This window comes from Cibotium barometz, chromosome 56 (assembly GCF_041138505.1).
Source record: "Cibotium barometz isolate CiBa-2024 chromosome 56, ASM4113850v1, whole genome shotgun sequence".
Lineage (NCBI taxonomy): Eukaryota > Viridiplantae > Streptophyta > Polypodiopsida > Cyatheales > Cibotiaceae > Cibotium > Cibotium barometz.
Window position 1 is genome coordinate 29112814 of NC_141101.1, and position 72089 is coordinate 29184902.

The window sequence follows — 72089 nt, forward strand, 5'->3', positions numbered from 1 at the left end:
AATGAATTCTCTCTCTTTTCTCTTACCTTGCCATGATTATAGCCCCACATTAGGGTTTTGTTGGCGAAACATCATAAGGAGGGTGAGCTAACCGTCTTGAGTGCATATGTTGCAAAGCCTCTCCTAAGAGGGTTTTTCTAGAAAAATCCCCTGGGGAGAGGGGTTTTTGTGACCTGGATCGGGCTTGGAAGTTATTCATGACCGAGAAAGAGAGCATCGACATAGCTCAACAAGAACTATAAGTTCGGCGTAAGCAATTGAGTGCAATTCGAGGTTCATACATTGTGTATTGTAATATCACTACAAAAGAGAGAGAGAGAGAGAGAGAGAGAGAGAGAGAGGCCTACGAGAACTTGTAATTTACAGGAAAGGTTTCCCTCGGTCCAACCTTGAGCCCATTGAAAATGCAAAATGGCAAGTGTATGTATTAAGGGTACAAGGAAGAAAAAGTCTAAACTATTGATGTTTCAATAAGTCATTTAAACAATGTTGCTTCATGGAATGGTAAGCTATTGGGGAGAGGTAAATCGAAACAAAGCTCTTTTGGAACCCGCTCCCAAGGGGTCCTGCAAATGAAACCCCTTGGGAAGAGGGTTTAAGATGGATGCACAATCCATCAATCCACAAGGACTACTTTTAGTAACTTATGTGTGTATATGTATTTAAGAATGTTTATATATGCATACATCTGTCTATATGTGTATGTATATGTATTTAAGAATGTATGTATTTGCATTCATGTGTGTGTGTGTGTGTGTGTGTGTGTGTGTGTGTGTGTGTTCTAGTGAAACCCTCTCCCAAGGGGTTCTGCCAACGAAACCCATTGGGGAGAGGGTTTAAGGCCGATGCACAAACCATCAATCCCCACAAGGACTACTTAGTAGCTTTATGTGTGTATATTTATTTAACAATGTATGTATATGCATACATGTGTGTGTGTGTGTGTGTGTGTGTGTGTGTGTGTGTGTTCTAGTCGAACCGTCTCCCAAGGGGTTCTGCTAGAGCGAAACCCCTTGGGGAGTGGGTTATTAAATGCAGGGTTGACAAAATGTTTCTCATATAAGTCTCTAATGGACCCAATCTTGATAGAGCGATGCCTTAGACTGCATCCCTCTGGATAAGCAGATCCCCAAGCCATCAATCCGTAAGGACTACTTGGTAACTTTATGGGTGTACATGTATTTAAGAACGTATGTATGTGCATACATGTGCATGTGCGTGCGCGCGTGTGTGTGTGTGTGTGTGTGTGTGTGTGTGTGTGTGTGTGTGTGTGTGAATTGCAAGACAAGGCTTGCTCCATAGTTTTATTTTGCTAGTCAGTGCTCTTGAAGACATTTAAAAAAATCTCATCCCTTGTTTGAAGTCTTGGGACTAGCTAGTTGTCCTAATGTTGAAGTATGGTTTTCATAATGTTTGAAGTCTATGTTGAATTCTTGATAAAGTCTAGTTGTCATAATGTTGTAGCAATTGTGGGTTGTTACTTATTCCATAGATTACTAGAATGGTAGAGTTCTTATGAGGCTAAGAATAAGGCATAACAATATGATGAATAATTCTCCTTTTCACACGAAATGTTCCACCAATGCATGCGCATGTGCATCCCTATCATCTTACCTGGTTTATTCTACTAATATGCCATAGTTACATCTAAAATAGTATCACCATCCAAAGTACCTATACTATATGGGAGGTGTGGAGGTAGATATGCCACATTTACATCTAAACTAGTATCACTATATGCCTATGTATCCCTACCATCCCACTTGGTTTATTCTATTGTGGGAGGTAGATATGCCACATTTACATTACTAAACTAGTATCACTATATGCCTATGTATCCCTACCATCCCACTTGGTTTATTCTATTGTGGGAGGTGTGGAAGTAAATATGACAGTTACATTCAAACTAGTATCACCATCCAAAGTACCTATAATATCCTTGTGCTAGTAAGACAAAGAATCCCTAATGCCAATAATAACATTCCAAAGATCTTTGACGGACTAATACATGATGCATCGTATAGGACCACAATGGGTAGTAGGTCCTATCAAGCTTATCCTCAGCAGGTGGAAAATCATCCCAAATATGTTGCTGCCTACCATTTTAGTAATCTCTGACACAAAATGATAAAAATATCCCAACTACCTATAGATATTGTCAGTGCCTACTAAATGCAACTAAGATGGTCAGTAGATCACTAATGACAAAAGAAACTTGCAAAGGGTATGAAAAATGTCAAAGTGTAGTGTATAGAAATGTTACTAGTAGGAATGTAGAAGTTGATGACAATCATGATAATGTTGTCGAAGATGTTGAAGATGAGATACTGATGATGACCATGGCCTTGTCTCTGCACACCAAATTCTATTACACTACAAAAACCCCAAAAGAAAAAAATATTGTTCAAACTTATACTCCCCCAAGATGTTTGCGAAAACCTTACATGCGAATGAGCCCTAAAATGTGCCCAAAACATGCAAAAATATTATTAGCATAGTTAGCAACACACTATAGGGTATAGCTTCTTTATCCAGCAGGATAGCTCAATCTGAGCTAATCAAAAGAGAAGCTCGAGGAGAAGATAAGGGGGTGAGGGTCAAGAGAACTTGCTCTAATACTAATTTTTCAATGGATATAAAGGTAGCAATACACACACATATGCAACAAGAAAGAAGAGATGGAGAGAAGCAAAACACTCAAAGTAGATTGATGAGAATTAGTGAAGTACAAATGAGTGACATGATTAAGTCACACACACACTCATAAGAGTGATATGAGAAGCACAACACTCAAAGTAGATTGATGAGAATGAGTGAAGTACAAGTGAAGTGACATGATAAGGCCACTTACACACATAAGAGTGTGTACACATGCTCAAGGGGGGAAAATCTCCTAATAAGGAGGCAAAAAAGTACCCCTACCCATTATTAGCATGCATCCACACATTACTACCATATAAATGACAACACAAAGTAGTGTGGATGTGCAAAAAGAAAGGTAGCAAGAGTGCCAGAGAGAGCCCAAATCAACCCAAAACAAGAAATCCTTCTTATAAAAAACTTTGAACATGAACCAAGAGCAAGACCTTGTAAGAGAATACAACATGCAATGTATATACAACATGCAATGTATATACAAGAGAACACTCATAAGAAGGATATTTTACGACATGCAATGTATATACAAGAGAACACTCATAAGAAGGATATTTTACGACACAAAACTTTAAAAGTAAAATTGCATAAATAATAGAGATAAAGAAGACTATATTACTAAATTATATAATAGATGAAAGATCCCCACACCCGTGTGCTCCTATGAAGGGAGCTTCGCTAGTAGAAGCTAGGGAGTTAACTCACAGTGATGAACTGATGAAGTGTGTGAAGGGGCTAGCCATGTATCTATATAGGGTTGTATATGCGGGGTGGCCCTAACATGACCACATAGGTCCATGCGCGTAGGTCCATGGTCATAGTTGGTGCCACCGTCTGTGAGTGAAGTATACTCTGCCCAAAAATATGTACTAAAATTTGAGTAGCAGCTTCCCTATCTCCCACGGCCCCATCGAGACTTACCTTGGCCCCCATTTTTTGGTCTCACAATGTTAAGACAGGGTGTCTAAGAGTAAAGTCTACCTACAATGTTAAGACAGGGTGTCTAAGAGTAAAGTCTACCTACTTCATGTGTGGACCGTTATGAGATAATGGTCCAATGTAGCATGTAGCTTATTTGGCAGTGTGCCGAATCTAACCAAAGCCATCTTTAAAACATCTAGGATCATATGCCACCTTCCCATGTGAATACGATGCCCAGGATACTCAACCATGGCTACTTCTTATGGGAGCCTTACAAACATGAGCTAGCTACTAGTGTGTGGATAATATAATATGAGGCTAGAGAATTGACCCCCCCTCAACATGACCACCAATGTCGAGTCTCAATGAAGATGCTGCTCCATTCGATCCCTGTTAAGAGCCTTTGTGAAGACATATGTAGAGAAGACACAGGTTATAGAGGAGGGTGTACATAGATATTGGTAGTCAAATAAACTTGCTTGAAAAAACTATGCCCGTGCCCACCCCCCATTTGGACAAACATGAATACAATTATTATGCAAACCTAAATAGGTTAACATCTTCCATGCTTCCATGGAATTGTTCGTAGGGAGAAATTTTTGAAGCAACCTATTATACAAGCATAAAAAGCCAACTAATTAACCATGTCCAAGAGTATAGAGAGCCAATCGATAACCATGTCCAAGAGGTGATACAATCAAGAGGAATATTCCATACCTTAAAAGATAATCCATAGTAGTATCACTCCACCCATAGGTGGCTTACAAGTTTGGTAACAAAAGTCAAGCTTGCAACCTAGAGGGTGATTACACCTTACAGTGGAGTGGTTGCCTCTTGTTGTACGAATGACTCCTCTTCACCAATGGTGTGGCATGTCTTCCATGTTAAAGAATAAAACCATCATGTTATCCATGTGTTGGTACCATATCTTCATACCTCTCCTTCTAGAGAGGTACCATTGGAGTCACTCTAGTGCTTTGACCCACACCTCTCCTGAATTGGGCCCATTGAATAGAGTAATGAGGTTGAAACATAGATCTCCCCTAAGCTAATTGGGTGCGTTGAGACCAAAATGGAACACATTTAAAGAAAAAAATTTACCACCCACAATACCTCGATCAAGGTATTTGTATTCCAACAAGGGTTTGCATACCTCGATTGAGGTATTTGAAGACCTACCACATAGTCTTGAATACCTCGATCGATGTATTCTAAGCCATAATAACTAGGCATTTCATACTTGAATCAAGGTATTCCAACAAGGCTTCATGTAAATCGATCAAGGTATTGGAGACCACCATGTAGGGGAAATATCAGTTCAATGTGTGCATTGATGTGGATGGCAATACCTCAATCGAGGTATTTATGTGTCAAGTGATAGCCAACAAGGTTGCCCACATGTTTCCTAAGCCTTCAATTGAGGTACTATATGCATGCATGTGGATTAATAACTTAATCTAGGTATTGCCAAAAAACATCTCAATCAAGGTATTTTTAGGGCAATATAATTGAGGTAATTCCCTAACGACTATGTGTATACCTTGATCAAGGTCATTAAAATTTTATATTATTATTTCTCCCTCATTTTCTTTCACCCTCTTAATCGATGCTAGATTCCTATAGCATGTCATTCTGACATTTTCACTTGCTCTTCATCCACTGTAGGACCCATGCCTCCTCTCTCTCTCTCTCTCTCTCTCTCTCTCTCTCTCTCTCTCTCTCTCTCTCTCTCTCTCTCTCTCTCTCTCTCTCTCTCTCTCTCTCTCTCTCTCTCTCTCTCCTTCTTTCCTTCCCTTGGAGCTACCATAGTCCCTTGGCCCATCCGCCACCCCTTGGCCTTTAGCCATTCCCTTTAGTTTCATATTTTTCCCCACCCCTTTATTGGGGACTCCTACACCTGTCTCATTGAGTCCATTGACCGAGAGCTCTCAACAATTCGTGCTAGTAGGTGAGATACACCAGCATACTCCACATTGTGGTAGATCTTGAGGCTATGCTAACATCACTACATAGCCTAGAGATCATGCCCAATGTGGAGGATTGTTTGGCATCTTAGGCCTATTTGTAGATAGGTTGAAAGCAAGAAACTGCTTACTATCTACTTTGAGCAACAATTGTACGCAGAGCTCATATTTGTTAGTGGATTACAGTAGGTATGGGTGTGATGAAGGACCAGGCAGGAGCTAGGTGTGGTTAGCCCACCATTCCTCCTCATGTGGCCCCACACCTAGAGAAGACTCCTAGCTTCCTTTCCACGAGAATGGTCATGGCTATGGATATCCAGATTGCAAATGGCCCCACACCTAGAGAAGACTCCTAGATTCCTTTCCACGAGAATGGTCACGGCTATGGATATCCAGATTGCAAATGGCATGCGACCAAGGCATTCAACATGTTATCGCGATTGCAGTAGACATGCAATCAGCTAGTGAGAGATATTGTTTCTGAGTCTACCTTTCCAGTGCATTATGGTATCAAAGGCTGTTTTTTACTTCAGGTCCACCGATTGATACCTTGTTATCTATACCTAGTCTTGTATTACCTCACACCAATTTCATTCAGTATTGCCTCAATATCCATGTATGCCTTATTTCTATTTCGCATTGTATTTACATAGTTTATGTGAAGACGTGATAGCTTATCCAGAGTTCTCATATCCGCATTGCAACGCCCCGGTTACGGCTGCGTCTTCCTCAGGCCGCCATAGCCTAGGCGTGGAGAAGCAGAGAGGGTGGAAGTTGGTTCACCTCCCAACCATTTAATGACGAGTTAGGGTTTCTCGTTGGGTTTTATACCAAAACCCTGGCCTGTGTCCACACTCCTAGCCCGACCGCCCATCTTACTTAAGAGCCGTGCTAACTTAGATGTGTACACACATCGACCAAACCCTAACGCCCATTAACCCCCCTAAACCCCGCTAGCACTAATAATACTCTCGAGACTCCGAAAGCTATTAACTTATGCTAGGGTTCGACTTCCGTAGGACCATAGTCCTGACATTACTCCCCCCTTCGAAAAGAGTTTTCGTCCTCGAAAACAAAAGTGGGGAAACGTTTCCTCATCACACTAATGTTTTCCCAAGTGGAGCCTTCCTCTAGACGGTCCTTCCACTTGATAAGAGCTTGTTTCCGAACTTGGTGGCGAGTACGTAACATGTGGTAATCCAATACTCTTTCTGGTTCATGAGGCAGTATTGGGGGTTCCACATATTCTACCAAGAAAGAATCATCCACCGGCCTTTCATGACCCATAAGGCGTTTCCTCAAACGGCTTACGTGAAAGATGGAATGAACCTTGGAATGTGCTGGTAACTCAAGTTTATAGGCTACGGGGCCCACCTTATTGAGTATCTTAAACGGTCCACAAAATCGGGGTGACAATTTTGGTACGGGACCCGTTTTTAAACTGGTGGAGTTTTCTGGTACCTTCAAAAACACCCAATCACCTTCTTGAAAGTGAAGTGGCCTACGTTTCTGGTCCGCGAACTTCTTGTAACAATCTTGCGCTTGACGAACATTTAATCGTGCAAGGCGCAACATATCCATATGGTCTTGGATAAAATCCTTAACCTGACTGATTTTCTCATTCGCCAGTCCCACCGACACTGGTGAACGTGGCTGAAAACCATACATCAACATGAAAGGGCTAAAGCCTGTCGAGACATGCTTTGCACTATTGTAAGCAAACTCGAGAATAGGCAAATAAGATTCCCAATCAGATTGTTTTTTGCTGACATATGCCCTAGGCATATCTTCCAGCACTTGATTAACCCGTTCAGTCTGACCATCTGTCTGCGGATGATCAGCTGTACTAAGGTTCAACATAGTACCCAGCTTACTGAATACTGCTCGCCAAAAATGGCTGTTAAACTTGCGATCGCGATCACTGACAATATTGGACGATAATCCATAAAGTCGGTAAACATTCTCCATGAAAAGGTGTCCCAATTCTGGAGTTGTAAGTGTTTTCTTAGTAGGCACAAACCTACAAAGCTTGGTTAATCGATCCACGATTACCCAAATGGCATCATGTCCACGATTCGTTGTGGGCAAGCCCGTTATAAAATCCATAGAGATACTTTCCCACTTTCCGTCTCGAGAATCTCTAATGGATGCAGTAACCCGCCAGATTTAAGACGTTCTGCTTTGTTCACTTGACACTTCTGACACTGCAGAACATAGTCAGTAACATCCTTGTGAAGTCCAGGCCAATAGAAATGCTTTCTTACGAGAGCATACATTTTGCAAATGCCCGCATGACCTGCACTTGGACTATCATGACACTCAAAAAGAATTTGGCGCCTAGTGTCTAAGTCCAATGGAACACATGTTGGTAAAAGCATAATGAGTGATAATGCAAGCTTAATGTGAGCAAGGGATGATAAATGAGCTATGGTGGTTCAAGATAAGCCATGGTGGTCACATGAGCAAAAAGGTAATTAACTAGCACTTAATCAAGGATTAAGAGAACAGAATGGCAGCATAATGAGGAGCTTCACATAGCATAGAAATTCGTATTTTTCTCATTAGGAGGGCCATCATTTTATAGCCAAAGTGTACGAGGTTGAGTGACATCATTGCTTACATATCATCAAGGGCATCCAAGGCCATCTCCCCCCACATGGCTCCCTAGAATATAGCCTCCAGAGCATCTTCTGAAACTCGCCTCTTCCAAGTGGGGGTTTACCCTTCATTCTCTTCATATTACATGGTCCTTTTACATTTCATTGTGTGCCTTAACCTTAGGCCATGACATTGATCACATATTCCAACACACTCCCTTGATCATGGCATGGTATATTGCCCTCCCTTGATCCAAACATTACATGAAAGAAAATAAGCTTAACTCATAAGGAGTATAGCTCTACAGTACATAAAAGAAGTTAGCATAGCTCATAGGGAGCATGGCTTCTACATTGCGAAAAGAAAATAGCATGACATGAAAACATTCCTCTCCCATACCCCATCATCATCATAGCATCATCATCATCATATCCATGGGCATCATCATCATTTGTTGGTCATGGAGACCCAACTCCCCATCAATCCCCCCTTGAGGGCTACATGGCCTACTGAGAGATATTGTGGGCATCATAAAAATAACACATAACCTACATCATCGGTGGTTAGAGGTGTCCATACATAAACATTTGGGTAAGAGAGGGCATAAACATTGTTGGCTTTAGAAAGCCCAATCTGCATCTACCGCTTCATCAAAAGAGGTAGTAACATTGTTACATGCTTGAATTGCTTCTTCGGAATCATTCGAAGTGCTTGCCATATTTGCCTGGTTGGTGTAGCATTTGTCGGCGAGGTGACCTGGCTTTCCACATTTGGTGCACATTCGCTTTGGCTTGTCTTTGTAGTAGCAATTCTTGAGAAGATGGCCTGTCCTTCCACAATGTGTACATTGGAGTGGTTTGCCGGCTTGCTTTTGAACAAGGTATGCCTGGGTTGAGACAAGATCAATGGCCCTACCTTTCAACTTCTTCTCTTCTTCCAAGAGAACACTCTCTATCCCCTCCAAAGTGGGATCCTGCATGTACTTTAAGGTCGGCATGAGTGTATCATACTCGGATGGCATTGACTTTAGGAGGATGGCTATGGCATCACTCTCCTTGACTGGTTCATTGATGGCTTCGAGCTGGGCCATCAAGCTCTTCATGGTGTTGATGTGAGACGCAAGTGTCTCATCAACCTTGAACTCTAGACTGTAAAAGTCTACTTTGAGATTGATTTTGCTGTGGAGGCCTTGAGCACCAAAGGATTTATCCAATGAATTCCAAGCAATTTGTGAAGATGTTCCATTACCAATGTAATGTATATAACTATCTTCAACTCCAAGGGCAATGAGAGCTAATGCTTTCTCATCCTTCGTTTGCCAAGAGACTTCTCCTTCTCATGTGGCAGGTTTAGGTATAGTACCATTGACTATGCCCCAAACTCCTTCTTTCATTAGTAAGAACCTCATTTTGACTTGCCAAGTGTGGAAGTCATGACCGTTGAATTTCTTGATGAAAGAGGATGATGACTCCATGATTGGAATTAAACAATGCAAAGTATTAAAAGCTAGAATCCCCCTTCACCATATAGATGCATGTTATTACTCAAGAATTCCCCAAACCCATAAGCCTTTGCATAGTAATAATAACTGGGCCTAGACTTGATTTTCATCCTAGGTTTTCTAATTTTGCTTTTGGGTTTCAATGATTTCTTGATATAAGCTTCATTAGATGATTTCGCATCCGAAGGCATGATTGCAAAGAGGTATTCAACTCAATATGCATATTAAAATGTCATCACAATAGATAATTACTATTAAGTACATGATGATTAGTGGAGGTGATTAATTCAAAGAGGGAAAACTGCCCCAAAAAACAGAGTGAGCTTTGAGCAATTGAATGAAGCTCTTCCCAAATGAGAAACATAAAATGCTTTAAACCAAGTGAAAACCAAGGTGTTGGCTTTAAACTCAGCACTCAAACATGTCAAGATGCTGCTTCAATCTCTGGAAATCTTCTCTGCAACACAGCATGTACTGCTACTGATAAATTAGTTCAAACAGCAGCTACAGTGGACCATTGCTCATGAAAATCAACACGTGGGGGCTTCATAGCATCAACATTATGCTCACAAGAGGAATTAGCAAACCATTCACCATACAGCATGAATTAGACGAATTTTGCCAGAAAACAGCGTGCTGTTTTGCAGAGTCGATTGCGCCGCGTAGACTTCGTGGGAGCTCACATGGAGCTAGGCGTCGATGGAGCCGGCTGCAAGCTTTCTTTTGAATCAAGAAGCTTGTGATTTGATGGATTATAGAACCCGTATGAAGCAAAAAACCAGCAGGGGGTGAGTTGGAGCTTTAATGGAAAACTTGCAAAAGTGAGAAATATGATTAATGTGGTTAATTACTATGCCTAAGGATAACCTCGCTCTGATACCATGTTGGTAAAAGCATAATGAGTGATAATGCAAGCTTAATGTGAGCAAGGGATGATAAATGAGCTATGGTGGTTCAAGATAAGCCATGGTGGTCACATGAGCAAAAAGGTAATTAACTAGCACTTAATCAAGGATTAAGGGAACAGAATGGCAGCATAATGAGGAGCTTCACATAGCATAGAAATTCGTATTTTTCTCATTAGGAGGGCCATCATTTTATAGCCAAAGTGTACGACATCATTGCTTACATATCATCAAGGGCATCCAAGGCCATCTTCCCCCACATGGCTTCCTAGAATATAGCCTCCAGAGCATCTTCTGAAACTCGCCTCTTCCAAGTGGGGGTTTATCATATTACATGGTCCTTTTACATTTCATTGTGTGCCTTAACCTTAGGCCATGACATTGATCACATATTCCAACAACACAAACTCTCCCCTTGTGGAGTAAGTATCCATCATCGATGGAAAAGTTTTTCCATCGCTGTAGTTCATCTTGTGATAAAGAAGAAGCATGTGTGGAAGAACTGGGAACACTACCGTTTGAGTGAGAGGGACCCCTCATTTGAACATGATTCCACACCTTTGAGTATATTGAATCCTGCTTGCATTTGCCTCGTAAAGATTCTAACAATTCGCTTTTCAACTCTGTGAATAGCAGCGAATTAATTTCCCGCATACGACTCAAAGCATCAGCTACAATATTGTAACGTCCTTTGCGATAGCGTAGCTTGCAATCATACTCCTGAAGGATCTCATCCCATTTGGCCTTTCGACCCTACAAATCTGTTTGGTTCATAAACCACTTTATGCTTTCGTGATCAAAAACAATCTCGAATTGTGCACCATATAAGTAATGTCTCCATTTACGTAAGGCATATATGATGGCAAAAAGCTCACGCTCGTAAGCTGAGTAGTTTTGTTGAGCACGATTGAGCTTCTTGCTCTCATAGGCAACATGATGACCATCTTGAATGAGAACCGCACCCACTGCCTTAGCACTGGCATCCGTTTCAATCACAAATGGTTTTTGAGGATCCACAATTGCCAAGATGGGAGCCGTAGCCAAAGCAACTTTAAGCTTATCAAAGCTACGTTGTTGCTCCTCACGCCATTGAAAGGTAATTGCCGCACCTTTCAATTGATCAGTCATGGGAGCGGCAATCTTTGCATAACCGTTCACATATTTGCGATAAAATCCTGCCATTCCCAAGAAGATTTGAAGTTCTTCCATACTTCGAGGTGTTGGCCATCGCATAATAGCATCAACCTTACTAGCATCCATAGCAATTCCGTCTGCAGAAATTACATGACCTAGGTATTGTATGCTATCCTTGAGAAATTCGCACTTACTTTCTTTCGCATAAAGTGCATTCTCGCGTAGTAACTGAAAAACTTTTCGTAAGTGTTCCAAATGCTCTTCTAAAGTCGAACTATAGACCAAAATGTCATCAAGAAAGACAATGACAAATTTGCCTAAGTACGGCCTTAGTACGCTATCCATAAGCGTCATAAACGTTGCTGGGGCATTAGTAAGCCCAAACGGCATAACCAAAAACTCATAGTGTCCAAAGCGAGTCCGGAACGCACTTGATGATATCCTGAACGTAAATCAATTTTAGAAAAATACTTCGCACCTTTGAGTTGATCAAACAACTCATCTATCTTAGGTAGCGGGTATTTGTTCTTAATTGTTACTGCATTCAAGGAGCGATAATCCACACACATGCGCATGGATCCATCCTTTTTCTTCACCAAAAGAATGGGCGATGCCCATGGTGAAGCACTATGGCGAATGAATCCCCTACTAAGGTAGTCAACAAGCTGACGTTCCACCTCAGCTGCTTCAGTCGCACTAAGCCTGTACGACGGCTTACTAATTGGTTTGGTGCCCGGAACGACATCAATGCGATGAGGCAAAGCTCGTTTGGGTGGCAAACCCTCTGGTAAATCATTAGAAAAAATATCTTTAAATTCTTGTAACAGTTGTTGCAAAGACAAAGCATTAACTGGTTGCTTAAGATTATTTAAAGAGATTTTAGAAGAAGGTAAAGAGAAAGAAGGCATCGCTGAGGAAGATTCATTTGAAGAAGAAACATCATGCACATCAAACCCACTAGTTTGCGACACACAATAACAAAAACAGACTTCTTCTATTTGATTACTATGCTCCAAAAAAGAGAGTTCGGCATTACATATGAGTGGTGTTGGGGGTACATCATGTTCCCCAATAACTAAAACATGCTTACCATTGGCCTCAAACGTAAACGTATTATGTTCATAACTCCTTTTGAGTGATGACCCTAACCCATACAACCACTCCCGGCCTAAGATGACATCCGCACGAGACATATTCATCACCTGGAAGTCAAGAACCATAGTGTGTTCTTGCACAAACACAGGCACTTGCCATACTAGAGTATCCCACACATCGTGATCATCCCCCTGAATGGTGGACACCACATAACAATGAGAACTCTTTGTCTCCGGCAACTTTAATTTCTTAACTAATGCATAGTTCAAGAAATTGTGCGTGGCACCATCGTCAATGAGAATACGTACTCGATGACCATAAATGGAGCCATGCATACGGACCAAATCATGTGGTCCAACTGTCTCTTGCCACATAGATGCAGTGAGATTACACTCATGCATCTCGGCAATGTGCGAAACCTCTACCGCAGAATACTTAGGATCAGCATCCAAGGGAAGCGTTTGCACCATGTGTACAGCCTTCTCCTTGACCTTATCCTTATTCTTGCGAGGCAAGTGTAGATAATTTTTCTTCTCATGATCACTACCTAAGCAATGATAACATAGTTTCTCCTTCTTGGCCCGACCGTTCATAGTCTTGTGGAGACAACGGACCACTTGACCCTTTAGACTTCTTTGTGTTTTCAGTAGAATTGCTGGCAAGTTTACGCTTATTAGCATTAAATTGCGAGCCATTGAATTTGGCCGGTCTATCCATGCCCTTCTTATCCATGGTGTCATCAAAGATAAGGACACTTTGGATAGCCGCTTCCAAAGTTTTAGGATACTGGGTTTTAACCTTTTCCTGATATTCTTTATCAAGGCCTCTAACAAACCCACAAACCTTTTGAAAGTCGTCCAAACTGTCTAGCTTGAGAATGACTTCACGGTATTTGGACACACTGATTAAGTGTAAGACCTTCCATCTTGCACTTGTCCCAGGCTGTCCAACTCCGATCTTTCTCCTTTTGCGGTAAGAACTCCTTTTTAAAAGCTGCCTCAAACTCCTCCCAAGTCTTAGGGCGAGTTTCAATAGGTAGACTCATCCACCGCTTGTAGGCTTTACCTTCAAGTGTGAGACTCGTCTCAGTGGCCATAACAGCAGCGGGAGTGCGGCGTAAGCGATGCAAGTCCGTCCACTTGTGTAAAAATGTATGGACCGCATCCTTGTTACGATCGTGCTCCTCTCCCTTAAACACAGGCGGCTTCACGTTTTCAACATAGCCCCTTCTTGCGTTGCAGAGGGTGCAATAGATTCTACTGTAGGATTTGGAACAAGAGGAGGCATAACTATCGAAATAGGCCCTCCACTTGCCGCCGATCCACTTGCAAAACGTGCCATAAATTCATTAAAAAGCGTGCTCATGTTTGTGAGATTGGTATTGACATTTGTTATAGTGCGCTCAAGTGCAACTACCCTTGAAGTGAGACGCCCAAACTCTAACGTGTCTACCAAACCATAATCGTCTAGTGGACTCGCACCCCCTTCGGCATCGGTCATGTTGGCATCCCGATCAGGCGCAGCGGCCTGTCGCGAATCACCCACACCACCACCCAAAGGGTGTGCCTCACTAACAGCAGGCATATCATTCTCAAAATCGAAGTGAACATGAGACGGTTCCGTTGAGGCCATGGTATGCACGTGCTTACAAATAGAGAACGGATTACCTTAAAAAGCAAACTCCAATGGAAGCGTCGTAGAAGAATTCCTCTTGCATGCACGGAAATCGAGAAGAAATCACCACTCAATTCGTCAATCAACACATGCATGCAAAAAAGTGTGTTGCATGTAGCATGTCGTTGAAGATCCTCCACCAAAAACTTCAAAACTTTGTTGCATAGAAAACTCCTCTCACAAATTGAAAGAAGGAAAGTTGAAGGGTGAAAAGGTCACTTTCCTTGTAGTTTGTGTCCTCCCTTGAAAGAATAAGTAGAGTTCTTTTGAAGAGAAGAACAACACAAGTGAAAAGGTGAAGTGGCTAGCACACTTGCCTTGGAACTTGAGGTGGTGGGTTCAAATCCCTTCACTCCTTGGATGGAAGCCTCCCCCTTGTGCCACTCAGGTAAGGGAGAATTCTCGCGCGCTCGCCAACGGCGCGCCAACAATCACTCACCGATCGCCTTCTAAGAACTGCCTTGGGCGTCCGCTGTGGTGGTCATGGGGCGGGTAGGCGGCTGCACTCGCGTGCAGGTCTTGGTCGCCGTCTTCTTTTGCTGCACTCCGCAGCGTGGGCGCTATTCTCCGTGCAGGTCTTCTACAACAGGCGTACGGGCTGTTCACGCCCGCTGGCTCTGATACCAGTGCAACGCCCCGGTTACAGCTACGTCTTCCTCAGGCCGCCATAGCCTAGGCGTGGAGAAGCAGAGAGGGTGGAAGTCGGTTCACCTCCCAACCATTTAATGACGAGTTAGGGTTTCTCGTTGGGTTTTATACCAAAACCTTGGCCTGTGTCCACACCTCCTAGCCCGGCCGCCCATCTTACTTAAGAGCCGTGCTAACTTAGATGTGTACACACATCGCCGTCTTCTTTTGTTGCACTCCGCAGCGTGGGCGCTATTCCCCGTGCAGGTCTTCTACAATAGGCGTATGGGCTGTTCACGCCCGCTGGCTCTGATACCAATGCAATGCCCCGGTTACGGCTGCGTCGCTGTGGTGGTCGTGGGGCAGGTAGGCGGCTGCGCTCACGTGCAAGTCTTGGTCGCCGTCTTCTACACTCCGCAGCGTGGGCGCTGTTCCCCGTGCAGGTCTTCTACAGCAGCAGGCGTATGGGCTGTTCACGCTCGCTGGCTCTGATACCAGTGCAACGCCCCGGTTACGGCTGCGTCTTCCTCAGGCCGCCATAGCCTAGGCGTGGAGAAGCAGAGAGGGTGGAAGTCGGTTCACCTCCCAACCATTTAATGACGAGTTAGGGTGTCTCGTTGGGTTTTATACCAAAACCCTGGCCTGTGTCCACACCTCCTAGCCCGGCCGCCCATCTTACTTAAGAGCCGTGCTAACTTAGATGTGTACACACATCGCCGTCTTCTTTTGTTGCACTCCGCAGCGTGGGTGCTGTTCCCCGTGCAGGTCTTCTACAGCAGGCGTATGGGCTGTTCACGCCCGCTGGCTCTGATACCAGTGCAAAGCCCCGGTTACGGCTGTGTCTTCCTCAGGTCACCATAGCCTAGGCGTGGAGAAGCAGAGAGGGTGGAAGTCGTTTCACCTCCCAACCATTTAATGACGAGTTAGGGTTTCTCGTTGGGTTTTATACCAAAACCCTGGCCTATGTCCACACCTCCTAGCCTAGCCGCCCATCTTACTTAAGAGCCGTGCTAACTTAGATGTGTACACACATCGACCAAACCCTAACGCCCATTAACCCCTGAACCCCGCTAGCACTAATAATACTCTCGAGACTCCGAAAGCTATTAACTTATGCTAGGGTTCGACTTCCGTAGGACCATAGTCCTGACACGCATGTAGGATACAAAAGTGTATATTTCTTATATTACATTCTATGTCATCCAATAGTGATCTTTCATCTCTAATCATAGTCAAGATATAGGACATCTGAAAGCCACTTTATCCTGTTGTTTACTAGTCGAATCGTAGTGCTATCTTGCGTGTTTTCATTAAGCGATATTCCACATGTCATTCAAAGGCAAATACTACTTGTAGATGGCATAGGTGAGTTTGACATTGAATGATCTATCACGTGCATTTATGACTTAAAGGAAGTGCCTTTATGACTATGAGCAAGGAGTAAGGGTACTTTTCTTGTGTCCATTTTCACTGTGAGCAAGAAGTAGGGGTATTTTCTACGATCAAGTGCCTTTAAGACTGTGAGCAAGCAGTAAGGGAAATTTTATACTATCCATTTTGCAAAATGATGCTCACAATACCTCCATGAGGCCATCATTCATTAATAAGTACAAGGCTCACTCCTTCAAGATTTTATCCTTTCTTTAGTTCAGATTCATCCATTTTAATGTTGAAGACCAGCTTCTTATGAATTGGACTTAGACATAATTACTTAGACACCAATAAGTCACAACAATAAGTAGGAAGAATAAGTCTATATAAACCTACCTTGTGAACGGATGAATGGATGCCATAGAATCTCACCTCCTTGACTATTAGGAAAAACTCTTTAAGCTATAATATGAAAATTTTCTCCAAGATCATTCTGAATAACATTTGTGTAGATGTTTTTCTCTTTGAATCTATACGAGATTTCATTCAATAGGATCATTATTATAATATTATTTCGTTGATATAAAAATGTAGATTTAGGAGAAGAGAGAACATAAAGATTAGAGACAAGAGAATGTAATGTACCTCTTTTGGCATATGAATAAAATATTTAAAATGTCCTTAAGAATGCAGTGTATCTTTCACAATGGAGCACGTGGCTTTGTAGAACTTCCTACAAAATCTGAGATTTATCATATGCGTATACAAAGTCTTGTCAATGAAGAGCTATCGCTTTTACTATAATATACCTATATTTTGTACCTTTTCTTCTTGAATCTCTTAGCCCACAAAGCAAGTTTAAGTCAATCATAAATTTTTAAAGAGCTTTCTTGCATGTAGGCTCTTCCTCTTTTCAAAATGATGATGCAATGGTCTTGAATAAGAATAGAAAATAAAAGATATATGATGTAGATTAAAATATACAAATAAACATTGGATTGAAAAGAAATTAGAAAACTAGAATACTTACTTGTCTGCACAAATCTATTTCTTAATGGCTCGTATTGGAATGGGACACTTAGTAGCTAATTTCAAGAAATACTTCAATATATCCAAAGGTTTTAAACAAGTTCAATGTCATTGACAGATACCTTGTTATCTATACCTAGTCTTGTATTACCTCACACCAATTTCATTCAGTATTGCCTCAATATCCCTGAATGCTTTATTTCTATTTGGCATTGTATTTACATAGCTTATCCAGAGTTCTCATATCCGCATGTAGGATACAAAAGTGTATATTTCTTATATTACATTCTATGTCATCCAATAGTGATCTTTCATCTCTATTCATAGTCAGGATATAGGATATCTGAAAGGCACTTTATCCTGTTGTTTACTAGTCGAATCGTAGTGCTACCTTGCGTGTTTTCATTAAGCGATATTCCACATGTCATTCAAAGGCAAAAACTACTTGTAGATGGCATAGGTGAGTTTGACATTGAATGATCTAGCACATGCATTTATGACTGTGAGGAAGTGCCTTTATGACTATGAGCAAGGAGTAAGGGTACTTTTCTTCTGTCCATTTTCACTGTGAGCAAGGAGTAGGGGCATTTTCTACCATCAAGTGCCTTTAAGACTGTGAGCAAGCAATAAGGGAAATTTTATACTATCCATTTTGCAAAATGATATGCTCGTAAACTTGAAAGGTCACAACCCACCATGTGTCTTCCTCTTACTCAAGATTGTAGGGCGACATGGTTTCCTATTTTTGCATCTTGCTCAATACCTCCATGAGGCCATCATTCATTAATAAGTACAAGGCTCACTCCTTCAAGCTTTTATCCTTTCTTAAGTTCAGATTCATCCATTTTAATGTTGAAGACCAGCTTCTTATGAACTGGACTTAGACATAATTACTTAGACACCTATAAGTCACAATAATAAGTAGGAAGAATAAGTCTATATAAACCTACCTTGTGAACGGATGAATGGATAACATAGAATCTCACCTCCTTGACTATTAGGAAAAACTCTTTAAGCTATAATATGGAAACTTTCTCCAAGATCATTCTGAATAACATTTGTGTAGATGTTTCTCTTTGAATCTATACGAGACTACATTCAATAGGATCGTTACTCTAATATTATTTCGTTGATATAAAAAAATAGATTTAGGAGAAGAGAGAACATAAAGATTAGAGACAAGAGAATGTAATGTACCTCTTTTGGCATATGAATAAAATACTTAAAATGTCCTTAAGAATGCAGTGTATCTTTCACAATGGAGCACGTGGCTTTGTAGAACTTCCTACAAAATCTGAGATTTATCACATGCGTATACAAAGTCATGTTGATGAAGAGCCATCGCTTTTACTATAATATACCTATATTTTGTACCTTTTCTTCTTGAATCTCTCAGCCCACAAAGCAAGTTTAAGTCAATCATAAATTTTTAAAGAGCTTTCTTGCATGTAGGCTCTTCCTCTTTTGAAAATGATGATGCAATGGTCTTGAATAAGAATAGAAAATAAAAGATATAATGTAGATTAAAATATACAAATAAACATTGGATTGAAAAGAAATTAGAAAACTAGAATACTTACTTGACTGCACAAATCTATTTCTTAATGGCTCCTCTTTGTGCTGGAATGGGACACTCAGTAGCTAATTTCAAGAAATACTTCAATATATCCAGAGGTTTTAAACAAGTTCAATGTCATTGAAAGTATTGCCTTGACCTTCTGTAAATATAATAATTTTGTCTTTCTTTAATAAAAGTGTGTTCGATGTGTATGAATTGAGACATGAATCTCTTCAGTTTGCCTTTATGGTGGACCTTAAAAGAATTAAGATAACTTTGTGGTATGAAAAAAGATCCTACATTCATGATGTCGGAGTAGAATATTTTAACAAAGATAATCATTGAAAATATAGAAATTAATCCTTTATTTTTCTTCTGGATTGCATTTTTTAATCAAGCATGGCTCGTGGTGTACACAACTTCTTGATATATCCCTATACTACGAAACATTTGATTATTTTTTCGAGTATATTAATGAAATCATTGTTCCAGACTTCATGGAAATGCAAAAGGAGAATCCTCACATTAAGACCAGAGCCGGTAGTTTGGTGGTTGAGAAAATGAGATACGTAAACATGTCACCTACTGCAATAACTTTGCTGCCTCATCTTTTCTGCAAGTTGCCACTACAGAATGACACACTACAATGGCTTTCTAAGTACATCAAAAAAGGTTGCGACATAGCATTTCCTTAAATTAGTGGGATAAGATCCACTCACAGTAACAATGTAACTTGACCACTGACTTAAATTAGCATAACTTTGAGCTTCACAGACATATAAACAATCTAGTTCGTATATGCTATGTGCTCTCAGACAATTTGAAGCTTAAGCTTCACTCCTAGAAGATGGCCATCATTTTGGATGTTTGTAGTTGAGCTCATTCACCAGATATCATGAACACAAAATTATGACACCTTACAAGTACTTAAATCAACAGAAGGCAATTTACACATGGTAGTGGTATATTAAAATTTCTGGCAGTTTGGCTGAATAAAGATACCACAACACTAATGCAAATCCCAGTCAAACACATGTACCTGGACAAAAACATTACTCAATTATGCAGACAACTTGCCGAGGACAACACTATGCACTCCTTTTGTAGCATTCCGAAAGAGTGCACATTTAACACGAGCACAAAAGCCTGCTTCACATCTTCATGGAACAGTCTTAAGTGCAAAAAGTACGTGCATTGAAAAACCTCATCAAATTTAGAAAACAGACCACCCCCCGCTTTTCCCTTTTTAGCAAATAACAAAAACACACAACCCCCCTTGCCCTTCCCAACACGGGCAACCTGTAGGAACATGAGTATATTTAAAGAAAACAAATGATTACTTATCCTCAAATATTTGATGTCCAAACTGCAAAATTTCTTCCTCCTGGCCTCGAAAACTATGTCCTGAGTCCTATCGACTGTAGTTTTGAGTAGCTGCAGATGCTGCAACAACACCGTTTGCCAACATATAGCTACGGACAGATAATTGTTTTGTCGTTTCAATTATCTGTTCATACCTGCAAACACAATACATAAACTTTATTTCTTCGGGCCAATATTAAAAACTACAAAAGTCATGGCATTGCTTCTCAATTGATGCATAATTACAATTATTAACAGTACATAACACTACCAAAAAAAACACAGAAATCATGTACTCAACATCAGCCATTATGCATGTGCCAAGACAGCTAAGAAAGTATACAAGGTGCTCCCGCTGAGTTAGGGCTTTACAAAGCTTCCTTGAAGTGATAGGGTTTGAGCCAGTCTCCATATGTGTGGAAAAGATCCAATGTTTCCTCTTGCTTTTGCTGTTGCATGATTAGACCTTTGCCTTGGCTGTTTTAGACACACACACACACATTTTATATATATATATATATATATATATAGAGAGAGAGAGAGAGAGAGAGAGAGAGAGAGAGAGAGAGAGATTCTACACTGGTTGAATCTGACCTTTGAACCACATTTTCTCATATGGGATATTATGCTTATTGGAATATATATAGATGGTTGTTGCCCATAAGCACTGAGTGGGGATTATCCAATACAAGAGGCCACGGGCACCCTGTGAAATGGTATGGAGCCTGCACAAGCACTGTGGACCGAATATCTATCTGCTAATCCCTATCCCACAGCCCCCTAACCCCGCTAGATTAGGTTTCCACTTCATAGATTAGTGTCCAAGTACATAACATACGTCCACTCTTCAAGCATTCACTTTTAAATGAAGTTAGGAAAGCACTTACTCAAACTAGCCCTGGACTCCCAAGTTGAGTCCTCCTCCACCCTATCTTTTAATCAAGCATTTACTCTTAAATGAAATTAAGAAAGCGCTTACTCAAAGTAACTACTGTCTCCCAAGTTGAGTCCTCCATTTAATCTTTATATCCATGGATGAACTTGTTCCTAAGTTGCCTTTCCTTGAAATCTATCGCTCTATCAAGTTCATGTGGAACATAAGACAAGTCCTCAACCTCCACAAGTTCTTGACGGGTAACAAGGTCCTCCTCAACTCCTAGCATCACTTTCAGTCGACTGACGTGAAAGACTGGTCGAACTTTCACATTTGGACGCAATTGTAGTCTATAAGCAACCTCGCCAATCATTTTCAAGATCCTCTAAGGTTCACAGAACCTAGGGAATCGCTTCCCAACCTTCCCCATACAAAACGTCGCAAAACTCTTGGGCACTCTCAAATAAACGAGCATCCCCTCGTTAAACTACCTCAGTGAACATTGCTTATTAGCATAAAATCGTGCACAATCTTGCAGACTCCCGATAGCCTCTCATGCACTCACTAGCATTTCTTGCATGTCTGCGAAGAAATCTCTATCCACATCAACCTGAATACCCATAAGTCCAACTTTTACTAGAGATCCAAGTTGGAATCCGTACGTCAGCATAAACGGATTGTATCCAATAGCTGCATGCTTAGCACTATTATAGGTAAACTCAACCATTGGCATGTACTTCTTCCAATCTGATGGTCTCTTGGAGAAATTGCGCAAAGCATATCCTCCAAAACATTATTCACCCTCTCTATTTGCCCATCAGACTGAGCATGATCAAACGAACTCATACTCAATGTAGTCTCCAATCTCTGGAAAACTAGCTGCCAGATGTATTCGGAAAACTTCCACAATCTCTATCATTGACTATCCGTACAACCTGATAAGCTGCTCAACAGTTGTTGCACCAATTCAATTGCCTTCACTTATAGGTAAAAGTAGTGCCATCTTCCTCAATCTATCTATCACCACCCAAATCGCATTATGTTGGTCCATCGCAAACCTACGATCATGGAAATACTCTCCCATTTGCGTCTTGGCATCTCGGTAGGATGTAAGATACCTCCACTCCTAAGGCATTCAACCTTATTCACTTGACATTGACGACGCTTTACCACAGTCATAAATACACGTCGAGTAAGACATCCGTTTCACCAAATCATAGAATCGTTGTACCCCTAGATGACCAGTTGCAGGAGAGTCATGACATTCATTAAAATAGGCCTTCGTAAGGGCTATGGCACAAGAACTTAGCTTATCTTCAAGAAAACAACAATTTCACGCGTAAAACCTTGAGAAAATCTGAAAATAAATGAGAGAGTAGAGAGAATAAACACCACGCTAGGGGTCGAAATAGCCTTGGGCTGACCCCCCTCCCCTCCAAGTTATATATTAGATAAAACTCCTTGGAGAAGTCTTGAGTACAAGTTCTTAGAGCTAAGCGTCGAAATAGCCCCTAGGCCATCCCCCCCCCCCCCCCTCCTTCCGAGTTATCTTATATAAAACTCCTTGGAGGAGTCTTGAGTACAAGTTCTTCGAGCTAGAGAGCTCTCTCGTCTTTTTCAATGTTCAACAATGAGAGAATAGCTGAATTTAAAGTTGTTGCCCAAAAGCACTTGAGAAAAGTGCTTTAAAACACACTTATAGTCCAAAAAGTATCTTTTTAATAATAAAAGCTCATCTATTTTTAGTTTTTAAAAAGCTTTTAATCTTTTGCTTTCCAAAAGCTAGTCCCATCATTCCAAGCCTGTAAGGTGACCTTGTGTTACTATCCTTCCACGTGTCAATGCCATATCACCATTGCCACATCATCAATGCCATGCCACTTTTTTTAACATCCTCCCAACTTATTAAACAGTTTTGTCAAATGTTGGGTCTTGTTTTTCTCTACTTTTCTCTGTTTTTTTTTGTGGGCTTAGCTCTTTTCTCTCTGGCTCTTAAGACATTGTTCCTCGTGGGGAATGTCCTTCTCTTCTCTTGCGCTTGGCTTTGGGGAGCATCTTGCCCTCACGGTTTTCCCCCTTCACATAAAGTGACCTTGGCTTTGACCTCTTTCACGAATACTCCCATCCTTGGCACCTCTAGAGTCGCCCTCAAGCAAGAGTTTTCCTCCTATCAAGATCAACACGCATTGTCACGCACCCATTTTATGTCAGAAGACACAAACACGTACACACATACCTGTCCTTGGGTTAAACCGAGCATCCCCAACCCTTGGCACATACACACAAATATGCTCACAAGCATAAATTAAATAAACAAATGAATGTACAAACAATTCCTTAGTTTTGACACCAAATTCTTGGTTTTTACACCATTTCCTACTCTAGTCCAACTATCCATATCAGTGTCTAACTATGCATAACCACGTACTCAATTCTGATTTCCTTCACTGATAAACAGTGCCTCCATGAGATTGCTAGTCCCATGACTCTTGTACAAAAGATTTAGTGTAAATGCTCCATGGGTTCAATGAACCAGATGATGTCCATGTACAATTGAGATGAATACAGTTACCAAACAAGAGTCTTGAAGAAGACGTTCAAAGGAGAGCGATCAACTTGAAGAAGTCTAGTCTTGACGGTCCTATGCCTTCACTGGAATCCGCAGAGAGCGTCCCACTGGTGTTCCAGGACCACGACAATCAGGCGCTCCTGTACTAACGCCTGGCTCTCCCGATCTCAGCACCCATGGACCGTGGTTCTCCGGAAGCTTGGACTACCCGGCACCGAACAGGTGTTAGCAACAAAGAGTATCTCTTATCAAATTTACATCAATGTCCTTTGCGTATCCACTTACTTGTAGCTCGCTAGTGGAAGACAAATACCAGAGACGCCTAAGTGCAGCTGCTAGAGAAGAACACTAGGGCACAGCAGCCTGCTGGCAAGAGAGAAGAGTGCGCAGCCGCCTGGAGATCTGAGCGCAGCCGTCAGCAAGTGGAGAGGTATCCGGCGCAGCCACCTGTGTCTGGGCACAGCCGTCTGCAGAGTGGAGAGGTTCATGGACGCAGCCGCCTGTGTCTGGGTGCAACTGCCTGCAGAGTGGGCGCAGTCGCCTGCTGTGACGCAGCCGCCTGCAGAGTGGGCGCAGCCGCCTACTGTCTGGCACAGCTGCCTACAGAGTGGGAGCAGCCGCCTGCAGCAGTGTGGAGAGGAGGCCTGGGCGCAGCCCACCAGCACGCAGCAACCTGAGAACAAGCGAAGAAGAGGCCTGTGTGCAGTCCACCAGCGTGCAGCTGTATCTAGCAAGATGATAAGAGGCCTGTGCACAGCTGATTATAAGCAAGAGGAGGTTCACTCCTAAGTGATGGAAAGGGAGGGGGGGGGGGGGGCATGATGAACAGCTGGCCGGCCCACCACAGTTGCATGGAGGCGGCTAGTTCCAAAGTCTCAAGGTGAGGGGTGGGCTAGGTGGCCATGCACCCACCCCCCACACACATAAGATCAAGTGAGGGGTTTCCCTCCCCACCTTGACCCATACATGGGTGCCCACCGTACCAAGGACATCATGAAATATTTGGGAGGGTGCCCACTCTTTAGTGAATGTGAACTTGCAACCTTATAAAAAATAAAGGTTAGAAAGAAAGCTATAAAATAAACAATTGCAATACACTTACCACCTGTTCACACGCAACAAAACTCGTCAGAAGACAGAGCAAACTTCACGACTCACTAGCAGGCGTCCCCGCTCAGTAAGTGACACGTCAAACAGGCAAACACAAAAATACAAACAAGGCACAATCATGGCACGACAGAAAACATAAATCCCGGTCTTCCTATGGAGTGACAGTCTCATAGGTAAGACACAAATCTAGGCACGAGCCTCCCTATGGAGTGACAGTCCCATAGGCAAGCCACGACACAAATACTAGCTCTTCCATGGCATGACAATCCCATGGATAGAACACAGTCCAGGTCATACACAGGTGGCACCAGTTTGGCTCCCGTCCATGTTATGCAAAAATACTGGCCCCTTCACATGAGACACCGGCCTGGCCTCAAGTGAACGAGACACAAATCTGGAGATGGACCAAATGGTCGGCCAATTGGTGACATCCCCCCGGGCTTCTAAAGAGTTGTCCTCAACTGAAAAGCCTCAAGATATGCCTACAACAGCTAAGGATAATCAACAAAATAATCCTCATTTACCCACTTTGCATCAATGGGCAAATAATTCTTGAACTTTACAAGGTATCTTCTTCTGGAAAGCTTTCCTACAGGTAGCTGCCGCTCCTTGTGAAGACAATCTATTCTGGCTGGAGGATCTCCTCAAGCTCATCAATCTCTGGCGGATCTTTTATAACAGGCTCGTCAGGATCTGGCCCGACATATTGCCGGAAAAGACTCACATGGAATGCATTGTGAATCTTCCAATGACTAGGTAAAGCAAGCATGAATGACACTTCATTGATCTTTTGAATCACCTTGAAGGGTCCATAATAGCGAGGAGAAAGCTTAGGATATGATCCTTCTCATCCTGGCCTCTTCCGAAGCCTAGCTTTCTCAAATTTCCGCAAAACCCAATCACCTTCTTTGATTTGCATGTCCCTTCTATGCTTGTCAGCAGCCATTTTATGCTTATCTTGTGACCTTGCAATGGCTGTCCGTAATTGAGCAAAGGCTACATCCAAGTCACGAACATACTCATCAGCTGCAAAAATCTCATCCTTTGTACGAAGGATGGATGGCAAGACGACTCTGCCATAAATAATCTCAAACGGGACCTTCCCCGTGGAGGCATGGATCGTATTGTTGTAGGCAAATTCAACAAGTGGAAGATACTTCTCCCATGCAGTCTTTTGATCTGCCACATAACACTTCAACAAATCCAACACGGCTGAATTTGCAGCTTCACTTTGGCCATCCGTTTGGAGATGATAGGCTGATGAAAACTCAAGTTTAGTGCCCATGTTATCAAATAAAGCCCTCCAGAAGAGGCTCGTAGTCCTGGGATCTCTATCCCCAACAATGGATTTAGGCATACCATGATGTTTGAAAATATTAGCAAGAAAAAGCTTTACCATATGATCAACTTTAATGGTTTTCTTGACAGGCAAGAAATGAGCTTGCTTGCTAAACTTGTCCACAATGGTCCAAATAGCATCATTCCCATGCTGGGATCTAGGCAAGTCCATAATAAAATCCATAGTAATACTTTCCCAAGGTTGCGAGGGAATAGGCAATGGCTGAAGTTGAAGTAATCCTGGAGGTTTTTGCCTGTCAAATTTCACCTTTTGGCAAGTAATACATGCACGTACATATGCCTCAATGTCTTTACGCATGCTTGGCCAAAAGAAATATCTCTCAATCATGCGTGTCGTGGGCATGATACCTCTATGACCAGCATAAGGTGGAGCGTGACATTCCTCCATAATCTTTGGACGCAAATCCTTCACCACACATAGGCAGTTATCCTCCATAAGATAACCCTCGTTGATAACATAAGAGGCATGTGAGTGACCAGCCATCAAATCAGTCCATATATGACAAAAATCAGCATCCAAATGATACAAATCTCGCAAAGCAAATAAGTCCCCATGAGAGGCCACTGAAACTGCAGCCACATAAGGCCTCCTGGATAATGCATCTGCCACCACATATTTCTTTCCCGGAGTATGCACAATCTGAAAATGAAACATGGAAAGAAAGTTTGCCATTCTCATCTGCTTCTCCGAAAGCTTTGTTTGAGATAGAAAGTATCTCAAGCTTTGATGATCTATCTTGACTACAAATTCAGCCCCAAGAAGATAATGTTTCCATATTTTTAAGGCATGAATTACAACCAAGAGCTCTTTCTCATAGATATCCATATGAAGCTCAGCATCATGCAAACGACGGCTCTCATATGCAACAGCATGCCCTTCTTGATTTAGGATAGCCCCTATACAATCGCCACAAGCATCACATTCCACTACGAATGACATTTGTAAGTCAAGAACAATCAATACGGGTCCACATATGATAGCATGCTTGAGCTCCAAGAAGGCATCCTGTTCTTTTGGAGTCCATTTGAAAGTGGTTTTCTTCTTTGTGAGATCATGTAGAGGGGTGGCTATCACATAGCAAAATGCCTTATGAAACGCCTATAATATGAACATAATCCCAGAAAACTACATACATGATATACGTTTTGCAATTCTGGCCAATTCCGAATGGTTTCTATCTTCGCAGGATCCATTGTTACTCCATCCTTGGATACAATGTGACCCAAATAATGTATCTATGAAAGAAAGAACTCACTTTTCTTGGCATTAATGAAAAGTTTATGCTTTCGCAACTCTTCGAACACTGACCAAATGAGTTCTATGTTCTTGCTCATTCTTGGAGAAAACCAAGATATCATCAAAGAATACACCTGTGAATTTGCAATGGGATCGGAATATCTTATCCATCATACGATTAAATGTGGCAGGAGCATTGGTGAGACCAAAAGGCATCACCAAAAATTCATATAATCCAAAAGCTGTCCTGAATGCAGTTTTATGGACATCTTGTGGCACCACTCGTATTTGGTGATAACCACTCTTCAAATCAAGACGACTGAAACAAGCCGAGCCATCAAGCTTATCCAAAATGTCATCAATATGTGGGATTGGAAATCTATTCTTGATGGTAAGCTTATTTAAAGCTCTATAGTCCACACACATGCGGAATGACCCGTCTTTCTTTTGAACAAGAAGCACGGGAGAGCAATAAGGTGAGGAACTTGGCTGAACCAAACCTTTCTCTAAAAGCTCATTTACTTGCTTCATGATCTCTTCTTGTTGTGCGGCACTCACACGATATGCGGGTTTGTTGGGTGGAGAACTGCCTGGCACAAGATCTATGTGATGATCCTTGAGCCTTTGGAGAGGTAATTCACCTGGCAATGCATCAGCAAAACAATCGTTGAATGCATGAAGAAAATTCAGCCTATCGTAAGTCATAGCATCCACGTTTTGATGACTTGGTACAATGCTATCACGAACAAAAACCAAGTACACAGAAAGACTCTTTTTCATTGCTTTATTAATCTGGATGTGAGATACAAGTGGGATGGAATTCCCTTTCTTGCCGGCATCAATGAAATGCATGCGGCCTCTATGCATAAAAGAAATCATGTTTGTCTTGTACTCTTTGCGAGACTCAAGCCTATGATGCCATGGCTTGCCTAGCAATACATCACGTCCATTAAGTGGTGCAACTAAGAAATGCTCATTATCAAGGTAACCCTGGATATGTATGCGCAACTTCTCTATTAGTGGGGTAACCTGCACCTCTTTACCAACAAAGACAGCTTCTGCTTCAATCTGGGGTCCCATGTTCTCAACCTCAATACCCAAGGCAGCTGCCATCTGAATAGAGATAAAGTTATCGGTTGCACAATCATCAAACATGAATAAGGCAGGCTGATCCTTGATTTGACCCCATGCTTTGCATACCATCCGTTCTTTTGCATCATGTTTTGTGTTTCCCTGCACATCGGGAACTGCATGCACATTAGCCTTGGTTTGCTTGTCCTCATGCTTTGGTTTGCGGTCAGGGCATTGTCGAAACATGTGCTCTTTGCTCCCACAAGAAAAACATTTCCCCTCCTTGGCATATTGCTCCCTTTGCTCGGGGGTCAAGCCAAATTTGTTCTTCTTTGGCCCATGATCTTTAGATGAGGTATTTTCAGCTTTACCTCCCTTCTGGGTCTCCCGGAAGTTCTTTTTAGCTGGCTGTCCACCTTTTTGCAGATTTGGAACAGCCTTATCTTTGCCCTTTGAACCGCCCTGATGTTACTTAATTTTGAGCACCCATTGCTCCGTAGCAAGAGCAGAGGCTATAGGCTGTTGCAAAGTATGTTTCGGGTGCAATTCAATGCCCGAACGATAAGCTGGTTGCAATCTGGAGCGAAACTTCCTCTTTCTTTCATCCTCAGTGATTTGCATAAAAGGAGTTCCCTCAAGCAACACTTTCCAAAACTTATTGACATACTGTTGCACACTTTCATTATCTCTTTGCTCAAGTCTATCCCACTTTTGGGTGAGAGTTTGCTCCGATTAGGTGGCAAGAACTGAGCATAAAATCTGTCCTTAAACTCTTTCCAGGTGCAAATGGGATCTTTGGTGATCTTTTCAGTGATCCACCAATGTGCAGCAGTCCCCTTCAAGAACATGCTAGCATGGCGTACTTTGTCAAACTGTGCCACAAATGCTAACACTTTGGAAGCATCATGCTCTCCATGAAAAACATCAAACTTAACAGACTTGTCACCTGCTTTAAATTCCTTGAGCTTTCTTGCATGAGGCTCATGGTCCTCTCTTTTTCTTTTCCCCTTATTCAATGAGATAGCCTTATCTGCATGGGCTCCATGGACCATCATGGAAGTTTCATGAAGCACGGTGGCATGCTCCACGAACTTGAGAATCAGATGCATGTGACTTTCCTGCATAAGGCAATGTCTCTCCATGAGACAACTCAATAGGCAAAGCTCTTCTAGTGGCAGACCTGTCACCCCCTCCATGGGATACATGTCTTGAATGCATGTGACCATCATGCCCTCCATGAGCACTAGCATATATATACCTGTCAGCCTTTGTGCCTTGTGGAGAAGATGCATGACGAGAGGTGACTGTCACCTCTTTCCTTTGCATAAATGACCTCAACCTTTGAGATGCGGGATCTCCATGCTTCAAGCCAGGGGTGGATTTCTGAATTTCAGCTCTCCATCTTCCCCCTCTTTGATGTCACCTTTGCGAAGGAGGTAGGAAAGTGTCAACTCCCTTGGCTTCTTGCCCACTTCTCGTGCCATGGACTCAAAAGTCATGTCTACCATTGCATCGGCTTTCTTGGCTTCAATGGCACTTTGCACATGGGAATCTTCATGCAGAAATTTTAGCTCTTGCTCTTGTGCCTACAAAAGCTTTCTCATATGCTCCAATTCAGCCCTCATTGCATCAGGCTCTTCTTCTTGCATGACTGTCTTTCCTCGAGACAGTTGTCCCCTTGAATCACTATCATTTACACTCTCAAGGGGCTTGTGCCTTCCCTGTAAAGCATCAAAACCACGCGAGGCACTAGATGGACCCCTCGAATTAGGCACTTCCAAAGGATTGCCTTGGCTATCCATTGTGTTAAGTGTGCTAGAAGCAGGGTGTCCAATACACAGGTTCGTTTCCCCACTAAGAAGAGGGAAATAACCGTGCTCTGATACCAATCAAACCGATCCCGTCAAGTGGAAATAGAGTCCGTTGGATACCCACACGCGTAATAGCACAACTTAAATATCACAATTTGAATGGACAACTTAATAACAACTAAAATCTGAAATGAAATGAAATGTTGATCAATGGACACCAGCACTGGGGCCGGAACGGGCCAACCCCCCTCTATATATGATATATTATTGGGAGTATTTAAAAGATACAATGCTCCATGGGTTCAATGAACCAGATGATGTCCATGTACGACTGAGATGAATACAGTTACCAAACAAGAGTCTTGAAGAAGACGTTCGAAGGAGAGCGATCCACTTGAAGAAGTCTAGTCTCTACGCTCCTGTGCCTTCACTGGAATCCGCAGAGAGCGCCCCACTAGTGTTCCAGGACCACGCACAAACAGGCGCTCCAGTTCTAACGCCTGGCTCTCTCGATCTCAGCACCCATGGACTGTGGTTCTCCAAAAGCTTGGACTACCCGGCACCGAATGGGTGTTAGCAGCAAAGAGTATCCCTTATCAAATTTACATCAAAGTCCTTTGCTTAAATCTCAATCCACTTACCTGTAGCTCGCTAGTGGAAGACAAATACCAAAGACGCCTAAGTGCAACTGCTAGAGAAGAACACCAGAGCGCAGTAGCCTGCTGGCAAGAGAGAAGAGTGTGCAGCCGCCTGGAGATCTGAGCGCAGCCGTCACCAAGTGGAGAGGTATCCGCCGCAGCCGCCTGTGTCTGGGCGCAACTGTCTGCAAAGTGGAGAGGTTTATGGGTGCAGCCGCCTGTGTCTAGGTGTAGCTGCCTGCAGAGTGGACGCAGTCGCCAGCTGTCTGACGCAGCCGCCTGCAGAGTGGACGCAGCCGCCTGGGCACAGCCCACCAGCGTGCAGCAACCTAAGGGCAAGCAGAGAAGAGGACTGTGTGCAGTCCACCAACGTGCAGCTGTATCTAGCAAGATGATAAGAGGCCTGTGCGCAGCTGATTATAAGCAAGAGGCCTGGCCTGGGCACAGCCGACCAGCGTGCAGCAACCTAAGGGCAAGCGGAGAAGAGGCCTATGTGCAGTCCACCAGCGTGCAGCTGTATCTAGCAAGATGATAAGAGACCTGTGCGCAGCTGATTATAAACAAGAGGCCTGTGTGCAGCTGATTATAAGAGGCCTGTGCGCAGCTGATTATAAGCAAGAGGAGGTTCACTCCTAAGCGATGGAAGGGGGGGGCATGAAACAGCTAGCCGGCCCACCACAGTTGCATGGAGGCGGCCAAGGACATCATGAAATATTTGGGGAGGTGCCTGTAAAACGGGAGGCGGACGCGTGTATTGGAATCGTATAAATGTGAACAAGATTCTGAGCACTTAACACTTGAGCATTACAACCACAAAGCTGAAAATGACAGTACACCACATAAAGGGGCCGATGATAGGCTGACCCCCCCCCCTTTAGGTTATATTACCAAAAGAGTCTGCAAAGTACAAGATTACGGGTGCCTGGGGATTCACCACCAGCCTGCACCTGATTCTTCCAAATACATCATGAATGAATACATTTCAAACAAGAGAATCTGGAGGTACATCCGCCCTACACACAGGTACATCCGCCCTGCACAAGCCTTTTCACAGGTACATCTGCCCTGCACAAGAGTATCACAATCCTCACAGGTACTCCGCTCTGCACAGGATGTAAATGGATCTTTAGGCCCTGTTTCCACGCGAGAAACTGATCCAGAAACCTGTGTTCTCCGCGAGCAAGTGTCCCCAATGCTTGCCCTAAGCACCTGTTATACCAGGAATCCTTGAGACACATCCATGCTCACATATTCCATTGCTGTCCGGCCTGTTTTGTGCAATAACCAGTCCAAAACAGCAACTTTCTATCGAGAGAAATCCACCTGTAAGGGGTCCTACAGCCCTATGGAGGTCCCTAGAGCTGTCCTGTACTGTCCAAGTTGACTTTGGACACCTGTAACCAGCCCAAAACTCGCAATAATCAGAAATTGCAGGTCTGAAATTTACCAACCAGCCCTTTAGAAGAGTGTGGGGATCGATATCCAAGCTTGTGTGAGTCCGGGAAGCAAGCAACCAGCCCTGTAGCAACTCTCAAAGCTCCAACCAGCTCTCCAATAATCAGAAATTGCAGGTCTGAAATTTACCAACCAGCCCTTTAGAAGAGTGTGGGAATCGATATCCAAGCTTGTGTGAGTCCGGGAAGCAAGCAACCAGCCCTGTAGCAACTCTCAAAGCTCCAACCAGCTCTCCAATGTGTTGAATAATGAATAAAACAGCCCAAAAGGCCTCTTGAGGGAGACGCCTTTTTTCCAGTGCCACCTAAGGGGCTTGGTGGGTACACATACTGGCTGACATGTATCCCCATAAGGTGTCCAGGTAGGTGTCCAGCCCATAGTGCTCCATTTGTCATGTTTGTATAAGTTTAGGTCCAACCAAATGGGAAATGACCATAAGCTGTCCGGACTTCATTAATTTTGGTCCAACCAAATGCGAACGCATTATAAGTTGTCAGGCCACTTATTAATGAGTGTGGACCTGCAAACCAATAAACTTTAGTAGTAAATGAAATAAGCTGTAAATTGAGTGTGGACGCACTTACCACCTGCAAAACCCATAAGCCCACAGTTTTAGGCCCAAACAGGAGTGCACACACGTGTCCATAAGGTGCCCGGGCGTCCCCGGTCCCTCGGACTTCACAAGCCAAAATAACAAGCATTGTACAGGCAGCAAGACAATGTCACACAAAGTAAAATAAAGTTATGGCATGCATCATTTATGCATTGTGCACATGTAAACTTGGAGAACCACCTATCATCATTCTTGTACTTGAAAATATTCCGCCTGCCATCATAACACACCATGTGTGCATGGCCGGAATCCACACGGGCACCGCCCGAAAGTCCACAAATGTCCTGCCATGTCCTTGGACTCATATGCATCCACTCATATGATCCATACACATGCCCAGGTATAATACATACATGCATCCGCATGTTTCCAGGCCTGACACGCATCCGCATGTCCCTAGAATATAGGGATTTGTGACATCCCCCCGGCTTCTAATCAGTTAACCGCAACTGAAAAGCCTCCAGATAGGCCTTCAAAAGATCTGGGTAATCCTCGAAGTAGGCCTCATCCATCCATTTCGCATCCAAAGCTGAATAATTCTTGAACTTCACAAGATACCTACGAACAAGTTTGCCTCCCGCAAGCTTTCGTTCCTTGTGAAAAACAATCTGTTCAGGTTGAAGAATCTCTTCCAGCTCATCCACCTCGGGTGGGTCTTCCAAAACCGGCTCAAACGGTGTCGGTCCCACATAAGGCCTCAATAGGCTCACATGAAAAGCATTATGCATGTTCCAATGATGTGGGAGTACAAGCCGAAATGCAACATCATTGATCTTCTCCAAGATCTGAAAAGGTCCAAATAGCATCATTTCCCTGTGGCGTCCTTGGCAAATCCATAATGAAATCCATAGCAATGCTCTCCCATGGTTCATTTGGTATAGGCAAAGGCTGAAGCAATCCAGGTGTTTTATGTCGATCAAACTTGACCTTTTGACATACCATACATTCACATACATATGCTTCAATATCCTTGCGAATATCTGGCCAAAAGAAATACCTCTCCAAAGCTTGTGCTGTGGCCAAAATGCCTTTATGACCTGCATATGGAGGAGCATGGCACTCATCCATAACCTTATGGCGAAGGTTCTTTACCACACACATACGATTTTGCATCATGAGATATCCATCTCTTATGACATAAGATGGGACAGCAATACCCTCTTGCAAATCAGCCCATACATGTGCAAAATCCTCATCCAGATGATAAGTATTACGCATATCCGATAAGTCCTCATGGTATGCAACTGTAATAGCATGAACCTGTGGTCGTCTAGATAAGGCATCTGCCACCACATTCTTTTTCCTTGGAGTATGTAAAATCTGAAAATGAAACATTGAGAGGAAATTTGCCCATCTCATATGCTTCTCTGAGAGCTTACTTTGAGTCAAAAAGTATCTCAAACTTTGATGATCAGTTTGGACCATAAAATCAGCCCCTAAAAGATAGTGTTTCCAAATAGTAAGGGCATGAATTACAGCCAACAACTCCTTCTCATAAACCTGTAAGTGAAGCTCTGCATGTTGCAAGCGTCTGCTCTCATGGCAATGGCATGTCCTTCTTGGTTCAAAACAACCCCTATGCAGTCCCCACATGCATCACATTCCACCACAAAAGGTTTGTGCAAATCTGGAATAATGAGTACCGGTCCCGAGATGATTGCACTCTTCAACTTTTGAAAGGCATCTCTCTCTTTTTGTGTCCATTTAAAGATTGCTTTCTTCTTCGTTAACTCATGTAACGGAGCGGCAATGGAAGCAAAATGCTTGACGAACCTCCTGTAGTAAGCACACAAACCAAGGAAGCTCCTCACTTCATGGACTGATTTCAGCTCTGGCCATTCTTGCATGGCTTGTATCTTTGCGGGATCCATGCACACACCATCCTTTGATACAATGTGACCAAGATAGTGAATCTCTGGGAGGAAGAATTCACTCTTTTTTGCATTTATATAGAGCTGATTTTCCTTAAGCTCTTTAAACACAATAGCCAGGTGCTCACGATGTTGGGCTTCATTCTTTGAGAATATAATAATGTCATCAAAGAATATACCCGTGAACTTTCTATGCTTTCTGAATACCCTGTCCATCATCCTGTTGAAGGTAGCGGGTGCATTTGTAAGGCCAAAAGGCACCACTAAAAACTCATAAAGACCAAAGGCTGTCCTAAATGCAGTCTTGTGTACATCTTGAGGTGCCACTCTCACTTGATGATACCCACTCTTGAGGTCTATTCGGCTGAAACATGCCGAACCTTCAAGCTTGTCCAAGATGTCATCAATGCGCGGAATGGGAAACCGATTCTTGATGGTTATCTTATTGAGGGCACAGTAATCAACACACATCCTGTAAGTACCATCCTTCTTTTGAACAAGAAGTACCGGCGAACAATATGGCGAGGAACTAGGCCGAATCAAACCCTTTTCTTAAAGTTCATTCACCTGTGCCATAATCTCTTCTTGTTGACTAGCACTCACCCTGTATGGTGGCCTATTAGGTGGAGAGCTACCGGGAATTAGATCTATGCAATGATCTTCCAGCCTCTCTGGTGGCAACCTTGCTGGCAAAGCATTCGCAAAACAATCTTTGAACTCATTCAAAAAGTTAAGCTTGTCTTGATCTAATGTACTAGCATCAACACTAGAATGTTCAATGGTATCACGTACAAAAACCAAGTAAGAACAAGCTGATTTCTGTATTGCCTTATTAATTTATACATGGCTTACAAGAGGTATGGTACTTCCAGTAGTACCAGCATCTATAGAGTGCTCACGACCTCTATGTACAAAGCTGATTTCTCTTTGAAAGCCTTAATAGGCTCTAAACGGTGATGCCAGGGCATCCCCAACAAAACATCACAACCTGTAAGAGGAGCCACTAGAAAGCTCTCATAGTCGAGGTAGTCCTGTATTTGTACACGGAGCTTACCAATGACCGGAGTTACATCAACCTGTTTGCCCTCAAAGGCGGCATCTGCATTCATTTGCATTCCCATGTCTTCCACATTGAGACCTATAGCGGCAGCCATCTGTACGGATATAAAGTTATCTGTGGAAGCATCATCAAAAAGAAACAAAGCGGGCTGATCCTTCAATTTGCCCCAAGCCTTGCATATGACTCTACTCTTGGGCTCATGCCCTGTATTACCCTGCATATCGGGCACAACATTCACAAGAGGCTTTTCCACATTAGACTCAGCATTCTTAGGATTCTGTGGGCATTTAGGATATATATGATCTTTACTGCCACACTTAAAGCATTTTCCAGCCTTCTTGTACTCTTCCAATTGCTGTTTTGAGAGCCCAAAATTGTGGCGTTTACCCCCCCGGCTTCTTTTCAGAGTCATCCTTTGCATCTCGGCCATCTTTGGGAGCATTCTTAGGTGGCTGTCCACCCTTTTTCTGGTCATAACAAGCCCTGAATTTGCTCTTGTTTTGACCTGCAAATGGCTTATTTGTGGGTGCTTTTATGTGCAAGTTCTCCGCAATCATGGCTGAGTGTAAGCTCTTGTATGGTCTTATTTGGGTACACTCCCAAGCTTTGTTGAATGAGGTGATGGAGCCCCGATTCAAACTTTCTCTTCTTCTCGTCCTCTCCAATATTCATGAAGGGAGTAACCTTGAGAAGGACTTTCCAAAACTTTGCTATGTATGAAGCAACGGACTCTCCCTCATCTTGGGACAGCCAATCCCACTCCTTGCGTACATCCTTTGCAAAGTTTGGTGGTAAGAATTGATCATAAAACTGAATTTTGAAAGAAGACCAAGTTGGGGCAGCACTTCCATCAAGTATTTTTGCAAGCCACCAATCACTTGCCGTATCCTTGAGATGCATTCCCACATGCCTGAGCATAGACTTTTCCGAAAAGTCTTCATTGCAAAAAGCTATCTCAAACTGTCTAATGAAAGCAAGTGCTTTGGTAGAGTCCATCCGTCCCTGAAAGTTTTCAAATTTCACATCCTTGTCACCGGACTTGAACTCTCGAGGCTTCTTCCTTCTATATGCATCCCTATGTACATCCTGTTCATCTGCATGATGATGATGCCGCGATGAAGATTCACGATCCCTCTTCGTTCTCTCTTGAGCCACACTCTCCAAATGAGTGGAAAGCTCAACACGAGAACGGATATGTCTTCTTGGAGCAAAGCAGGAATGAGTAGAGGATCCCTCATCCTTACTCTTCTCTTGACCTGCATCAGGCCTAGCACCAGGGATTCTTGTCCTTTCAGCATTTGGCACTTACTGTGCTCTTTCTGCTTGTTGTGCATCATGTGCATCACCACGGGCAGCCATGAGGGGTGGCTTCTTGAGAGCCAAACTACCATCTGCTTCAGTGTATACATCACCCTTAACCATTAGGTATGCAAGTGCAAGCTTTCGGGGTTTCTCAACATCCATTTCCTTTGCAATTGCTTCTAAAGTGACTTCATGGACCGAAGCCTTTGCCTTCGCAGCCAACACCCTTTGTACATCAGGGTCATTTTTCAATGACCTAAGCTCTTCGGTCTCAGCCCTATAGCGTCGCACTTGACGCCTCAAAGATTCCAAATCAGAATGCATAGTGTCATGAGTACCTGCATCTCCATAGATATCATTGCCTGCAGCATCTCTTGCATCCCTTGTACCATGAAATTCACCGTCCTGTGTGTTCTCCACACTGTCAGAAATGTGGCTATCCATGACACTCAAATCAGGTCACCACTTATGATTCCAAGCCTCAGACCGTTTTCCAATGAGGGGGAAAAACTGAGCTCTAATACCAATGTAATGGGAGGCGGACGCGTGTATTGGAATCGTATAAATGTGAACAAGATTCTGAGCACTTAACACTTGAGCATTACAACCACAAAGCTGAAAATGACAGTACACCACATAAAGGGACCGATGATAGGCTGACCCCCCCCCCCCCCCCCTTAGGTTATATTACCAAAAGAGTCTGCAAAGTACAAGATTACGGGTGCCTGGGGATTCACCACCAGCCTGCACCTGATTCTTCCAAATACATCATGAATGAATACATTTCAAACAAGAGAATCTATAGGTACATCCGCCCTACACACAGGTACATCCGCCCTGCACAAGAGTATCACAATCCTCACAGGTACTCCGCCCTGCACAGGATGTAAATGGATCTTTAGGCCCTGTTTCCACGCGAGAAACTGATCCAGAAACCTGTGTTCTCCGCGAGCAAGTGTCCCCAATGCTTGCCCTAAGCACCTGTTATACCAGGAATCCTTGAGACACATCCATGCTCACATATTCCATTGCTGTCCGGCCTGTTTTGTGCAATAACCAGTCCAAAACAGCAACTTTCTATCGAGAGAAATCCACCTGTAAGGGGTCCTACAGCCCTATGGAGGTCCCTAGAGCTGTCCTGTACTGTCCAAGTTGACTTTGGACACCTGTAACCAGCCCAAAACTCGCAATAATCAGAAATTGCAGGTCTGAAATTTACCAACCAGCCCTTTAGAAGAGTGTGGGGATCGATATCCAAGCTTGTGTGAGTCCGGGAAGCAAGCAACCAGCCCTGTAGCAACTCTCAAAGCTCCAACCAGCTCTCCAATAATCAGAAATTGCAGGTCTGAAATTTACCAACCAGCCCTTTAGAAGAGTGTGGGGATCGATATCCAAGCTTGTGTGAGTCCGGGAAGCAAGCAACCAGCCCTGTAGCAACTCTCAAAGCTCCAACCAGCTCTCCAATGTGTTAAATAATGAATAAAACAGCCCAAAAGGCCTCTTGAGGGAGACGCCTTTTTTCCAGTGCCACCTAAGGGGCTTGGTGGGTACACATACTGGCTGACATGTGTCCCCATAAGGTGTCCAGGTAGGTGTCCAGCCCATAGTGCTCCATTTGTCATGTTTGTATAAGTTTAGGTCCAACCAAATGGGAAATGGCCATAAGCTGTCCGGACTTCATTAATTTTGGTCCAACCAAATGCGAACGCATTATAAGTTGTCAGGCCACTTATTAATGAGTGTGGACCTGCAAACCAATAAACTTTAGTAGTAAATGAAATAAGCTGTAAATTGAGTGTGGACGCACTTACCACCTGCAAAACCCATAAGCCCACAGTTTTAGGCCCAAACAGGAGTGCACACACGTGTCCATAAGGTGCCCGGGCGTCCTCGGTCCCTCGGACTTCACAAGCCAAAATAACAAGCATTGTACAGGCAGCAAGACAATGTCACACAAAGTAAAATAAAGTTATGGCATGCATCATTTATGCATTGTGCACATGTAAACTTGGAGAACCACCTATCATCATTCTTGTACTTGAAAATATTCCGCCTGCCATCATAACACACCATGTGTGCATGGCCGGAATCCACACGGGCACCGCTCGAAAGTCCACAAATGTCCTGCCATGTCCTTGGACTCATATGCATCCACTCATATGATCCATACACATGCCCAGGTATAATACATACATGCATCCGCATGTTTCCAGGCCTGACACGCATCCGCATGTCCCTAGAATATAGGGATTTGTGACAGTGCCCACTCTTTAATGAATGTGAACTTGCAACCTTATAAAAAATAAAGGTTAGAAAGAAAGCTATAAAATAAACAATTGCAATACACTTACCACCTGTTCACACACAACAAAACTCGTCAGAAGACAGCAAAAACTTCACGACTCACTGGCAGGCGTCCCCGCTCAGTAATAAAGTGGCACGTCAAACCGGCAAACACAAAAATACAAGTCATGCGAAAACAGTTCCAAACATGCAAAACATGAATGCATTTGCAAACAATATCATGGACATATCTCCCGTTCATGGAACAAGTACTAAACATTTCTGTCGAGCACAATGATGGCACGACAGAAAACATAAATCTCGGTCTTCCTATGGAGTGACAGTCCCATAGGTAAGACACAAATCCAGGCACGAGCTTCCCTATGGAGTGACAGTCCCATAGGCAAGACTCGGCACAAATACTGGCTCTTCCTAGCGTGACAATCCCATGGATAGAACACAATCCAGGTCATACACGGGTGACACCAATCTGGCTCCCGTCCATACGACACCATCCTGCTAACACACGGGTGGCACCAGTCTGGCTCCCGTCCATGTTATGCAAAAATACTGGCCCCTTCACATGAGACAACGGCCTAGCCTCAAGTGAACGAGACAAAAATCTGGAGATGGACCAAATGGTTGGCCAATTGGTGACACTCAATTCCTTGCAGTGGAATATAAACCTTGAGCATTCTTCTTCATTTTTGGTTCCTTGGATGTCAAAACACAAAGGCCGGTGACATTCATACAAGATCCTTTTCCTCATCTCAACGTATCCAATATGCAAACCTTCGCATTCCAGGACAATTAATTCCAAATACTCGCCACACTCACAGATGTCGTGACTCCTAAGTCTTGGTCTAAACCTCTAGAGCTCCCTACGTGGACCTGTTACCAATACCAACCAAAATAAATGACAGTCTCGCATAGCCCTCCCAAAGAGTCATAAAGGCCTTAGGTAAGCTCAAAGAGTTCACTTCCCCAATTCTACTCAAGGCATATGCCACTCCATCAGGATAACCCTTGCGATACTTTATTTCTATATTAAAATCTTGCATCAACTCAACCCACAGTACCTTCCTCTCCCTCAACTCAAGTCTCTTACAAATGTACTTAATTGACTTGTGGTCAATTAGTACTACAAACTTGGTTCAATATACATAATGTCATAAGTTTTCAAAGCATGTATTACCTGAGTGTGTCATCTGACCTGCGTATCGTCAAGCTTCTTGCTTTCAAATGCCACAAGTCGGCATTCCTAGAACAATGTCGTGCCTATCGCGAAATCACTAGCATCAGTATCAACCACAAATGGTTTGTTGGGATCCAACAAGGGCAATACAAGTGCTTTCTTCACCTTAAGCTTGAGAGCTCTAAATGCCTCATAAAGCTTCTCGTTCCAAGAAATTGAGTTGTTGGACATATGTCCTCTACCTTGAAGGAGGTTTGTGAAAGGTATGATTAACTATGAATAATCCCTCACTAACTTCTTCAGATAGATGGTGAATCCCAAAAACGCCCACAGTTGTTGTACAGTCTAAGGAACCAACCAATCTAAAACCTATCGTATCTGCTCGAGATCTATGCTCATCTCGTGTCGATAAATCCAATGTCCTAGATATATGAGTTCTTGTTTGAAGAACTCTCACTTCGCATACTTGGCATACTTCTCTCGCCTCAACAAGACGATCTAGAGATGTTCCACGTGCTCCTTTAGAGTATGAATGTATATCAAGATATCATCTAGAAACACTACCATGAATTTTCCTAAATATTCTCTAAAGAGATCATTCACCATATGCAAGAAAGTAGCAAGAGCATTCGTGAGCCCAAAAGTAATACGAGGAACTTGTAATGGCTATATCGCGTGCACAATCCCGTCTTCAAGATGTCTTCCTCAGATATCCGAATCTGATGATAACCATTATGAAGAACAAGCTTCATTAAATAGGCAACTCCTTGCAACCTATCAATCAAATCATCCGCTCCCAGAAGGGATATCTATTCTTGATCGTAACTTTATTCGACTTTTTATAATTGACACATCCTCCTACTTCCGTCCTTGTGCTTCAAAAGTATCGATGCCCTCCAAGGAGATGTACTCTTACAAGTCTATAATCCAGAGATATTTTGACGACTGTCGCGCAATCTCATCCTTTTCCAACTATCACATCTTGTAAGGCACAATGCTCACAGGCTGAGACCCTACAACTAAATCAATACAATGATCAACTAGGTGGAAGGCCATGAGGTAACTCAGTTGAAAAAATATCAACAAACTTTGCCTTGATGTTCTGTAAAGCATGTGTCTCCCATACATCAAGACTATATGAATTAAATTCACAATTAGCATCAAATGGCATGGTATTTAGAACACATTTAAACACATTATAATTAGAATCCTTTATTGTATTACAAAGTTCAACTAAGTTTGCAAGAATAGTGGAGACATCAAGATCACCGTGGAGACAAAACTGAACACCATCCATGACAAAAGACAACTTATGACCCTTCCAATCTATTTAGTTGTGAGTACTAAGGTCAAACATGTCAAAAGTCACGCAGCAACAGCAACACCACCCTAGGGCACTGAGCAACATTGGTGGCTCGGCTCCCATCTCCTAACCGTTGCTCCCTCCCCCAAAACCCGGTCGAAGGAGATATCTTTGACAAGGTGCCACCACACCCTATATATGGCTCTTCGACTTCCCATGCTCTTGCATATGGGATAATCCACCACAACTTCTAGTCATGCGATAAGCCAAGAGTAGCTACGAGAATTGCCACCTCCAACACCCTCCTCAATTCGAGCACCTCGATCAAACAGAGATTAGGACCACATAGGCCAAGCTCTAATACCATGTCAAAGTCACGCAGCAGCAGCACGCACACCACCCTAGGGCACTGAGCAACGTCAGTGGCTGGGCTCCCATCTCCTAGCCGTTGCTCCCCCCCCCCCCCCCCCAAAAAAATCCGGCCGAAGGAGATATCTATGACAAGGTGCCACCACACCCTATATATGGCTCTTCGACTTCCCATGCTCTTACATACCACAACTTCTAGTCATGCGATAACCTAAGAGTAGCTACGAGAATTGCCACCTTCAACAAAACAGAATGTGTACAATTTTTCCCATGATTCGCCAATATATTTGTATTAGGTCCATAGGACTAAAAAAACTTATTTTAAAGCTACAACTCTTGCACGAACTATGATCTAAGGCAATAGTGTGTAAGGAAGTAATTTTATCTTTTGCCTCAATCGGATGATTCGCATCGGCTCCCTTCAACTTTGATTGCCCTTCGACTTTGGGCAGTTCCTCTTCATGTGCCCTTGCTAACCACAAGTGAAGCACTAACCTCCTTAATACAGTGAAGTGTTTGCTCCGCTTTCTTCGATTTCTTCAAATTGGGGTCTCCCATAGTCTGTAATTGACTTTGGGTCTCTATCGAAGTCTGCAAAGTCTTCGCATGCTTAAACTTACGTTCACGCTAGGGATCTGCCTGGTCTCTCGAAGAGGGTTATTGCTGGTTAGCTCATCCCTTAAACTTGGATTATTCTAACCCAGGTTAATACTGGTCCTAGGCGTAATTGATGAACAAAAAGTCTGCAGTAACTTGCAAGAGGGGAACAGAAGGAAAGGCAGACTAATAAGTTATAACACCAAAAACTAGAAAATCTAAAGAAGACCAGAAGACCAGCAAATCATGTCGTGTGAAGGCTTGAAAGTGAGGCAACATGAAAAAAACCTAATCAGCATGCAATTCAGAAGTGAATTTGCAAGCCTCAGGGCACCCCGACACATCCCCCTAAAAGCCCAGGGCAAAGCTGAGGGGTGAAGCCCCTCTAATTCAGAGGCAAAAGCATTATTGTGCTATTTCTCTGTCCACAATTGAACCTACATAAGGTCGACCAACAAAAAGGGGGAAAATTTTCTCTACAAAAAGACAATGACATTCTCCCCAACATCATATGCTTGTGTCCACTTCTCATAATTGGGCAAAAATTACACAGACAGAAATGGCCCAACAGAACTTGACCGACACAGACAATCTCTTCAACAAGTTCCCACTCTGGTAATAAGTGAGAGCAAATTGGGGTATCACACAGTTCAGCCATTGTACTTTCCATTTTCATTTAAAGTAAAGCAAATAGCCTAACCCGGGGAAGGGGGGTGTGTCATCCCAACCATTGGGACCAAGTGCAATGTCTCTTGTGCATATGAATGTTTGAATTTCATTACAATCTGCATTGTTTTACTAAGTAAGTAAACCCCTTCCGCCAAGCTACCCGACACACTCTAAGCAAATATTCCAACCACTCTACTTAAATAAGGTCCCATTAGAGAGAACCAACAAAGACCCATTTGAAAAATCAAAAACCTAACAACATTCTTTAGTGAAGTAAATACAACAAAACTAACCACCATGAAGCTAGGTATGAACTTGACTAATATATAGACTGCACTTACACATTAGTGTGTTGAGTACCCATTACTACGGTTCCCATCTTGGAATCTATCATGGCATCAAGGCGAGCATTCCTTATAAGGTTGACAATCCACCGCTCCGCATCATCGTAGTCCATGTTCAGCTTCTGTGCAAGCATGCTGAATTTTGCACCAAAAACACGAATTACACAGCAGAGATGGAAAATACAAAATATCATATCCAACTTGACATTGGCACTAGCACACACTCAAAAGTATTCAAAATATGATGTAAGACTAGACAGATCATTTGTTGAGTATCAGCACAAACAGGGTAAGCCGTACACTGCATCCTTCAAGCCCTTAACACCAAGCATAGCCTGATGTGCCATCCTACCAAGGCAGAAAACCAAGTTAAGGGTGAGCATCCCCAAATCAAACAGGCCACAAAGCCAAAATTGGGCCCCTAAGCCTCCGTCAAAGCACTGATGGAAAGCCCCTGGAGGTTTGCAGCAGATGTAATCATGCAAAGAAGCAATTTCCCTTCTTGGATCTATCTAGGATTATTATTTACGAGTCCTAACCACAACAGCAACTTACTAGCTATAGGCATGGTATCATAATTGCAAATGAAGCGGCAAAAAAGAGACATTAGATGTGAGAAGGGAAGAGGAAAGAAGGGGAGAGGAAAGGACGGGAGCTGAGGGGGGGTGGTTCTCAGCATGTCTTAAAACTCCCGTAAAGAACGAACAAGTTGGAACAACCAATAGGCCCTCCAATCAGTCCAAATTGACACAAAATCATGTATCACTGCCAAAACATTTCGGCTTTTTACTAAAACATCCGTAAATTGCATGCGTAAAGTATTGCGTGCAATCATAGTAAGATGGTGCATCAAATGCTACTTTGATTTGAATCACGAGCCTGAAATATTGCATGCAAGGATGTAATAATGTACATAGTAATTACATTGAATGAATTGAATTACATGCCTGAAATATTCCATGCACGGATGTAATTACATTATATCAATGGTCATATTCATATCAATCATAGTAATTTTACCAACCATAGTAATCATATCAAAATAGTGATTATATCAATCATAGTAGAGGTGATGCATTTAAAGATGATTTGCTTCAAATTATGGATCTAATTTTTGTCCCATAGACATACACAAGCGGCTAATAAGGCTTACCGAATGTCAATACATTGATGGATCCGACAATATGTCTCGAAAATGAATAGCCTTGCATTTTCCAAGAACTCATCCCTGAGGGGAAGAGTTACAAATCCACTTTCTTGGGCTTGCTTCCCCAAGAAAAAATCGTTTGAAATAACCTGCAAATCGTCACGAGTTCCAACTCACCTTAGAAAATCTGTTATGAATACAAAATTGGTTGTCACAAAATAAACCATCTACAAATTGTTGGAGCTTGTAATCCAGCACAAGTTCCTGCTCACATTAAAATTTGAGGTTTTCTTGCAGCACTAGATGTTCTTGATGTTACAGGGATTGAGCAGAATAAGATGGCTGGCTTAGCACCAGCCATACGTTCTTCAGTTTGCAGGAGGCTCAACTTGTCTAAGCCATAAGACCCTTTCATGGCATACATAACAAACCTAACACCCTCTTAATAAGCTCAGTGTCCACACAACTCAACCGCCAACCCCTGAGGTGTGATATAAGGGTGCACAAGAGAGGGCCAGAACAAGTACCACAAGAAATTTTCCAAACTTCCTTATTGGCTCAATGTGCGGGGTTCACAAAAGGGAGTGGGCTGCAACATAGTTGTGTTCACCTTCACGATGTCATTCAAATCTATTGATTCCAAACCCCCCAAACAAGGTCCCACACCACCATAAAAGACGGATTGACTTTCAAAGCTGCCACTACTTGTAGTAATTCATACCCCAGCCTGGGGGGGGGGGCACCATATCTTCCAAGATAAATATTATTGGTCACCAAGAAATATTATTTCTTAGGTGCCTTTAATGACAAAGCAGCATGGCAAAAGCTTCAAAGATGTATTTGGTGCCTTTGATGACAAATTAGCTTGGCACAAAGATTTAAGTCAAGCCCAGCTAGCAAGAAGGCATGTACTCAAACAACCAATCCGAAATTTCAAAAATCACTTCTTGACACCACACTAGGTACATGGGCACTTTTGGCCCTCTCCCATGCACAGAAAGGACAAGAAGAATCTCACCTCCTCACACTCAAACAACTTCTGCTGAGCCCTCTCAAAGTCATAATTGACAAACAAACATTCCAGAAACTCTGTAATGGGATCTCTGTAAGTGTACTGTTCCTGTTGAATAACTTTCACCAGGTCCTTCAATGAATTCCTCCGCCTTTTATTAATGATGACAGCAATTGCAAGATAACGCAGGAGATGATGAGCATTGGTTTGGATTGCATTCAGGTACCTGCTTGGAAACATTCAAATGCATGAGAGAAGCACATATCATCTCTAAGATGCTTGATCCACTGCTCATAATCTTACGGGCAACCACGCATAGATTACATTGTTTACACTTGCAAAAGCAAGTTCCCTTACAAATTTAAGCGTTGAGCTAGCTTCTTGCTGCTAAACCACAGTGCATTAGGGAAGACACCTCACCTTTCCTGGAAAAACAGCTCAATTATTGCATTCCTGCCATTTTCGTGGTTGAAGTACACAAAGAGGCTCCAGTGCATTAACCAAGTTCTATTCTGCAACTGACTTAAAGGGGATGAAAAGTTCTGCAAGTCAAACAAGGCGTATATATAAGTGTAAAGCTAGCTAATCCAAGCTTAATAACTATAGATTACCTAAAAGAATAAAAACACCCAAAAACTGCAACTACTAAAAGCATTCAAAAAAAAAAAATCTATATCTATGATACTGTAAATATAAAATATTCTAGTCAATCATTGACCAGACGACCCCTTCCCAGACTGAGGTGTCCTCCATAATACAACTTAGTCTCGTGATTTGTCACACTCCTTACTTTGGAATCGATAACTTCTTTTAGGCGGTTCAGCTCCTCTGTGGCAACATCCCAGTTCTGCATCAGGATTTCTGCACCAAGCTTTCCCCAGAGCGCACTCAAGCTTCGATCACTGTTTGTGCACAATGTTCGGTACTGATACAGATAGTCTGCAGCTCCAGAATAATTGCCGCATTCAAACTGGAACTTAGCAAACTGGTAAAGAGCTTCTATTTGATTTGGCCCAATCTGTAAGGGTTCAACAGAGCATGCCATCTCAAACTGCCTTTCCAGCAAGAAACATAGACATAAATCAAAAAGGTTGAGAATACTTATAACCTGATAGCGCTCATTCAACATCTGAAGATTGAACTGCTTGTCAGATCGAAGCTCCTGCACAAGAGAAGGGTTCTGCAGAAAGCTGATAAGAGAAGCAGCTGAGTCCTCCAGCATTTTCATCCTGCCCACAACTTCAGAGCGCCTTTCCACCATGTCTGCATTGCAGAGAAAGAACATGAAAAAGAAAATCCATAGAAACAAATCACATGTCATATGGCTTATAACACCAACTATGCATCAGAAAGCTTCTATCTTCATCTCAAGCAGACAACATCCATCCTCATCTCAAGCAGAAAGTCTTCTTGCTCGTCGATTACCACAACAAAACATTGAGATATGGTTTCCACTTCCATCTTATGGATCAAGTGCAAGCTGACTCTGCAAGACAAAGACCCTAACATCTTCTTGCTCACAATGTTAGTGGGACACAACCCTAGCCAGTGTTGTTCCGCTTGGTCCACACAATGGCGAGCATGCTCAACCCTAAAACAAAGACTGGTATTGCCAGAATACACTACATGCAGTTCACAATAAAATGAGCTAACGAGTGTGTTCCATCACTCAGGTTTGCCTCACAAGTTCACAGACTTAAAACCTAATAACAAAACTTTACAAGACAAATCTCTGACACGGTTCACAACACAACGCCCCACCATAACTACGTGACACTTTATCGCCAAGTTTTGCTAAATGCTAACTTGGCAGACGGATCGTTCATTCCATCGCAAGGGAAGAGAAGAAACCCTAACAAGCGCTACCTGCAATAGAAAAACAGGCATTCCCAGGGTTTTGCAAACTGCCACAAAAAAAACAGGCCATTCACCATCGTCATGGTTTGGAAAAGTGTTTTGCAATCTGCAACAGAACCTGTAACATTTCTCCATCGCAAAGGAAAGCATGCCAATTTGTTGTCTGTAGAAAATCTTTGAAGAAAGCATACCTTCAGGAACGTCTTCTGTGTGATAGAGGCTCTTGTGGATGTCCATGGCGTAGTCGACCATGTTGGTCTTAGCGAGAAGCTCGATTTTGGCCTTAAGGATCTGGTCATCACTGTAGAGACCCTTGTCCTGCAGAAACTCCAGCAGGGGGAAGACTAGATGCCGGTCGAGGAAGGGAGCTATCTTGGCGGTTAGATCGTACTGCGCCATAGCTGCTGCTGCTTCCTCTCCTGCAGATTCTCTCACGTATAGAGAGAGAGAGAGAGAGAGAGAGAGAGAGAGAGAGCACAAAAAACCTAATGTGCGAACAAAAAAGAAAGTTCGATGTTTTTCTAATAAATTTATTCATATCTGTTTAATTAATGCAAAATATGTTTCTACCTGCAATTTTTATTTTCTTTGCCTACAAGTTTAACATTTAATGCTTTTCCAAATACAAATTTATTTTTTATTTATTGCAAAAATGATATTTTTACTTGCTCTCTTTTGTGAGAAATTTTGTATTTGTAATTCTTACAAACATCAAGGCCTTTTAGTTCCAAAATAGAAAATTAATGTTGAGAAACTTATCTTTAGACAAGTGCCATGTAGGGTTCATACATATAAATATATACATACATACATTACATTTTGTAGTAGATAAGGTAATGCATTCTATGTTATTATATTAGATGATATATAATAAGAATGTCATACATATAAATAATATAAATGTAGACCCTTTATTTACCAATGGATTTATAATATAAATGTAAAACTTTGATTGATCAATGGAATTATAATTTAATACGAGAATGCACAGGTCAAGGATGTGTCTTTGTTCGCATGTATTTATAGAACTAGAATACACGAGTAGTGAGGATGTGTTCTTGCTCAAATGTATTTCTAAGCCCTTATTTATGGCTCCTATGGTGGCATGAGCTTTGAAGTAGCAAACAAACATAAGACTCTAAGAGCATTCAAGTTGACACCCTCCAGTTGCACGTGTTCAAAACACATGAGTGCTTCCTCACCAACATGTCTTGTGGTTATTGCAATCTGCTAGAGGCTATTAAACACATCTTGTGCTTTTGCAAGGGTACCACACTTGGCATACATACCAACCAAAGTGTGTTAACCACAATGGTTGACATTACTCCTACTATTTTTTATCAAAGCACGGTTGCACTTCATGTGACTTGTTTTTATGTAAAAACCACGCTAAATGCTTCATGTAAAAAGATATGGGATGACCGAGCTTACGACATGTGTAAGGCCGACCATGAGCTAGAAAGCCTAGATGTACATAGAGCTAGATAACTAGTTTTGGACCCCCAATTGTCAAATGGGCAGTCGACCATTGTAAAAAGTGAGCGCTTGTATATAAGTCACTTGAAGAAATATGAAAAGGATACAATCCCATTATCACATTTTGAGTCTTCCTTTTCTCTCTTGCTCTTTTGTGTGGTGAGTTTGTGGGCTTGCATGTTTTCACATGCTTGCTTGCTTGTGTGTGTGCGCACGCATGCGTGCACGCGCTTGTAGTAGTAGGTGATCCTCTCTATCTTCTTTCCATTCCCTTCTTCTCTATCTCTCCCTCCTTGCACACATGAAGGCATTGAGGTAGAGGTTGAGCTTTCCGTACCTCCTTCCCTCCTTGCTCTCTACCTAGCACATGAAAGCTCCACTTCATTTTGGTGAACATCTTTGGCACCGCTGCTGAGAATAGCACTTGGCTTAGGGTCCTTCACAATCTCTTCCTAATCTAGAGACTTATCTTGCCCAGATGTAATGTAAATACACCGATTGTATGAGCTTGGTATGATTTGCTTGTTTAATTTGATTTTGTTATTATTTTTCTTGATCAATGGAGCTTTAGAGGCTACATCGAATATGGGAGCAACAAGCAAGTGCTCTAATTTTACCCTTGGTTCCATTGATTTTTGGTTTTTTCTTCAAGTAGATAGGAAATTGTATGTTAGCTTAATTGTACCATTAATTGTATGTTAGCTTAATTGTACCATTAACTGTAGGATATTAGGTTAAACTACGCATTCCTTGCACCATTAGGTATCTTTACGACTATCTTAATCTATGCATAAAAAGAAAAGCTCAAAAAATTATCAGTAAGGGAGAAAAATCAGGAAAAAAACTAGGCGCAACTCACTCTCGGGTTGCTTTCCTGAGAAGTGAACGTCCGTTCCTTCATAGAGGTATGGCCATACCCTTCTTAGCCACGCCCATTCATTTACACAAAGGAAGAAAGACTTGGAATGGGGGTGGGCTCGTGAATCCGACGATCCCTATATATGCTTAGGCTTCTTAGAGTGTATGGTATAGGGTCATTATTGTCAAATTTTCAGAGGCGACAGCATGAGCACAACAGCTCTCCTACTTTGCATCCATGTGATTGCATTGAAAGGCACCATGTGGATGAGGCCCTCCCGCACACTCAACAAGTTAATGCTAGTTCTTGGTTTAACTTCATTCCCTTTTCCAAGTATACCCATTCTCAATGGGCAATCCTTATACGTGTGGTCTATCCCACAACCTGTGCATAAAGGGAGTCAAGGTGGGGGTACACAGAAGTACTTGCCATTCCTTTCTTCACTGGACACTCACCTGTTTGGTGACATTTAGCGCAGTGATAGCATTGCATAGGTAGTCATTTAGACATACTGTTTAAGTCTCGCCCTCATAGTGTTGCAACTGCTAGGTACACAGGGTACATGTGCTCACCCTCCATCACATAATGACTTAGGATTTGTGGGGGTGGGCTACTTGGTTCAGGTGGCTCGAAAACGATGTTGTTACTTGCCTCTCCTCCTCACCTTCTAGTAAAGCTAGCAGTTGCATAGGATTTAGCGGTAAGGCTTGTGGTAAGGGCTTGGCTTGAGCAGCTCTTTGGTGGTAGCAGTTTGATGTTTCGTGATTTCCTCATGGTTTGCTTGACAAATTGGGCACCACACTAGTTCTCTCTTGGGGTATAGATGATGTTGACCGGCCTACGGCCTTGACCTATTCTTCATTTTTGGGTCATTTGTTACATCAATGCACTACATGTTGCCTTGAAGATGGTTCCTTCCCTTTTTCGTCAGATTTTGTGCTTGTGGTTTTAAAGGAAGCTTCACAAGTGCCTTCATACAATTCTTAGGAATGAGTTCCCTTGAAATTATCTTCAAATCCATGGCGCTTCTATAGCATTGCTCAAAGGAGGTGTGTCCAAAAGCATATAGAGAATTATGCAAGGCCACATCTTTAAGTCTCACTAGGAATTGACTAATCAATTGGAGAACTTGTCCCTATCATTACAAAACGAGAGTGAAGATATCTCACTCTGTTGAAATAGTCCTAGATGGATTCTCCTTCCTTCTATCTCACGTTATGCAACTGTTCACGCCACAGGACCCCATTGAATTTCTTGTCTCGAATACCCTCCTTTGAAGGCCTCTTTTAAAGCATTAAAGGTTATCTTCTATTTTTTGTGATCGAAACCACTAAAAACTTGCTCTTCCATCAAGTGTGAGCCCAAAGGCACTCACCTTAATATGATATTCTACATAGCCAAATGCTTCATAGATGTGGTTAAACATCTCCTGACGAGGAATGGAATCCCATAAGATATGGGCCGGTTTGTTCCTTTCTGGTCTCGGCAATGGCATCGACTGCATGAGTATTGGTGGTACAATCCCTGAAGCTAACCCCCTCCCTATTCCCATTGCTAATCTCAACATTCAACCTTGCAACAACTATAGCTTGTGCAGGTGGAGGTGCGGTAGGTGGGAAAGCAAAGCATGGAGGGTAATATCCCGTCTGTGGATCATGTCTCAGCGGTGGGCCAGTGTGTGCTCCATAGGGATCCATATAGTATCCAAGGTATACCCCTCAAGGTGTGTAGTTACTATGTATGGATACTGTGTGTTAGTTGGGGTGCTCTGGGTGGAGTCTCTCTCCTTGGTAGGAAGTTTCAGGGGGGTTAGGTTAGCTGGGTCTCTACATAGGTCACTCGGTGAGGAATGGATGTTCATCTATGAAGGTATGGATGTTTGTTTGTGAAGGTATGGATGTTCACTCCACAGATTGAGAGTTGTATAACATCGAAACGGTGTATTTCTAACAACCCGCCACTAAATATTCTCTTGATAGAGTTAGCTGTATTACAATTATGCTCTTTTAATGCATGTTACACATATTTATGGATTAGATTTGGAGAGATTCTCAATTAGGGACGGAGCCGCAGGCATATCTACAATACGAGTAAATAAGTCAAGGCAATATTTTGAAGGAGGTGAACTTAATGTAGCACTGCCCCTAGCTTTCGAGATGAGCTTCAAGTCACCACCATCCTAGATGGTGGCGTAGGCGTGAGCATTGTCACCAAGCAACGCTGGGAGAAATGGGGTAAACCCCCTATGGATGACACCCTACATTGATTGTGAAACTAACTGACGGAGCCACCGTGAAGCCCATGGTCTTCTGCGAGATTTGAAATTTCAAATTCTTGAAACCAGTTTTTGACACACCTTTGTGGTGTGATGAACTTTGGCCAGAGGCTTTCTCTCTACGATTGTATCCTAGGATGGCCCTTCACGAGAGAGACCAAGATGATTCATGATTGGGACACAGATCACAGTTACATCACTTGGAAGATACATCCAATGAGTGGGGGGCCCTTGGCGCAGAAGATTGACTAACTACTGCTAGGTCTACATCAATACACCTATGCCAAACATGTAGCAAAACGTTGGAAGATGAAAGGGATAGTACGGAATTTTCACCTCTTCTAGAGTCAGAAGACTCTGAGAATTGGATGCACATTCTTGCCACTATGAATATACTTCCAAAACAAATTGGTACAAGATTTGCCATGGCAGATGGGCAAGAAATCACATCTTACATGCTGAGTGCCGCATGCATACTTGACACCACAAAAACCAACCCCGTGAGCATAGAAGAGGTAAGGCTGCCCGTAAGACCCCTAGAGCTAGATTTGTTAAGGGAGAAGAGGCTTACATCTTCCCGATAGAATAAAAAGAACACTAGCTGAGGTATGTAGAGTTTGTCAAGGTACATTCAGACTTGCCAAGTCTAGCAAAAGGAGCTTGATGAGTTTCCCATTTCGGTTAACAAGATAACCACTAAAAGGGAAGAGTCACCTCACTCACAATCTCAGAACCCCATAAACTCTCTCGCTTCGCTTATAGAACACGAAACAAAAAGTTGGCGCAAGCCAAGCGAGAAGCCCAAAAAAAAAAAGAATGGATGACGAAAGCACTAAAGCGGAGGAGACCAAACAAGTTCCTAGACACTTCAAAGCCTACAAGGTGGGTGACCACTTTGTACAGTATGAGAAGCCTCAAAGATTCCTTTATGGAAAGCCTGGAACATATTATGATGGTTTAGCCGAGGTTAAGGAGATCAACCCGGCAGGTCCAGGTAAAGATACGAAACCTACCTATATAGGGAAAGACGTCTCCACAGAAGAAGAGAGAGATCTTATCAACCTAATTGAATTCCAAGACTGCCTCACTTGGAAATACAAAGACATGAAAGGTGTACCTCCTGAAGTAGTCAAACATACCATCTCTATGGTAAAAGGGACAGGGCTAGTAATCAGTACCTGGTTGTAGCATGAGTACCCGTCAAGGAAGCTATAAGCCTCCTTCCCTATGACACGCTTCAGCACATGCTCCATGTAGGGTAACGGGCCTAACCCCCCTTGAAACACATCCAACAAGAGGTGCAGAGGTGTGTGTGAGAAACAGAAATTAGGGTTAGGTCATGTGGGAGACATACACAGAGAAGAACAAGGGAGAGAGAGAGAGAGTTGTGGGGATAAGTCAACTCATCAATAGCATGAGTGTGTGACTCCCCTATCACACATGTATATTGCACTAGTACACATAGTGCACTTAGTACATTAAAAGTACTAAGTGTACTATGTACTATAACTTATGGGCTTGTACACACTATAAGGGTGGGCATTATGCCTTTACCCCAACAACCTCCCACTTAAAGGCAAAGTGCCCTTAAATGAAGGAAAAGAAAAATCAGCATGTACATGATAATATACAAGGCCATATCAAGGCTGAAACTGGCCTCATCCACCAATGCCCATCAAGTGTCTGCAATGAGCAAACCGCTCCGGAGGCAAACTCTTTGTCAACAGATCATCCGGGTTGTCATCCGTGTGAATCTTAACAAGCTGAATTTGCTTGTTCTCTATCACCTCTCTGATGAAGTGATACTTCACATCCACATGCTTCGTCTTTGCATGAAAGACAGGGTTCTTTGCCAACTGGATGGCACTCTGACTGTCACAATGCAACAATGGAATATCCCCTATATATCCCAAATCAACCACTAACCGAGATAGCCATAATGCCTCCTTGCAAGCCTCTGTGGCTGCAATATACTCGGCCTCTGTAGTAGATAAGGCTGTGCACTTCTGCATCCTGGATATCCATGACACAGCACCTCCTGTGAATGTAAACACATAACCGGTAGTAGACTTCCGGTTATCTGGATGACCGGCATAATCCGAATCCGTGTAACCATGCACTAATGCATCCTGTTTGCCAAAACATATGCACATATCCTGTGTGCCCTTCAGGTATCTCATGACACCTTTCACTGCTTCCTAATGCTTCTTGCCAGGGTTGGCCATGTATCTAGAAACCACTCCCACTGCAAATGCAATGTCCGGCCTAGTAGCAACCATGGCATACATGAGACTGCCACAAGCTAAAGCATACGGAACCTTGGCCATATCAAACCTGTCTCTATCTGACTGTGGGCTGTCCATAGCACTGAGTTTCACATATGGAGGCAAAGGAGTACTAGTCTTCTTCCCCCCGTCCATATTGAACCTCTGCAAGACTTTGCCAATGTATTCCTTCTGAGACAAATACAACACATGCTGATTTCTGTCCCGAAGTATCCGCATACCCAAAATGTGATTTGCATCACCCAAATCCTTCATATCAAAGGTTTGATGCAGCCTCTGCTTCAAGGTATCCATCTCCTTACGAGATTTCCCGGCAATCAACATATCATCAACATACAAGACGAGGATCAATAGACTGCCATCCAAAGCTTTCTTGGTGTACAAGCAGTGATCTATGTCACTTCTCCTGAATTTTTGAGATTTCATGAATGTATCAAATTTATGATACCATTCTCTTGGTGCCTGTTTGAGCCCATAAAGACTCTTTTTTAGCTTGCATACAAGCTTCTCCTTTCCACTCACTGCATAACCCTCTGGCTGTTGCATATATATCTCCTCATGGAGATCACCGTGAAGAAAAGCAGTCTTCACATCCATCTGAATCAAGTCCAGATCATCATGCGCAACCAAAGCCAACACAGCTCTAAGTGTGGTCATTTTGACCACTAGAGAGAAGATCTCATCAAAGTCCACACCATATTCCTGCTTGAAGCCCTTAGCCACTAACCTGGCTTTGTATCTTGGCTTTGCATCTGGTGCAACTTTGAGCCTGTAAACCCACTTGCAAGGCAAAACCTTCTTGCTTGCTGCAGGCAAATGCACCAACTTCCAAGTTCCATTTTTATGCAGAGAATCCATCTCTGACTTCATGGCACGCTCCCATAGAGCTTTGTCTGCCCTCTGTAAAGCCTCCTTGTAACATGAGGGCTCCCCACAGTCAGTAAGCATCAAGTAGTCAACCCCTGGAACAAACCTGTCAGGGGCTCTGGAGGGTCTAGTGGACCTCCGTACCCAATGACCATCATTTGCAGGTTGATGTCCAGCCTGCATATCACCCATTGGTGGCTCCTGTTCCATGCCATAAGGCTGAAAAATCATGCCCGGTATCTCCTCTAACTGTGGTATATCCATAGGGATATCTTCTGCCATGTCTGGCTGTCCATTTGGACCATTTTCAGCACCATTTAAGGGCTGGTTTTCCTGCTGTAATGGCTGATTTACAGCCCTTTGTTGTTGTCCATGATGTCCATCATCATCAAAGATGACTCTGCCAGGCTCCTGTTGCCTTGCAGGCTCCTTATACATGCATGTTTCATCAAAAATGACATCATTGCTGCGTATGATCTTTCTATTCATGGGATCCCAAAGTCTATACCCCATTTCACCTCTGTCACCATATCCTAGGAATATGCATTTGTGAGACTTAGGATCAAGTTTGGTGCGCATTTCCCTGCGTATGTGCACGTACGTAACGCAACCAAACACTCTCAAGTGCTTGTATGACGGAGGCTTCCCTGTCCATACTTCTTCTGGCACTTTCCCACCAAGCCTCGTGTTAGGTGACCTGTTTATAAGGTGAACGGCTGTCATAACAGCTTCAGCCCAAAAACCATGAGGTAATGCAGCATGTGACAACATAGAACGGACCTTCTCCTGAATGGTCCTGTTCATCCTCTCTGCTGTCCCGTTTTGTGGAGGATCATAAGGAGTAGAGAGCTCCCTCTTGATGCCTTTAGCATCACAAAAGTCCTGAAACTGTTTGGACATATACTCTCCACCATTGTCGGAACGCAAAGCCTTCAGTGTTTTGCCAGTTTGATTCTCAACAAGAGCAACAAACTTCTGAAACACTGAGAATGTATCACTCTTCAAACGAAGAGGATAAACCCACACCTTGCGTGTGGCATCATCAATAAAAGACACAAAATATTTTGCCCCTCCCAAAGAAAGCTGAGGCATCTCACATACATCTGTATGCATAAGCTCTAACTGAGCATCTTTCTATCCAAGAGCTTTCTTGTGGGGGCACTGCAGTTGCCTGCCATATATACAATGCTCACAAAACTGAAAACTTGAAAACTTTAGAGAAGGCAAGTAACCCAAACGAGACAATTGCTCCATTCCTTTGACACTCATGTGTCCCAACCGGCTATGCCACATAGAAATTTCCAGCAGCTCGGTTGCATTTACATTAGCATGGTGACAAACACCTGCATGCATGAAATAAAGAGTGTCCACCTTAGAGCCTCTGGCAACAACCAGTGAGCCCTTACTAATTTTCCACTTTCCACTACCAAATGTGGTAACATAATCAGCATCATCAAGCTGTCCAGTAGAAAGCAAATTCTTCTTGATTTCAGGCACATGCCTGACATCATGGAGCATAAGCTGTGAGCCATCTGAAAATACAAGCCTCACATCACCTCTGCCAAGAATTTTGCATGCATGGTTATCACCCAAATAAACCACTCCTTCATTGCCAGCAGTATACCTGACAAACAAGTCTCTGCAACCTGTGACATGAAAGGAGGCACCTGAATCAATGATCCATGAGTGCATACCATGACCACCTGTAAGAAGTGAATGGGCATCAAGTGAAGACGTAAAGAGGACCTCATCCTCACTGCCACCTGCATGTGACACATTGATTTCTTCAATCTTGACTCCACTTTTGCCCTTTGGCTTTACATCTTTGGCTTCATCTTTCTCTTTGTCTTTGCCTTTTCCCTTTTCCTTTTGATCATTTTTCCATTTGTAGCATTGCTTTTTAATGTGTCCCTTCTTGCCACAATAATGGCATTCCAAATCCTTTTTGGAGCGAGACTTGCTCCTTCCCCTTTCTTGGCTTTTTCCCCTTTGCTGGGATTTCCCACGTGCATTCATTGCATTGGACTTTCCAACAGAGTTGTTTTTCCTGTTCATCTCTTCTTGAAGAAGAGCACCCTCAACATCTGCATATGACAGCATAGCATTCGAATTGCTAGTGGCTGTCCTGAATGTGTCCCAACTCTCTGGCAAAGTGCATAACAAAAAAGTGGCTTTGAACTCATCGTCCATTGCCAACTTTTGATTAATGGCCTGGCTGACAATACCACTAAACTCATTTAGATGGGCTGTCATAGACGCCCCTTCCTTCATCTGAAGACCTATGAGTTTCTTCAACCAATACACTTTGCTTGGGGCACTTTGTTGGGCATACAAGTCCTGCAATCTCTGCCACATTCCCCAAGCTGTCTTCTCTTCACGAATGCTGAAAAGTAATGAGTCTGACACAGACAACATGATAGTAGATCTTGCCAGCTCATCCATATCTTCCCACTCTTCAGCAGTAAGAGAAGCGGGCATTACACCCCTTTCTTTGATAGGCTTGTGCTGCTTTTTCTGGAGCAACACATTGTAGCATTGGGTTTGCCAAATATCATAGTTATGTGAGCCTTCAAGCTTCTTGATGTGAAGCAATGAAGAGCTCTCACCTGTGGTTGCCATAGCAATATGCAACCTGTCAATGCCGGACTCCCTGCAAAATGTGCAAACACTGCACCAACAAAAGCACACAAAGTGCTCACAGTTTTTCTCCCAAGCTTTATCTCCCACTGCGGAAGCAAGAATGCAACTTTTCTCCCACTTTATGTGATGAAATCACCAAAATTTGGTTGCTGTAGATTTTGGACAGCACCTTAAATGTGCTCTGTTGCCCTTCCAAAGTACTGTACAGCAGTACCAAGTGCTCACTAATGATGTACCAAACCTGTACCGGCAAGTACAGCAGCTAAAATTGAACCTTTTGGTCACTCAAAACAGTGTACAGCCATGCCAAAACTTGCACAAAGTTGTGCCAAATCTGTACCAACAGGTACAGTAGCAATAAATGCTCTCCTGGCTGTCCAAATGAGTAAAAATCAGACTTTTACAGTCCTGTACACTGCATACAACAGTTCTGAACAGAAATTGGGCAAAAGCCCCTTGACTGCAAGCTGATTTCTGAGGATTCAAGGCATAAAAGTCTTGCCTGCTGCTTTGCCAAGCTCAACAAGCATACGAACTTGAAAAGCCCCTTGATTTGAGATCAATTTCTGATCATACATGGTACATTGACGCACATGAAGGCATCTAGAGTGTTCACGATGCTTCCCCCTGGCCACATATACATCAAATACATAAAGCCCCCTTGATTTACAGGCACATTGAGTGCTTGTAAGGCATCAGCACATTATCCACAGCATCAAATGCGATTGCCTGCATGCAAATCAACCAAATCGGCACAAAAGCCCCTTGATTTGCACTGCAATTTGCTGTAATTTTGCCCAAATGTGCGATTTTTCACATCATACAGCATGTATGAGTGCTTAATTGCACAATTACATCAAAAACCCCAAATTTCGACATCCAATTTCCTGCAAATTGATCCTGATTGTGACCAATGTCACCCAATTTTGCCAATTTTGCTCAAAATTGAGCAATTCGACGCCTGTATCTGCTTAATTGTTGATTGGACATGCAAAATCCCAAAAAATTGAAGCAAAATACCTCGTACAAGTTTCTGATTTGACTGCTGATTCGTGTGGATAATTAGCTGCTGCTGCTGTACAGGTGAAGGACTCCTCAAGCAAACTGCAGAAGACTGAGCCAATGGAGGGCTCCTGTTTGCAGCAACTGTTCAGAAGGTGATGGCGGAGTCGTTCAGACAACCGTGGCGCTAGTGGTGAACGAGGGGTTCTTATCGGTGGGGGAGGCGACAGGTATCCGCTGATGCTGCCAGCAGTCTCACGTCCAAGTTGTGTGTCGCCTGTGTATTCGCTCGCTGCTCATGCTGAAGGGCCACCCGCTTCACCTGGTTCGCTCGCTGCTGAGTGCCAACGCCTGCCTTCGCCTAGTGGTGCTGAACTTCAGATGACGTGATAGCCTTCGCTTCACGCCCGCCTGACGTATTCGCCTAGCGCCTGCCTTTGCTCACGCTTCGCCTGGCTGCTGTGCGCTTCGCTCGCCTAGCGCCTGCGTATCTTACTCGCTCAAGCTGTGTTAGCCTTGGTTGCTGTAGGCGAGTAGGCGCCTGGCTACGCCTGAGTATGGACAAAGGCCTACGACTGCCTAGTCTCCCGCTTCACCAGCTCCACGCCCACCATCGCCACCGGTTGTGTGTGTGGTGGCCTATGCAGGTTACTACAGTGCTGTCTGAGAAGAGCTCGCACGGTTTCTGGTGATGGGTTGGCCTTCAATTGCTTGTCCAACACAGGAATAGAGAGGCAGTTTGGCAGGACTCAGGAGCTTACCTCTTAGCTCTGATACCAGTTGTGTGTGAGAAACAGAAATTAGGGTTAGGTCATGTGGGAGACATACACAGAGAAGAACAAGGGAGAGAGAGAGAGAGAGTTGTGGGGATAAGTCAACTCATCAATAGCATGAGTGTGTGACTCCCCTATCACACATGTATATTGCACTAGTACACATAGTGCACTTAGTACATTAAAAGTACTAAGTGTACTATGTACTATAACTTATGGGCTTGTACACACTATAAGGGTGGGCATTATGCCTTTACCCCAACAAGAGGTATAATACTACTCCAGAGTATGTTATAGCTCATCCTAACCCCCCTTGAAACACATCCAACAAGAGATTACTTGGTGAACCACAACTATCGCGTGAGGATCTTTCCAATGGCTAATCTCGTAACCCTTGAGGTCTCCAAGCTCTACAACTCCTTGAGAAGCAATTCCACCACGCCTCCCGCGAGTGTTATCACACCGCTGCGTCACACTATGGGTACTTGTCCCTCCTCTCACCTCACTTCACTCACACACACTCACTAGCATGCATTAGGGAGAGAGATTAGTAAGAGCAAGACTCAATTGCACAATGGGAGAGTATGTTGTATTATGAGACAAGTTCGCTTATATACATGGCCATAGGTGTTTACACTCAATTAAACTGTGGTCGACCGGGCACTTTAGGCTCATAAGAGACTTAATACTATTACAATGACTACTCTCATAATATGTCCATGAAGTACATCACTTGGGACTTCATCCTACATGCTACCACATGCTATTGAAGTGGGAATTGCCATAAATACTCCGTCACACCATTACGGGCGCCTGTCCAAGTTATAGCTTTGGATACCATTGCTTCATATTTTGATTGTATTACCCTTTGGTGTATCTACCTTGACTCCTTGATGTAAGATAATGGTAGTAGTTTGTGTTAACCCTAGGAATGGTTCACCCTAACCCCCCATGAAACACATCCAATAAGGGATTACCTGGTGAACCGCAACTACCATGAGGACGTTTCCAATGGTTGGGCTCGTAACCCTTGAGGTCTCCAAGCTCTACAACTCCTTGAGAAGCAATTCCACCACGCCTCTCGAGCATTGTCACACCGTCGCGCACTATGGGTACTTGTCCCTCCTCTCACCTCACTTCACTCGCATACACTCACTAGCATGCATTAGGAAGAGAGATTAGCAAGAGGATTAGCAAAAGCAAGACTCAATTGCATAATGGGAGAGTATGTTGTATTATGAGACAAGTTTACTTATATACATGGCCATAAGTGTTCACACTCACTTAAACTATGGACGACTAGGCACTTTAGGCTCATAAGAGGCCTAATGCTATTACAATGACTACTCTCATAACATATCCATGAAGTACATCACTTGGGACTTCATCCTACATGCTACCACATGCTCTTGAAGCAGAAATTACCATAAATATTCCGTCACACCATTACAGGCGCCCGTCCAAGTAGTAGCTTTGGACACCATTGCTTCATATTTTTATTGTATAAACCTTTGGTGTATCTACCTTGACTCCTTGATGCAAGATAATGGTAGTAGTTCTTGTTAACCCTAGGAATGGGTTAACAGAGTATGAGAAGCACGATGTGGGCCGACGATGCCTGCAGGTAGAGAGTGCTGTGTTTGCAGAAGTCGAAAGTAGTAGTAGAAGTATAATGATGAGCAACTTGTTGATGTTGATGCACTGGCAGTAGAGCAGCATACAGAGAATAACGATGAATAGTGTGTTGATGTTGATGTGTCGACAACAATAGAAACAGCAGTAGCAGTAGCAAGGAAAAACGATGATCCTCTGATGATTTTATGAATAGTTAGACTTTTTGTATATATATGTTGAAGGAGTGCTGGTCGGCTAGGGATAGCTATTAGCCAGTAGAAAAAGATAAATAAGTGCCAAAAATCACACCCTTTTGGGTTGGATAAAATATCACTTTGGGTATATTTTCACACACCCCCTCTCAGCCCAAACAGGGAACCAGGTAAGAAGATGTGGGGAATTTGGATTTGGGTAAGGTGGGTTGTCGATAAAGTAGAACATGTGCTCTTTGACTTGTGTAGAGGCTTTTGAGTTTGGGCAATACTGGATCAATGCCACAATGCAAGAGGTTTCACATGCATGAATGCCCATTTTTTGGGTTTTCATTTACACATGCACCCCAAGCACAAAAACAAAATGCTATGTAAAGGGTATGCAAATGCAATGCAGTGGGTTTTCACATGGGTTGTGCCCTCATGGGGTTTTCATTGACTCATGCATGCGTTACAAAAATGATAAATAATCTGGATAGAGAGGGTGTCTGTTATATGCATATTATGTTGTTGTTGTTTTTTTCTTTCTTATTGTATTTTTTGGCATTTTTTGAAGTAAATTTTTATATTAACTAAATAAAAAATATTATTTTGTTGATTTGTGTTGATAACTTGGATGTGGATCGTGGATATGGTGGTTGGAACACGTGTTACTACTATTCTATGGACAAATCGATGTTGCGAGGGAATTTCGTGAGTTTAATGCTATTTTTTCTATTTTTTACGGTTTAAAATAAGCATTAATGGAAATTTTTATGAAAATACCACATATTTTACTGTGGATATTTTTGGTAGAATGGATTCCTTGAATTTCTATAAATTTTAAGGAGAATTTTTCTAATTTTTAGAGTATTTTTATGGTTTAAAATGTATTTCTTATGCATTTTTATGAGTTTTCCATGGATATTCTATCCATTTTCTACCGATTTTCTGCTGAAATACAGCAGGGGCAGCATGTTGTGAACTTAATCTTTTTAAATTAAACATTAATTTTAATTAATTTTTAAGTATGATTAAGCTTGGTTTAATTAAAATCTTTAATCAAAAGATTAATTAATCTTTAATCCTCCTCTCTGTTAACAGAGAAGGAGGGGGTGGAGAAGAGAATTGAATGGAGGAGAGGAGAGAGGGGAGAGGAGAGAGGACTCCCTCTCGCTTGGGTTTCAAAAGGCGCACACGAGGGGGAGGAGGCTGCAGCGCAGCTTGAGGGCGAAAATCGCCCCCCCCTCCTATTTTTTTTAAAAAGCTTTAATTAAATATTTTGATTTTTTTTCTTCGAAAAAAGGGTTTTTTTAATTCAAAAGCTTTTGAAAGCTTTTCAAAAAAGCTTGGAAAAAAGTTAGAAAAAAAAAGAAAATATGAAATTTGAGATAAAAATTCTCTGAAAATTTCTTAATTTATTTTCTTGAAAACTCTTGGCTTTCCACATTCCCGAGAAACCTTTTGGCTTTCCGAATTCCGAAAAATCTTTTGACCTTTCGGATTCTGAAAACTTTTGACCTTTCACATTCCGATTTTTTTTGTCTTTTTATTTTCCCGAAACTGTTGGCTTTCCGTATTCCAAGAAAACCATTGGAATTCCGAATTTTTTTGACCATTCGTATTCTAATGCATTTGGGGTAAATTAAAAATTTCAAAAAATTCCTAAAAACTAGTAGAAAATTAGACAAAGGCTATTTTAAATTTTTGAAAAATGTGAGGTTGGTGTTTGGCATGTGGTGTGTCCATTCGAGCGCCCATGACCATTCAAATTCCTTTAAAATTATATTTTTTGATCCAAAAAATTAGGAAATCCATTAAATTTAAAAATTTTCATTGGATTTGAGAATTGTCTGGTTTAATCAAAAATTTTGTGAACGGTGGGATTCTCAAGAAAAATTAGAAATTTTCTAGAAATTATTTTTAAAAATCTTAAAAATTGATATTTTTAAAATATCAATGGTATTTTGGCAAATCTAAATTGCTAATTTTTTAAAGAAAAATATAGGTTTAGAATGCCATAAGATAGGTTTGGTGGAATTCAAAATTATGAGGCCCTATAAAATTAAGAAAAATTTGAAAAAAATCATGATAATTCTTTTTCTCGAGAATTTAATATTTTCGACAGTTATTTAATGTTGAAGTACATTTTCTCGTGCTGCTGACATTAGATAGATGCGGGTTATTCGCATATTATTAATACGATTATACCTCGTATTAGTAGATAATTTTATTTGGATTAATTTTAAACAATGTTTTCATGATTTTTTACCATTGTTTAGCCATTCTTTTTGGACATGTTCCTTAGTTTTTTCAATGATGGCTATAATCTGTGTTCAAAGCGTGTCTCACCTTTGACACTTATTCATGATAATTCATTTTGCACTTGTTTAAGTGTGGTCTATGCTTAATTTCTTAAGCCTAAGATAAATTCTATCATGGGTTAGTTGATTTGTTTGTTTTGGTGGATTTTATTGGATTTTTTCTAAGTTTTATATGGACTCATCAGGTTCTGCCTAGATCACTTGTGTCTAGGGTTTTTTAATCAGTGTTACACACGTGTTTCACTTGCTTACTTTGGAGTTTTGCTTGAACAACACCACGTTCATATACTCCGGATTGATGAGTTGGCCACCAATTTTAATGCTTCCTTTGGTATGATTAATGACCATTAGATGGCATGCATTGATTTTTATGATCAACTATGGTTTTCATGGATTCGAGGAGCTTCTATGCTTTTATCCATGGTTTTATAAGGATCTTTTGGATAATTTCATGTGCTTTGAAGGTAGCATTTGCCTTTATTTTTTGCACATAATTTTGGAGTATACTTCTTGTTCTCTTGTACATATTCCAACTCGGATACCTAGTTGCTTATATATCTAGGTGAGTTATTTTTCTACCCTAACTTTATTGTGTTTTGGGTATTTATCATTAGAAAGGCACCAATAATTCAAATTTCTTTTCTAATGATGTACTCCGAAAGAGTTATTCCTTGATATGGTCTCAGGAATATAGAGATAGGTTTTAGTATGTGAAAGTCTAGGATAAGGCCATCTTATTCCTTTTATATAGGATTTTATTTATATTTCCTAGACGGCATACTAGGGAGTTTCAAATTGGTAAGGTATATATGGGTGGTATCATGGTGGTATGGGACACTAGCGATCCCATACATATATTATCTTATGGGATAATTTGGGCTCAAGATTGTTGCTTTGCTTACATCACTTAGCATGTTGACCTCAACATTCAAAGACAATCTCATTTTTTGAATTCATTTAAAGTTATTGTGTGGGCATTCTCTAGATAAACTTCTTTTATCTATAGCTTGCATGTATTAATGAGTGTAATCTCGTCGGCATTTTCACTTGTTTAAATCTCTTTCTTTAGAGTTCAACGAGTTTATCTTGTTGTGTTCAGATTAAGGAAATTTGGATTTTTCCTTTGTTGGCATTTGGACATTGATGACTCTCTATGTTGATATGGGTAACTCGGGACGCCAATAATTCCATGAGCAAATGTGGGGTACATTGGGCTGCCAATGGATACTTGGTTCCTATTGTTATAATGCCATGTTTTCCTACTTTATTCCGAATGGTTTACAATGAGGAAACTACTTTGGGTATCAATTCCTTTGATCATCCGCAGTTTGATGGGCAAAAAGAGCGTATGAATCAGATTGTAGAGGATATGCTTCGTGCATATATTAAAGGAAAAGCATCAAATTGGAAAAAATATCTTCCAATGATGGAATTTGCCTATAATAGTTTTAAACATACGGCTATTGGTTTTAGTCCGTTCATGCTTATGTATGGGTATCAACCTAGGGCACCTATTGATGTTGGTCTTAAGGACATCGAACTTAATGCATCGAGGGATTTCTTGCAGGAAATGCTGACCGAAGCTCGGGATTCTATCAGGAGTGCTCAGGATAGAGCACAGTTCTATGCTGATAGAGGATGCTCAACTTGGTCTTTTGAACTAAAAGCATTGGTTTATTTTAATGTTCCTAAAGATTCTTAGACTTTGTCAATAGGAAAATGCTCGAATTTATCTCCTAGATATTGTGGTCCATTTCGAGTTAGGGTAAAGGGTCCCTGGGTGGCTATCGGGAGGAGGAAGGCTCCTCAAGAGGCAGAGTAATGGTTGACTGATTGGGTTCATGTGGCACAATCAGAGATTCTTATTGGGGTGGTATGGGCAGCAAAAGACAAAGTAAATCCCATTCATCAAAGACAATGTCTCGACGAATGAAGACTTTGTTTGATCTAGGATCAAAGACATTGTAAGCCTTTGATTCATAAAAGTAGCCCACAAAAATGAGCAACTCACTCCTTGGCTCAAGCTTGCCCCTTGTGTCATTCAGAGTGTGTGTACACACGACACCCTAATACATGGAGATGGGAAACAATCAATTTTTTGCCATAAAATGCCTTGGGCAACGGTTCAGAAGGTACACAGAAGTGTTGTTCGATTCTGACTAAAGGCATTCAAGCAACTCTGATCCAAAAGAGCATGGAGCGTGCCATGTCCATAACGGTGCGGTTCTCGTGCTTGACCACTCCATTTTGGAGGGGGAGTTGGCGTTGAATGCCCTGCTCTTGCAAAGAACTCGGTAAATTGATGAGAGATAAACTCACCACCATTGTCTCACTACCGAGCAATCCCAATTGAGATGTCCATTTGGTTAGTGACTAACCAAACCCATGTGGAAAAGTATTAGAAAGCATTTAATTTCTGCTTCAAAAAATACACCCACATGTACCTCGAATAGTCATCTACAATTAACATGTGGTAGAGAGACCCATTCAAGGAGGGAGTTTGGGAATGCCCACTCAAGTTGAAATGAATAAATTTGAGTATACTTTGAGCACAATGAGTAGCATGATGTGGGAATGGTGTATAGTGTTGCTTACCCATTTGAGATGGCTGGCAGACATCCTTTGTCAGTTTGAGGCATGGTATGCCTTCAACCAACTGGTCTCTAAACAACTCATAGAGTGTGTCATAGGGAAGATGACCATAGCAATAGTGCCATAGTCATTCAGCGAGCAAAGGAACTTGAGTCACATAGGCATGAACTCGATGAAACTCAAAACCCTCGGAGGATGGCTCAAATAAAAAAGTAGAGATTTGGTATAAGGCATCCTTATGAGCTTGACCTCTGGCAACAACAAGACTGGTAGTGTCATCAATTACCTCAACAACTCGCTTGTTGAAGTAAACTCCACGATCGAGTTGGGTCAGCTGAGATACAGAAAGTAAGGTGAGGCCCAAGTTAGGGACAAGATAAACATCATCTAGAGTTGCTTGGTTGGGGCTTGTGTTAGTGTCAATAATACGGTGCCAACATATTTGATGGGCATCAGTGTGTTGTTCCTTGGTGGGGAACCCTACAGAGTAGGTGCTGGATTATTACCACCTCTTGACTGCCAATTTGGGGCATTGCTGCCACCTTGGTTGTTTTGGCGATTCGAGTTAGTGGTGTTGGGGTTGTTACCTCTATTTTCCTTGGCTTTAATGGCACACTCATCATCAACATGTCCAGGTATTTGGCAATGAGTGCAGAATCTATTCTTTTTAAGAATATTTTGCTAGTGGGGAGTGGGTATTGAGGAAGGATTTTGGGATCCGTATTGTTGCCTTGAGGTTTGCCTTGATTACCTGAGTTGTTGTTCCCCTTCCCTTGCTACCCTTTTTGAGTAGAGGTGGTATTGGAGACAAGAGCCCCCTCTTGAGAAGAGGAGGAAGAAGGGGACTTCTTGGAATGAAACTGGTCATGCAACCGAGCAAAGCACAAGAGTTGGCACTCGCATACAGGTTAGGCATAGGTTCTAAGCTAATGGTCTGTGTGATGAAAGTAAAGAAACTAGGTAGCAACTTGTTCAGTAAAGTGATAACCTGGTCTTCCTACCACCAGTGGTGGCGTATTCCACGTTAAGGGGCTGGTATTCAGCAACCTTGACGGTCAGGTCATCCCCCTCTTTGATAGAGAAAATTTAGATTTGATGCTCAAGATCAATGTGACGCGTGCAATCATGTGCAACATATCTCTCTGAAAGGTGTGCCCATCTGTCAGAGACTTAGGGAAACTATTGGAGTTGTGAATGAAACTCCGGCAGAAGGCCTTGCATGAGATCCACTAAGGTAGTGGCATTTCTAGCTTCCCAATAGTAGCAGATGACTTCAAGAGATGCTAGGGAGGGGTGGGGTTTTGATTCAAATCCCTTTACCAAGTTCCAGGAACCTTAGGAGGTAAAAATATGTTCCATAAGATTAGCCTAGGTAGTGTAATTAAACCTCCTAAGGTTCCAGGAACCTTAGGAGGTAAAAACCTGTTCCATAAGATTAGAACAGGTAGTGTAATTAGACCTATTTAAAATGAGTATTTTATGTGAAAGCATTTCTGGACATAGAGACATGAAAGGAAGGAGGTGGGGGTCCATGATGGTTGGTACCCATATCCGGAGTGTAGAGGGTTAGGAGGAACTCCGGACAATCCACTAATACCCAGCCCAGGTGTAGGACCAGGGGAGGGTACTCCATAAGATGAAATATGAGGTTGGGGACTCTGCACAGGTGGAGTACCTGGTTGGGGACTCTGCACAGGTGGAGTACCTGGCTGAGGCACAAAACCTTGAGGAGGCACATATGCAAGAATAGAGGTAGTGCCTGAGATGGGCTGGTAGACTATTTGATACCCCGGTATGCTGGGTGGAAACACAGTGCCAGAAGGCAAAGTGCCGAGAGGTCCCTATGGGTGGCGAGTAAAACCCATACGGAGGTCCTTGTGGGGGTGCCACCGGTAATGGCTGCATACCAACACCAGTAGGAAAAAAACATGGGTTAGGTGGGAGAGTTTTGCGCTTGTGAATGAGTAGTATTCCAAAACACATTAGGAGAAAGAATAGAGGGTGAACTAGAAGAGAAAACAATGTTACCTCCTTGAACACTAGTAAATTGTGCTCCTAGACCCTCCTCTATTCGGGTTCACATAATTCCAGGGATCAAGGGTAGTTGATGGTACCCTGTGCTGAACCTGTGCTGTAGAAGAAGAAACCCAGTCGAAAAAGGAACATACACACTCAAAGGTATATACGAACTTGACGCGGCCTCCGATAGAGTTAATGATAATGGAACTTCGGACGACCATGGTGGTACCTATCCTTCCTAAGAGAAAATCCCATATCAAAATCTAAGCTGTCGGCTAGACTGAGTAGCAGGATTCTTCATATGAGGCTGAATGCCGGGGTCCAGTATTGGCACATTGGCAGTAGGCATGTATCCCCCTTCTGGAAGGAAAATCTGGTAAGCTTGGAGAAGAAGGACGAGATGCCAATGGTGTAGAGGGTGAGTAGCTATAAATAGGATGGTTATCTCCCAATGAAAGATCACAAATGGGGCTCTCCAAGGAAATCCCATCCTCGTGTAGTCTAAATCGGAATACGGAGAATCAACAGGCTGATCCTCTGGAATTGAGGGTAGACGATCCATGCTGAAAATCTCTCAAGACCTTGACTCCTTTTGCTCATGATAGCTCTGATACCATGTGAGGGCAAAGGACGAAAATATTGGATGTATGAGAGATCAGAGCAAATCAATATAGCATGGAAGAGATGAGTGAGTGTATGTATCCTAATGAATGAAATCCAGTACAGAGTCCCTCTGATGTGAGGTAAAGCACGATCAATGTTGAATGAGCAGAGAGGGATGATGACCCTACGATGTGTAGCAGAGAGGGCTGCTATCCAAAATATGTCTAGCAGAGAGGACTGATGTCCCTATGATGTGTAGGAGAGAGGGCTGTTGTCCCAAATCAGAGATGTAGACATTAGGCAAAATTTGGACTAAAAAAAGGGGTCCTCTAAGAACTACCATGTCAGCTTTTTCTTAAAAAAATGGGCTGATGGTTCAATTTTTGCAAATCAAACTAAAATTTGTAGAAGATTGTAGATTGAGAACCTACTCTTCGAGATCTTTCCAATGATATATAGCATGATGGGCAATTTTGCATATTCAAGAAGTTCCCAAATTGGTGATGACTTTCTAATGATATATAGCATGATGGACAATTTTACATATTCAAAAAGTTCCCAAATTGGTGATTCTTGAGTAGATTCTCAATCTACAATCTCTGACAAATTTTGGTTTGATTTGTAAAAATTTAACCATCAGCCCATTTTTTTAAAAAGAAAAACTGACATGGCAGTTCTTAGAGGGCCCCTATTTGATTCCAAATTTTGCCTACTGTGTAAAATGCTGAAGTATTGTAAACGTAGGATTCCGCTACAGAGGTGTAGTACTACTTCAAAGTATGAGAAGCACAAGTGTTGCATATCCAGAGATGTGGACTGAAGATGGTTGTAGTAGGTAGAGAGTGCTGCATTTGTAGAAGCCAACAACAGTAGCAAAAGTATAACGATGAGCAACCTGTTGATGTTGATGCACTGGCAGTAGTAGAAACAATAGTAGCATACAAAGAATAACGATAAATAGTGTGTCGATGTTGATGTTCCGGCAACAGTAGAAACAACAACAGTAGGGAGGAAAAACGAGGATCTTCTTGTAATTTTATGAATAATGAGGCTTTTTGTATACATATGTTGAAGGGGTGCTGGTCGGCCAGGGATAGTTGTCGGCTAGCAGAAAAAGACATACATGCCAAAAATCACGCCCTTTGAGCTGGATAAAATATCACTTTGGGTATATTTTCACACAATATATTCAAGAAAATCTACATAGACATCAACATTGAGAAGACCTTGAAAGAGAGTTGATATTTTCCAGCCATTAACATACAACCATATTGATTATCCTGCTAAAACATTCAAAAAACGAAAAGTAAATAGACCTTGCTAGAGAGTTGATCGAACCATGATACAAAGGGCATTTTATTATTGCAAAATGAAGGACCTTTTCAAAACTACAGTACTATATCATCAATAGTACAAGGTCCTTTTCAGATTGTTCTCCTGCGAGGCACTGCTGAACATTCTCATTAGGTCATCTTTTTTTAGAGTGGATTGATGTATAAACGTATTATGGTTCGCATCTAACCCAAAGATACGCAAATATACAAAATAAAGGTGGTTGCATGCACAGTATGGTCTACCACTCCCTACCCCTGATTTGAAAATCAGGACATGTGTATGATGGATTGTTTCCCATAGTCACCCGGTATTTTTGTGCTTGCATGCACAATATTGTGCTTGCATGCACAATATGGTCTACCAGTCCCTACCCTGATTTGAAAATCAGGACATGTGTATGATGGATTGTTTCCCATAGTCACCTGGTATTTTTTCCTACGTAGTAGGGATTGCTTGGTCTCAATTACAAATGCTTCCATATGTTTGGCCTTAATGACCAAATGCTCAAAGACTGTAGCTGTGTTTGAAATTGCCGAATCTATTCTCTTGGTTTCCATATCCAATATGCCACTTTTGTACTTTGTTGACCGATTGGCTACATCATTTGCTTCTTGGTGTAGTCCCTTTTATAACACAAATCCACCAGCCTCTAATGCTTGAACCTCATCCATACTAAGGTTTGTACCTTGTCTAACTGGGTGTCTATTGACATATGGTATTACATACTCTCCAAGTATGATCCACATTGTTGTTGCAAAACCACAAGAATTGATGTCTTTGCCCTCTTGACCACTCTCTCATACCATAGAAAGATGGAGCTAAAACAACTTGCCCATAGTTCTTGATGCTCTTCTTACACTTGCCATCTTGGCCACCTAACCATCCTTGCCAAGAAACCTTGTTGTGTAGAGGTGTTTGACGTATAGCCCACATTGAGTCGTGTGTATCAATTTCTAAAATTTCCTGCACCTCTGATTCAATTTGCTAATCCCTCAGCATTGTGACCACCTTCAGCTGAAAGAATAGTGGGTGGAAAGTTTAATCTCCTAACTTGCGTCTTGCGTGGTTGGTTTTTTGTGATATATACTATGGAT

The 72089-nt window shown here is 42.4% G+C and overlaps 1 protein-coding gene across 1 annotated transcript; it reads right to left on the minus strand.

The window, feature by feature from the left end:
- Positions 1–19943: 19943 nt before the first annotated feature.
- On the minus strand, positions 19944–48643 carry EIF3E (eukaryotic translation initiation factor 3E). Its single transcript, XM_086791612.1, has 8 exons — positions 48332–48643; positions 47392–47546; positions 47074–47301; positions 46704–46825; positions 46290–46509; positions 45278–45420; positions 44122–44259; positions 19944–20549 (listed from the first exon to the last, which is right to left on the minus strand). Exons 1-8 carry the CDS (start codon positions 48537–48539, stop codon positions 20444–20446), a joined length of 1320 nt encoding a protein of 439 aa, XP_086647738.1. The 5' UTR covers positions 48540–48643; the 3' UTR covers positions 19944–20443.
- Between the last annotated feature and the right edge of the window lie 23446 nt (positions 48644–72089).

Bases quoted from the DNA above. Each gene is read 5' to 3' on its own strand.
- EIF3E (XM_086791612.1), bottom strand. From the start codon at position 48,539: ATGGCGCAGTACGATCTAACCGCCAAGATAGCTCCCTTCCTCGACCGG. The intron at 47,302-47,391 runs GTTATAAGTATT...GAACCCTTACAG, and splicing joins TGTTGAATGAGCGCTATCAG to ATTGGGCCAAATCAAATAGA. The intron at 46,826-47,073 runs GTAAGGAGTGTG...TTTGACTTGCAG, and splicing joins AAGAAGTTATCGATTCCAAA to AACTTTTCATCCCCTTTAAG.